Source organism: Scophthalmus maximus, chromosome 10 (assembly GCF_022379125.1).
Source record: "Scophthalmus maximus strain ysfricsl-2021 chromosome 10, ASM2237912v1, whole genome shotgun sequence".
NCBI classification, from domain to species: Eukaryota; Metazoa; Chordata; class Actinopteri; order Pleuronectiformes; family Scophthalmidae; genus Scophthalmus; species Scophthalmus maximus.
In genome coordinates, this window is record NC_061524.1 from 16946616 (window position 1) to 17010092 (window position 63477).

At 43.9% G+C, this 63477-nt stretch overlaps 7 protein-coding genes and 1 pseudogene across 16 annotated transcripts; 4 read left to right on the plus strand and 4 right to left on the minus strand.

Annotated features, from left to right (window-relative positions):
* Positions 1-11195: 11195 nt before the first annotated feature.
* Positions 11196-14479, plus strand: comtd1 (catechol-O-methyltransferase domain containing 1). The gene is given in 8 exon segments (XM_035607009.2): positions 11196-11453; positions 11556-11590; positions 11592-11675; positions 12105-12210; positions 12799-12917; positions 13308-13362; positions 13477-13610; positions 13704-14479. Coding segments are annotated over 8 exon segments (741 nt in total). The 5' UTR covers positions 11196-11398; the 3' UTR covers positions 13857-14479.
* Positions 14480-14956: 477 nt separating this feature from the next.
* Positions 14957-18131, plus strand: LOC118284228 (annotated as a pseudogene).
* Positions 18132-19283: 1152 nt separating this feature from the next.
* Positions 19284-25736, minus strand: vdac2 (voltage-dependent anion channel 2). The gene is made up of 9 exons (XM_035605824.2): positions 25581-25736; positions 24119-24190; positions 23956-24005; positions 23338-23490; positions 23158-23210; positions 21266-21493; positions 20534-20684; positions 20377-20434; positions 19284-20128 (listed from the first exon to the last, which is right to left on the minus strand). The coding sequence occupies exons 2-9, from the start codon at positions 24183-24185 to the stop codon at positions 20037-20039; spliced, it is 852 nt and encodes a 283-aa protein (XP_035461717.1). The 5' UTR covers positions 24186-24190; positions 25581-25736; the 3' UTR covers positions 19284-20036.
* A 1673-nt stretch (positions 25737-27409) lies between these two features.
* Positions 27410-30588, minus strand: LOC118283615. 5 transcript variants are annotated; one of them, XM_035605822.2, is made up of 8 exons: positions 30451-30588; positions 29911-30231; positions 29521-29817; positions 29311-29374; positions 29083-29174; positions 28836-28942; positions 28102-28176; positions 27410-27673 (listed from the first exon to the last, which is right to left on the minus strand). In XM_035605822.2, exons 1-8 carry the CDS (start codon positions 30542-30544, stop codon positions 27617-27619), a joined length of 1107 nt encoding a protein of 368 aa, XP_035461715.2. In that variant the 5' UTR covers positions 30545-30588; the 3' UTR covers positions 27410-27616. The 5 variants fall into 5 exon arrangements, with proteins under 5 accessions (XP_035461715.2, XP_035461713.2, XP_035461714.2 ...); XM_035605820.2 differs by having other exon boundaries at positions 28088-28176; XM_035605821.2 differs by having other exon boundaries at positions 28022-28176.
* Positions 30589-30737: 149 nt separating this feature from the next.
* Positions 30738-34317, minus strand: LOC118283614. Of its 3 annotated transcripts, none has more exons than XM_035605818.2 (10): positions 34180-34317; positions 33680-34000; positions 33171-33470; positions 32968-33031; positions 32689-32786; positions 32510-32541; positions 32073-32129; positions 31704-31760; positions 31474-31548; positions 30738-31022 (listed from the first exon to the last, which is right to left on the minus strand). In XM_035605818.2, exons 1-10 carry the CDS (start codon positions 34223-34225, stop codon positions 30960-30962), a joined length of 1113 nt encoding a protein of 370 aa, XP_035461711.2. In that variant the 5' UTR covers positions 34226-34317; the 3' UTR covers positions 30738-30959. The 3 variants fall into 3 exon arrangements, with proteins under 3 accessions (XP_035461711.2, XP_035461710.2, XP_035461709.2); XM_035605817.2 differs by having other exon boundaries at positions 30738-31277; XM_035605816.2 differs by having other exon boundaries at positions 30738-31548.
* Positions 34318-39399: 5082 nt separating this feature from the next.
* On the plus strand, positions 39400-43763 carry polh (polymerase (DNA directed), eta). 2 transcript variants are annotated; one of them, XM_047334704.1, is made up of 11 exons: positions 39400-39848; positions 40412-40546; positions 40677-40909; positions 41040-41218; positions 41309-41412; positions 41540-41659; positions 41890-42013; positions 42112-42177; positions 42319-42491; positions 42592-42835; positions 42984-43243. In XM_047334704.1, the coding sequence occupies exons 1-11, from the start codon at positions 39712-39714 to the stop codon at positions 43089-43091; spliced, it is 1623 nt and encodes a 540-aa protein (XP_047190660.1). In that variant the 5' UTR covers positions 39400-39711; the 3' UTR covers positions 43092-43243. The 2 variants fall into 2 exon arrangements, with proteins under 2 accessions (XP_047190660.1, XP_035461741.2); XM_035605848.2 differs by having other exon boundaries at positions 42592-43763.
* A 762-nt stretch (positions 43764-44525) lies between these two features.
* Positions 44526-54478, minus strand: gtpbp2a (GTP binding protein 2a). Of its 3 annotated transcripts, none has more exons than XM_035605851.2 (13): positions 54311-54474; positions 53989-54217; positions 52828-52854; positions 52267-52451; positions 51972-52080; positions 51674-51871; positions 51190-51364; positions 48222-48441; positions 47934-48069; positions 47767-47825; positions 47504-47675; positions 46983-47147; positions 44526-46831 (listed from the first exon to the last, which is right to left on the minus strand). In XM_035605851.2, exons 2-13 carry the CDS (start codon positions 54181-54183, stop codon positions 46649-46651), a joined length of 1824 nt encoding a protein of 607 aa, XP_035461744.1. In that variant the 5' UTR covers positions 54184-54217; positions 54311-54474; the 3' UTR covers positions 44526-46648. The 3 variants fall into 3 exon arrangements, with proteins under 3 accessions (XP_035461744.1, XP_035461743.1, XP_035461745.1); XM_035605850.2 differs by having other exon boundaries at positions 53989-54221; positions 54311-54472; XM_035605852.2 differs by lacking the exon at positions 52828-52854 and having other exon boundaries at positions 53989-54221; positions 54311-54478.
* Positions 54479-55920: 1442 nt separating this feature from the next.
* Positions 55921-58715, plus strand: LOC118284253 (otoraplin). Its single transcript, XM_035607011.2, has 4 exons — positions 55921-56652; positions 56830-56969; positions 57240-57350; positions 57467-58715. Exons 1-4 carry the CDS (start codon positions 56538-56540, stop codon positions 57488-57490), a joined length of 390 nt encoding a protein of 129 aa, XP_035462904.1. The 5' UTR covers positions 55921-56537; the 3' UTR covers positions 57491-58715.
* Positions 58716-63477: the final 4762 nt, after the last annotated feature.

A 63477-nucleotide genomic window follows, 5' to 3' on the forward strand; every position in this document is an offset into this window, starting at 1 on the left:
GACAGGTGCCAGTTTGTGACATCCCGCTTTTTATCTCTGAGTCTCCTCAATTTCCCCCGACAGAGAGAGAAAAGACAGAGGGAGGGGGAGCACAGGGGACCTGAAGTGTGTTTAGGAGGAAGATGGCTGTCAGTAGCTGTCAATCGTCGGCGTTTTTGATGCCATCGTCTTGGCACAGGCCTGTCTGTCTCGCAGTGTAACAGCTATCAAAGACTCACTCACAGCGCAGACAGGCGCCGCGGTGGAAACACGGGGGAAAAATCCACACGTTCTCTCATTTACACCTCCGAAACTTTGTGAAATCTGGGTCTGTGAATTGGGACGGGGCCGCTCATTCTCACCAGGCGCCGCAGCAATAAACACGTCGACGTGATTAGGGCGGTCCTGATTGTGCGTCGCGCGTGAGAATTAATACATATTTGGAATTTTTTTTTTTTAAAATGTGGCTCACATTCGCTTTCTCTATTGTCCATTTTTTTTTTAATTCAATTGTAGTTTAAGAGACACGGTGCCATATTCTAATTATGCAAGCCTGATGACAGGTTATTAGTTGTCACTAAGTGTTTAACACTATTAATTGTTAAAATGCTTTACAGGTCAGTGCAAAGCTAGTGAACAACGATCATGTAGCTTAGGTTGCAAACTTGTTTGTATGCTGCACATACTCCTCTGGTCCGCAAGTCCTATGTCATATGTGTATCATGTGCACTAATACGACCGGATCGACCATTTCCTAAATAAGCGCCTCTACCGGTGACAGGAGGTACAGTACGCCACAAATACTTTTTTCGAGTATTTGGGTTTTTTATTAGATTTACCAACGCATGGTCATTGAGCTTGCGAAGGTTAGGGTGACGGTTAGGGTGACATGGCCGAGAAACCATTGAAACACACCAACTTGACATATTTCATATATTCATTCCATTTTGATGTCTCACTGTACAGTCAGCAGCACTTACGTTATAATCGTAGGTAAAACAGCTTTTTGCCACCAAACGTACTGAGCTGTCAGCTGTGAAACCCAAACGCTGGCCTTAAATGCATTAATAAATGCCCCGGTGTAAAGTGGTACCAATTACATTCGTACTATCATAAAAAAGGGAACCGCATGTGAGGGATAAAAGATGATTGTTACCAGAACACACAGCACTTCTAATGACCTGATCTGTTCTCCTTTGGTCAATTTCAGCAGCTGCAGGTGACAGACGATTCCGCAGCGCCGGGTTGACCAGGTTAGTTATGCACTCGAAAACGTTCCACATAGAAAGCAGTGCGGCCATATATTTCCAATGGTCGATATCGTGATCCATTGGCCGGTGATCTATTAAGAGAAAATCCCACACTAGTTGCCTTTTTTTCTTCCCTATTATTATTGCTTGCTACATAACATTTTGAAGAGTGTGTGTCACTGCGCGCCGCTCTGGTGATGACATCAATCTGTCCGACTGTCCTCGGTGGACAGTCGGCCTTTCATCTTGCCGGAGACGGATCACTTATATGGCCCACAGTTCCCACACCACATCTCCTTTAATGGTCCGGCACAGCATCGCGAGGACCAGATCACAACCGGCTGCAGGAGGCGGAGGAGAGGACGCTGCTTCTCTCCCGCCAAGCGGGTTCCGCGTGCGGCCGGTGATTTGCGTCACTCTGTCCGTTTGGCAGCTACTCACGCAGATCAACAGCACAAAAATGACAGGATCGCTTCTCAAGCACATAGCTCATTCTCCTTCTTGCGCCTGCGGCGTGAAGCCGCCTTTGGAGAGTCCTGTCAGTGCTTACCATTTGGCCTTGAACCTGTGCTAAATATTGAGTTCATCATGCATAAAACATTAAAGATGCGCATCCAAAAAAAAAAGGGGCTGTGGCTGTCTCTTTATTGGCACTCACAGCTCCATAAACCATTTTCATCCCTTGCAGGGCGAGACGCACATACTCCGCAGTCCTATTGATGGCGTTTAACACAGAATATAAACCATAAAACACAATAATAAACATAAGCGGAGCAAATAAATCAGATTCATAATAACCCAGAGGTGGGATTTATGTAAGCAAAGATAGAGTCTTTGTGCAAATTGATGGTACAAGCTCTATCAAGGCACCAGTGAGACACTAATATAGTCTTATAAACACACCACCAACACTCTAAAGTAGCTTCATCTCTCCTCCATGGCTGGGGCTAAGTGCTTAAGTAATGTATTGCTTTCATAAGTGTGCAACTTCGTGGCACTTTCTTTGGCGAAAAAATATGTCTCCGTCCTCTGGGTGGTATGATTAAGAATGAAATACAAAGAGCATTGCATAGGTATAAATTCAAACGGGGACATTAAGCGGGGGGAGCGTTAGCGGTGCTGAGCTGAGCTGAGCAGCAGCAGCAGCAGTTCTCTCTCTGAGTGGCCCCCGCTGACAACGGCAGGGAGCTCTGGAGGTATCCATCACCGGCACACTCTGTCCCCCTGGCACCCAGGCTAATGTATCACCTCTGGATTACAGTAGTATCTGTCTGATGGATGTTTTCTGAGTGGAGCGGGGCCACGTGCACTCCGCGAAGGCAGCCGCGGCCACTGGAGATGGGGGCCTCCGCTCCTGGAGGTCCATTACACTTCTACCCCCCCCCCCCCCCCCCCTTCACTCTTGGGCCCTAAACCTGAGTTCTACACCTCCTCCCGGTCCACTCATTCCTCTTTCTTTAACCAATTCTTCTGCTGTTTGTATGTGTGTGCACATGCGCGCAGGCCTGCGCGCACGTGTTAGTCACAGGTCCCCACCGAGAGGCCGACTGCCATCCGCGGGCGATGCCTGGGTTCCTCCAGTCAACTTTACTGCCTTCATTTGGCCTGATGAATGGCTAGCTGCCTTATCAGCCCCCTCTGCCTGCAATCTCAAGTGGTTCCCTGGAGCCGCACGCCGCCTGCAGCTTTGGTCGCGCTCCCCAGCGTGAACTCCGTCAGCTTTGTTCACGCACACACAAGCACAGCCCAAAGTCAGAGACGTACTGTGCAGCAAACAGGGGCGCACAATTACATGCAGCTAATACTGTTCGAGATTTACCGTTCAGCAAGTGGCGCACATGGACAAAAACAATGCACCAATTGCAGCAACAAAACCCTGCAGAGCCCAAACACACACATACACACACACACACACACACACATTCTCCCACAAAGGCACACAAGCATACACACGCGTCAGCTAGCAAATCCATCATCTTTATTTCTTCCCCAATGTGCTCGTATATTTCCTTGTGGCTGCAGCCACGCTCTCAAAAATATATTTATTTTTGCTGATTTTTTTTCTTCCCTTTTTTTTTCTTTCGCGAGGAAACACAAAAGAAATCACACCTTTTTTCGTTCTCCTCGGCTCATGCCAAAATAATCAATGCTTTCCAGAAAGGGACTTGTGGCGCGACATGCGCGGATGGAAGGCAGAAGGATGCAGACATGGCTCCGGGGCTCTGGTTGTAGATAATAAGTGAGGAGCAGTCCTTGGGTATGTTTTACAGCTATCAAGACTCATCATATTTGACATGCATTCTGGTGTTTACACAGTCTCCTCCGTAAAATCCTCTCCAGCTATAGAGGGGAGCAGGGGGCGCGGGGAGCGCGCACACAACGCAGCACGTACACATTCTGCACACAGAAGTGCTTAGAAAAAGAGGAGCGAGTGGTTGTTGCCTTTGCCTTCGCTCCCCGTCTCCCTCCCTCTCTCCCTCCTTTTCTCCATGTCCCATCTCTTATCCGCAGCACAATTGGCGGCGTTAGCACCTGTCAGCTGACTGACTTCTTGTTCCCGGTGGCTTATGAAAAAATCATGGCTGCTGGGCTTCAGAGGCAGCTTTCCCATCAATATGAATTCACCATGGTCTTCATGCAACATTAGGCCATGCCCTGTTTTCATACAGCGAGCCCCACGCTCCTCCGTCTGTAATACACAAGAGGAAATGAAAAGAGTAAATAGTCCTTTTAGAATGTTTCATTCGATCACGAGTGGAACCAAGTCGCCTATGAAAGGGACCAGTATGCTTGGCTCTCAAAAGCACATTTGCTTTCCATCCCCAGATATTACAGCACTGTGCTCCGTGTCCCTCACAAGTGTGTCCTGTTGCACTGTAAATGGAACAATTCACAGGCAAGCCCGGCCACGGTTGTCCCGCTTTGTTATATTCCAAACGAGCATTTGCACATGCAGATATGTTGTGTATTTCTGTACGTTTGGTGTCAAGAGCGAAAGCAGAACTGTATTTAACTGTGATTTAGATTGTGGCATGTACCACAGAACTAAATGAACCAAAGCATCGTACAAATTACAATTTCAGCTCTCAGTCATGAGTTCAATTATTCTTATTCTTATTCTATTGAATCAATGGTTCCCACTGTTTAAATCATATTGCATTTGCTGTTTTTGCTTTTTATATTGTCATTTTATGTTTTCAACCCTCTGAAAATGATTCTGAGCAACTATTCATTTGAACCTCTTAAAAACAATAGATACACATCTGTTAATAGTGGCTCTACTTTTATCAACAACTGACTACGGGAGAACATCAACGTGTTTTTTCCAACAGAAGCACTTTGTTATTTAATAATATGAGGGAAAGTCTGTCAAGATGAATTATGACATTCAGGAACGTTGGCATTGAACACAGTTTAAAAACTGTCAGACATTTTTTGGGATTGAAATGAGGAACAACCTCATCAAAGGATAGGAAAACAAATTACACATCCGACCAGACACGGGAAGCTTTTGGTACATACGTATATCCGTCTGTACCGGAGGAGTGAGGTTTGATACCCGGGCTTAATGAGGGGAAACCGGCAACGGCCAAATAGTGAGGCAGTCAAAGTGAAGACTACAGTGTTGGTTTTGACCTGCTGCAAAATACTGACTCATTTGGCCTTCGCCTTCACATCTGCTTGGCTGGACCTGCTTGCAAACGCTCTGCCTCCCTTCATCTCTCTTTAAAAACACGCTGAAAGTCAATTATCTACACCACTTCTCCCTGACATCACCGCGCTAATACAAGCTGCTCTTGACCTTATGTTTGTGTGTCTTTAGCGGATGGGAGCGCCATGCTTCCCCCTGATTGGATTAACTTCAGATGTGGTCTGTGTCCGGGTCTATTACAGAGGCTGTGTTGTGATTTCAAACCCCAAGCCCAAGCCCCCCCCCCCTCCTCCTCCTCTAGCCACTGTCCCATCCCTCTCCTCCTTTACACCTCCCTGAAGGCCTTGTCTGCCCTACACGCCATCTCCCAACACCCCACACATGAGGAATTGTCACGGACACACAGACACACACACACACACACACACACACACGCACGCACATATGCCCCTGCTCATGCCTCCAAACAGTCATATCCCATGTGTCTCCTGCTCAGTGATGGAATGCCTGGAGAAAACCATCCATCCCTCCGTCCACGCCCTCCGTCTCCCTCTGTGCCGTTTTTTTTTTTTCTTTTTTTCTGAGTCCGCAGGGGTCATCTCAGACAGAGGGCTTATAATCAACTCAATTAAGTGAGTCTGATTGCCACGGCAAATTGGTCTGGGTTATAACATTATCATTAGTGCCTCGAGTGCGGTCACAATGGGACACGGCAGTCAGATGAGAGTGACACTAATAGGAAGGGAGGATGTAGTGACTCCGGACAGGAACTGAGGCAAAGATTGATTTGTCTTTGTGGGGGGAAAATGAAAAAAATAAGAAGAAAGTGACAACACTAAAGGGAGTCCATTTTAAGGAGAAAATGGACACTTAAAATATTAGAATTCAGTGCCGCTACAAAGAGAGAGCTTCTTTCCTCTGACACCGGGAACCACTGTGGAGCAGCTCTACTGTATACAGAATAGCATCGCTTGCAAACCCACAGGTTCACCCAGTAATTGTTCCCGGGGATGTGACATTTGTCTCTTTTCGTGGCTTGCTCAAGGTGTCAACACCTTTCATCTACCTCAGGGTTTTCTTCTCTCTCTCTCTCTCTCTCTCTCTCTCTCTCACGTGCCCCAGAACATGCCTGTTTGATCTTATTTTGAGGACTGTCAACTTATTTGATTTGGCTCCATGGAAATTGAATTCTGTATTTATTTGCGCGCCAGGTTAATAGAATAGATGCCTAAGTGATTTGAAAGTCAAACAACCGCACCTGCCATTCATTTCTGTTTTGGTATTCCCCCCCCCCCCCCCCCCCCCCCCCCGCGCAGAAGCAGATCCACTGTTTTGTTCCGTACAGCTTTGAATACACAAAGAGGGGATGATAATGAATCGAGTGGCTTATCCTCAACATTCCCGATCCAAAATACACACATGCAGCTCAGAAGGCGTGATAAATCCAGGCCTCCATGATCGAGAAGCAGGTTTCTGCAGCCCTGTGCAACGGCTACTCTTTGGGCTGCACGTGTGCACGTTGAGAAACGAACAGTTTGGCCCCAGCGCAAGCGAGCACAGTGGCCCACTTTTGAGTAAAAGAAAATTTCAGTGTCAGTGCATCTCTAATCGCGGGCGCTGGCGCCCGTGCTCCTGAGCCTCCTCCGGAAGCTTTAAACAAACCTGTCATGTCGGGAGACGCCGCCGTCAAGCCGAGGACAAAATCTGAAGATGTCTATTGAATGCGGAGGAATGTCTGTCAGTCGCCTCGACGTCGGCCTCTCCAATGTGATCATCGTCACTTAATATTCATGAATGCTTATCTGACTGCTGAGACGGCGCCAAACCGACACACGCACGCACACGCACGCACACGCACGCACACGCACACGCACGCACACGCACACACGCACACGCACAGTCCCCCCAGTGATAAACACATGGATGATGTAACAGACAAGTGGCATTACAAGCATGTCAATATGTGCCACCGCGTGTACTCAGTGATGGTGTCACGGGTCAATTCAACAAGGGGGAAAGTGATATTACTCCCCAGACAGAGGAGTGAAGGCTTGGCAGTCTTGCGTCTGCGTCGAAAGAGGACTGTGGATTCGCTAAACAACACTGCCACTTGCTGGGCGCGTCGAGGTACTTGAAAAAAACCGAATGAAGGAAAATCGCAGGCCCAACGAACGCGCGTGCGCTGAAAGGCCCCAAAAACTATTCTCTGCGGGCTTATTTCCCGAGCGTGGCCTCTCTAGTTAATGCTCAAAAATCAAACGCAGAGCAGCACATGCGTTTAGACAGGCTCGGTTCTACATCTACCACTGCACAAACCGTGTTTCCTGCATTGGTTTGCAAAATTTAAAAGCCTTTTTTTTTTGTCTCAGATGTGCAGCGTGTGTCTTCCCTCACACACACACACACACACACACACACACACACACACACACACACACACACACGCGCGCGCGCTAAAATTGCATCAAAACAGGAACCTCTTGAATTATTTTGTTTCATATTAGCAGTTGTATGTGTCAGTTTTGTTTTTCTTGCTTCTCTACAGCAGTTTTTCTTTTTCTTTTTCTCTTACCTCTGAGAGAGAGAGAGAGAGAGACCGTGTGTGTGAGTGTGTGTATCATTGTGGCACTCTGACAGTCGAGGCCGGGAGGAGGAGGAACAGTGGTGCGCTCGCCGCAGATGGCAGCACACATTTTTTTCATCCCTTAAACAGACACAAAAAGCAGCCGAGGGACCGGGCCCTGTCTGCAGACTGTGCCGGGGAAGAGTCGGTGCTTGGCACAAGTAGCAGAAACAATTAGCGTCACATAAGCCGAGGCCCGGAGCAGCACGGAGAGAGAGAGACAGAGAGGGCGGGAGAGAGCGGTGGCGGGAAAAAAAGAACATGGTTACTCATTTGCACCGCGAGGACCTCAGCAGCGCTGCGTTGCAGCACACTCCGAGGTACTCGCTTCTTTCTCTCGTCACATCTCAAACAGCTTTTTTTTTCTGAGAGAGAGAGAGAGAGAGAGAGAGAGAGAGAGAGAGAGTTGGTGTCACGGCTCATTTAGCTGACGGGTTCTCGTCGGTGGCGTGATTTTGTTTGCATCCGTGCATTCTTAATCGGGGCGGCGCGCGCAGAGGAAGCTCTCGTCCTCGGAGAGACCTCGCCTCCCACTCACATCCCCCAAAAGTGTTCCTTTTTGAACGTTCCCCGGCTGTGCGTGTCTTGCGCGCGGGTTTTTTTTCACCGTTCTGAAGCTTGCCTCCAGACGAGATGATCTGAGGCGTGGCCCTCGCGCTACAAACGCCAGCTCAACTTAAACTGGACTTGCCTCCCAGCAAAGCACAATGAAAGTGTTAGACGTTTCAACAAAAAAAGAAATAACGTTTCAAATCTTCAAGTCTGTGACTACCAATCGAAAACCGGAGGTGGTCTGCGCCATCCGAGCTGTGGTGTGATTGATGAGATTTTACTGACAGTGACTGGAGACGCAAGGAAACGGCCCGGTCAGCGGCCTCTTAACTCTGCCTTCACTTCCAAATCTGGTGCATAATTGTGTGTTTATGTAGAACTCCATCGCTTATAATACAAAGGCAATCAAGGAAATAGCTTCCAGCGGCCTTTGAAACACAGCAGTGGAAAGGTCGCGGGGAAAAAAAACACCCAAAATATCATCAAGGGCTAAATCACGGTACAATTTTAGAGGAAGGCTGCGACTGCGAGGAGGAGGAGGAGGAGGAGGAGGAGGAGGAGGAGGAGGAGAACAAAAGACTCCCGAGGATCTCGGCAACAAGCTCATCCCCTCGACCTCTGACTAGCAGCCAAATGTCACATCTGAACAACTGTGGACTGTCTAGCTTGTCATTAAGTGGAAGAGTTATGCTGTTTAAATGCTACGCGGGCGCAAACTGCCAAGCCGCGCAGCTCAGAGACGGCTGGAGTGGAGAGAGAATCACTCACCGCAACCATTCAAACACGTGCGCTCACGTGCTTGCCTCTCCAAAATCACATTTGCTCCATGCGCCCTGGTGAAGTTACGCCATGCTAAACCTGACAGATTCCTGCAAATTTTGTGAGCGCTGTGGATTTTCTTAATAACAAACTGAGAGTGTGGTTATTCCGCCCTGTCACAACCATACAGAAACGCTGAGTGCCACCCAACTTCGAGAGTCCCTCCTGACTAACTTAGCCTTGATTTCGGCACATGATATTTTGCAGTGAAAGCTGGACCAGCCGTGTTTTTTTACATCAGCCTTGTCGATGGCGCCAGGTTCCAATACTCGTATGCCGTGATACACAGGAAGTCAGGGGGATGTCCGCCGTTCCCCATTCACAATTTCCCTTTCACCCTGATTGAATAGAAGGGTTTGATCACATGCCACACGTTGATGTACCTCAGTCCCCATTGCTGTCAATGTTAAATCGTCATTGTTGGTGACAGAACTAATTTGTTACTGTACTAGCACAGAGACGGCCCCGGTCTCCGCTGACGGCCATAAAGACGCGCTCGTCCTGCACCGCCGTCGAAACCCTGTGAGCTCAGTCCTGACTGAAGGTGTCACCACACGGCTTCCTTCTCTGGCCCCTTGAGCGCCAGCAAGGCCCTGGATGCTTTGAATCGGGATTCCAAAAAAACCAAGAACCTTCTAGCTGTGGGACGACACTGCACCGGCGTGCAGCCAGAGATGATTAAGACAGAACACAAATCCAGACAGTAATACACAAGTCCATTTGTGGACTTTTGGTTCATCCATTAACGATGAACCAAAAGTCCACAGTGAAAAACACAAGGCCTCACAGCAGTTCTCAGCAGCGCAGGATCGCTTCAGGGTAGGCATGGCACAAAGTCTGACAGTAGCACAGACAGAGGGGACTCCGAGTTGACATGAGCAATGCATACGGTATGCCTACAGTTTGGTAAAATGATGACAACTGTGCGTTTTATTGCTAAATCCCTGTAGCTGGTGCATTCAATGTGACAGACTGTGAATGAGTTCTTCTACTTTACGTCAAGGATTTATTTTGAACGTACTTCGGCCCCGGCCGCAGGTTGTGGCCCGAGCTGTCGGCCCACCTGTAATTGCTGCAGGTCCAAATGTCAGACGGAGAGACTCGGACTGAGACCGCGGCTGGGGACTGACTCAGCTCCCCCCCCAGAGGCCTCCTGTGTTTGACATTAAACAGCGTGGGATTTAAATATAGCTCCCTTGTGACCCCGAGAGGGTTCAGCCGGCGCTTGTGAACGTGCAGCACTGCGCCGGGAGAGTCTGCAGTCGGATGAGGCTGAGCCTGATGCACAGATGGCAAGAACGAGGCCCTCTATGAGTTATGGTGCAACCCGGGCTTCTTTTTTTTTATATATATATATATATATATATCTGAGCAAAATGAAAGTTCCCTGGGGTTTCGCTCAGACTTTTTTAACACAGTAACTGTAACGTCTGTGAACGCGAGGTTTTTAATTTGATGACAGTCTCTTTTATTTTTTAAATGCTGTAAAAGAGTGGTCTCTCTGCTTTTCTGATGAACTCCACGTGTTCATCAGAAATTCCGCAAACAGACGATTCACGAGACCAGAGTACAGCAGGAAACACTTTAAAAACTCTTTCACGCTGTCACCACAGGGGGGCAACATGGTTATGTGTACGTTAGTATAGTATTTTAGTAATGTACCATAACCCCAGTATGTTAGGAGAAGTGTCCAATTATGTGACATTCATTTCAAATTGTTTCCAACAGAGAAAGTGAATTCATTTTGGAGGCTTTGAAGGTTTTATCAAGGACTTCATGGGATGTGGAAGTTTTCTTTCCATCATTGGAAAACAATCTAAAACCAAAACCCGAGCTGTTTTCTATCATGTTGTAAATCTTTAATGGTTTTTCACATGCTCATTACTCTAGCTCCTCTGGCACGTCATCAAAACCTCTTTCGCATCTGCTCTGTCCAGGCAAAGCTGCTGGGTTGAATCAGCGCAGACAGACAAAGTCTCGTCGCCCCCGAGAACATGCACGACAGACTGGAACTCCGCGTGCCATTTGCCAAACGCGATGTGAATTACAGCACAAATAGTTCGCATTTCACACAGGAAATGCCGTGATATACAGCATTGAGCAATAATGTTTATTCAGGAGGACGGCGAGGACAAACCAACAGGGCAAAGTGTGCTTTTGTGGATTGCAAAAAGAACTAGCTGACTGACTGGCTGCAGTGCTTTGAGATTTTGGTCTTTGGCAAATAAAGAGAGCAGCCTCGTCTCACTATAACTGGGTCAGTGTTGGAGCCTTTTACAAAAAGAGGGACCTTTATAAATGTCTTCCGCCATGTTTTTTCCCACACAGTGTACGCGCCTTGTAAAAAATTCCGTACCTTTGCAATGTACTGTCGCTGAAAAATCAATGAGTCAAACCTCCGTGTCGAAGGTCACGCAGAACAAACACGGACGGTGCTGTACAAAAAGGGGCTGACACCGGGAGATCCGAAAGCATTCAAACGGACGCCGTTCAACCCTTCTCTTTGGCAGAGCCCTGAACATAATGGCCGCGGACATTAAAATGCTTTTCTGTGTCGGACTTGCTGTCGTACTAACAGGTACGAGACGGACCGAGGAAGGCTGTGTAACCTGGTCAAGGACGGGGATCTCTCGGATTGGTGTGGTAACGGTCGCCGCTGTTCTGTTTTGTTGTCGGTCAGGTGTGGGACAGTCGGCCTTGATCGGGAAGAGCCACGGCAAGGGGGAAGGCCAATCCTGTGCTACAGTATGTGGTGAACAACTCACTGAGGGAGCACCCAGTCCTCACCAAACTCAGACTGGTAAGTCAGCCAGAGACCCGGGCAGCTCTCAGGCTCTTGTGTCTCATTTGGAGATGGTGGTGATAGCGGTAATGACTGATTTCATAACACTTTGGTTATTGTTTTTTATATTTGTCCTGGTAAGACATCCCTAACTGTGATATACAAACACAAACACACACACACACACACACACACACACACACACACACACACATTGTATATGCAGAACTCATAATTACCACAGAGTTCAGGATCTGAGCAGTACAAATGTTGACCACCAGAGGGCCGCAGAGTGTCAGAGAACACAACGCAGCCACATGCAGTCGAATAACGGTGACCCCCCCCCCCCCACCCCCCACCCCCCATACAATGACAAGTGCTCTCTTTATCCTAGTGGTCACACAATTCAATGATGCATATTGAATTATTTTCATGTTGTCATTTCAGAGAACCCTAGAAGACATATGGAATATAATGATGGTTGCCAGTGAACAAGCCCAGTTTATGGCAAATCTCATCAGGATGATCAATGCGACTAAAGCCATCGAGATCGGTGAGATCATGTGATGCCCACAAACACATTTGATGACTTTTTTGGCCCAGATAAACGAGGAAAGCCACGGTAACTGGAATTTTAACTGCTTAAATAGCATCTGCATGTCAAGGCCAAAGTGTAAAAAAACTGAAATCAAATTAAAAATGTATTTCTTACTTGCTGACTTGATGGCATTAAGCTATCTTACTCTGAAAGCCATTTATCTGATTATATTTGACAAAACATAACAGAAGAGAGATCAGATCATTTCCATACAGGGTCAGTTGCTTATTGACAGGAGCCTTCATGATAAAGATACATTTTAACATGATAAAAGCTTTTGGAACTACACAACCTGAAAAACTATTTACTGGACTATGGGAATTTAACCCACGTTAATTTTGACAGTTGGCATTTCACGGCCATAAATTTAGGTGTTTTCACATTCAAAAATGAAGTGCGGATATATTTTGTGGATTGTGTGATTCAAATACAAATGAGGCCGATCTCTGCTCCCACAGACTCCTGTTTTTCCATCCTCTAGGACTAGAGGACTAAAAATACAATTCTAAGGTGATCCAGGCTGACACTGTATTTATTCTGCAGGGATGTACACGGGTTACAATACACTGAGCATGGCTTTGGCCATGCCGCACAACGGACGCGTGGTGGCCTGTGAAATAGAAGACACCTATGTGAACATTGCCAAGCCATTTTTTGAAGAGGTGAGAGAAATGTCTTTGAAAGCAGCCTGGCTTGATCGATGGAAACGTGTTTACGCAAGTTAAAAAACATTTTCCATTACACACTACTCACTCACTGGTAGAACATCTCGAGGTGGCATTTTTTGCAAGTACAAGTGAGACTGATTGTTGCCTCTGTCAGAGAGAAAACTGTGCAGCAGGCAGCGCCGTGTTCATTTACCTTCTGTCAGTGCGCCTTTACGACATGCTGCAGGAGTGAAAAGGCGTCTACTCAGGAAACTGTCACACAAAGATGCCAAGCCAAGTAAAATCAATACCTGTTTCACCCTCCCTTAACATTCTCCTTAGAAAACAATTAGACGCTTAAAAGCCCTGCACAACTCTCACTTTACTTCTGAACCTCGCCTATAGGCCGGAGTTGAAAATAAGATTGATGTCCGACACGAAATAGCCATGAAGACACTGGGTAAGTGCTTTTATGAATCCCAGACATGATTTCTGATCGAAACTTCTGGGTTTTGTTTTTAGTTTACAGTATTTTGATCACTTTGTGTTTTAACTTTGACCTTCGTGTCATCAGATGAACTGATAGCAGCCGGCGAAGCTGGAACGTACGACTTTGTGTTCATCGACGCCGACAAATTCAACTATGACAGATATTATGAGAAATCCCTTGAGCTCATACGAAATGGGGGCGTCATCGCGATCGACAACGTGAGCACACATCACACAAGCAGATTTAGGGGGTACGGCACATTTTCACTGTGAACAAAAGGGAAAAGTGCTCTGTCGTGACTGTATTTGAAGGTGCTGTGGAGCGGCAGAGTGGTGAACCCTGATCCCACTGACCTCACCTCCCAGGGTCTGGACGCTCTCAATAAGAAGCTGCACAAAGACCAGAGGGTCGACCTGAGCATGCTCACTGTGGGCGACGGGCTGACCATCGCCATTAAACGCTGAGGTCACAATTCTTCTCAGTGGTGCACAGGTTTTGATATTAAATATAAGCATAAAAAAAGAATATGTTTAACTGTGTGTGTTATTTCACAGTTAGGTGTCGGAAATATTTACAAAGAATCGATAATTATCGTCCACTTACCAATACAGTATTCTGAAATTGACTTCTACTTGTAATGTGTATTTCTACACAAGTAGCCTGCAAATGTAAATATACATATACCTCTAAGCTGTGGGACTGTCTATAAGTGCTGTGTGTGTTTGGTTATATTGCACCACGTAAAACTCAACAACAACAACAACAACAACAACCTACGGACTATACATGTAGGCCTGTACATACATGAGACCTGGTATCAAGGAGTTTAACAACAACTTAAAATATCTGACAATGATAATAATGATGGTGATAATAAGTAACAAGGACTGTAACAGGAAATCTTTCACCATTAGACTGTCCTAAACTCTGGACTTTCTGTGTGACACAAATCCCAGCACCGCTCTGCTACCATGTTCTTATGCAAATTATCAGAAACTAATTTCATACTTGCACTAATATGTACATTTTTTATATTTGTATTTGTTTGTGGTTCTTATAATTTAAAAAAAAAATCTTTCTACATATTTATATGGTGTGTTGTGTGCCTTATACCATGCTGCTGTAACACCAGAATATCCCAGTTTGGAATCGATAAAGTATTTACCTACCTACCTACCTATCTATCTTTATCTATATATATAAACATATATTTATCTACCTACCTACCTACCTACCTATCTATCTATTCTATATATATGTATCTACCTACCTACCCATCCATCCATCCATCCATCCATCCATCTATCTATCTATCATCCATTTATCCATCTATCCATCTATCTATCTATCATCTATCCATCCATCCATCCATCCATCCATCTATCTATCAAGCTTTACTATCTATCTATCTATATATCTATCTATCCATTCATCCATCCATCCATCCATCCACCCATCTATCTATCTATCTATCTATCCATCCACCCATCCTTCCAACCTATCAATGATTACAATGTCTGGAGCGTTAACCGTTTGGGGGCTGACTTCCACAGTCGGTGGATGCACGTCACTGTTGCGCGCGGCAGAAGCGCCGCGCTCCCCCTCGTCAAACCATCAGCTGATGCTTCGCCTTTTCAGCGCCGCATCTGCAAACCGTGCAGATGGCGACGGTCGTTAAAGGCGCGCGCGGAGCGTCTCTGTGCACCGGGCGCTCACGACGACGGCATGGAGGACACGGTGGCGTCGCCGCGCGCAATCTCCCAGCGTGACCGTCTGCAGTCCAGTGCGAGACGTGCCGGGCCAGACAGCGGCGTCGCGATGAAGGGGGCGAGCGGGACTTTCGCCGGCCCGTTATCTGGACGGCGCGACGAGAAGGAAGAGATGCGCGGCTTGAACGACCGCCTCGCGGGCTTCATCGGGAAGGCGCACCGGCTGGAGCGCCACAACCAACTGCTGGAGAGAGAACTGGAGGAGGTCAGGGGCAAAGCGAAGCCCGCAGCTCGCGCGGAGGAGGAGGAGGAGTACGGCCCCGAGCTCGGGAAGCTCAGACAGATGGTGCAGGACATCACTCACCAGAAGCACCAGATTGAAATAGAGCATGAGCATTTGGAGGAGGAACTGTCCAACCTGCGGAGCCAGCAGGAGCGGGAGGCGCGCAGCAGATCCGATGCCCAGAGCAACATTGTGGTCCTGAGGAGGGACATCGATGACGCCTGCCGAGCCACGCTCCTGCTGGACAAGAGAGCGCAGGCTCTCGTGGAGGAAATCCACCGCCTGAAGACGAATAACGAGGCCGAGGTGTCCGAGATGCTCGGGCAAACCCAGCATCTGCAGGTGACCGTCGAGGCGCGTGCGTTCGGCGAGCCCGGCGTCGCTGCGGCACTCCGGGACATCAGGGCGCAGCTGGAAGGTCACGCCCGGCAGGTGGGGGGGACCTGCCGATCTCAGCTTGCCAGATTGACAGAAGAGGCTGAGACCAAGAGGGAGGCCGTCAAGGCGGCCCAGCGAGCGGTGCAGGGGTACAGGAGGCGGCTGCAGGCGACAAGCACCGAAGTGGCCTGCGCCAAAGGCGCCGGGGAGGCGCTGGAGAAGCAGCTGCACGAGGCCGAGGACCGCCACAAGGAGGAAATGATCCACTATCAGGTGAAACTTTTTTTGTGTGGGCACGATTGTAATAAAAAAACCTTGGTCGGTGTTCATATTGACGTCAGTGGTGAATGTGATCTCCTCTTTTGCGCCAGAACACAATCAAAGATCTGGAAAACGAGCTGATCAATTGCAAATTCGACATGTCTGGATGCCTGCGGGAGCATCAGGATCTGTTAAACGTGAAGATGGCTCTGGATGTGGAGATAATGTCTTACAGGTAAGTTGTAAAGAGTGACAGTGCCCATTATCATTAGAGATGATTAGGACAAACATTACTGGGATGTAAAGATTATTAAAAATCTTCATTACGCACACTTTTTTTTAATCTCCATCAAAAGATGTTGTTGTTGATCCGTTTAACAACCACAATCAAAGTACAGTGTCACCCCTGTCTTCCAGGAAACTCCTCTGTGGCGAGGAAGCTCGCCTCTCCACGATGTCAGACACCCACATCTCCTTCTCCTTGCCCTACATCTACCACCAGTCCCCCGTTTACACCCTCCCCCGCCTCAGCCGGCCGGGCGGCCCGCACAGACGAGCAGAGCCCCAGTACAAGTTTGTCGAGGAGATCATAACTGAGACCACCAGGGAAATTGAGATGTCCGAGTTTGAGGACACGGGATCGGAGGAGACGGAGGTGGGGAAAGACGAGTGGGGGGGCGGCAAATGTGCGAGAGGGGGCAGTGAGGAGTAGGAGGAGGAGGAGGAGGAGGAGGAGGAGGAGGATAACAAAGACAGTGGAGAGGAAGAGAGTGAGCAGATGTCGGATCATCAGCGGAATCAAGAAGCATCAGGAAACTCAGTGAATGGGGGCGACGGTAGGGATGGAGGGAGACCTGTTGGGGTGGAGGAGGATGACGGTGATGAAAAGGGTCAAAAAAGAAAAGAGGAGTCCGAGGAAATTGAAGCAGTTGGCAGAGATGCAAAGACTCAAAGCAGGGTTTTATTAATCGAGAGCCTCGATGAGGAGCAAAATGAGCAAAACAAAGAAGTAGCTGAAGACATAAAAGCAAAGAAAGAAGATGAAGTGACGAAGGTAACAGCTCAGAAAGATTTAAAACCGGAGGTCACCTTGGAGGATGAACCTGTGAATGACTAGAAAGAAGATAACTTCCCCTCGGTTCGGGTGAAGGGGCTGGAGGTCGATGAGGCCTTGACCGAAGAGTCAGACAAAACCGCCGAGCCGAGCGGTGCCGTTCGAGGACGAGAGCAGCAAATCACTCATTCTACTGCAGATATGAAGGCCCCTCTCTCCGTGGAGACGGAGGAGCGTTCAGAGAAAAAGCTCAAGGAACTTTAATTACAGCGATAGGGAGCGATGAAAAGGGAAACGGTCTTTCCGAGCGAGAAGAAATAAATGTGCCCGCAGCCGCAAAAAATGAGGATCAAGCGGCAGAGAGTATTAAAGACGCCGGACGTGAAGGTCAAGATGAAGAGTCAACTCTGGAGACCGGTGTGAAAAGTCTTCCTGAAGTGAAGGGTCAGAAGTCAAATGGGGGAGACACGAGTCAAACAGACCAATTGTTTTGCCAAATGCAGAGACAAATAAAATACAAATAAAATTTACAAATAAAATATAGTAAAATGAGGTTAAACTAAATAAGAGCAGTTAACTTACAAATATCAGCTGCTTCTCTGGTCTCATCGACCACTCAAAGGGCATCGTGGTACAGTTGACATTCACCCAGTCACACACATCTTCATATAGCACGTCTATATCTAGCAGCATGCGTCTCATTCATGGGCGTGGACGGGCCGGGAATCAAACCACGACTTCCGATTAGCGGACGACCCGCTCAACCTTCTGAGCAGATTCAAACCCCCAAGGCATCGGCCATAGCCAGGCACAGAGAAGAAAACTTCTGCTGCTGTCATTTTTTTTCTCTTCAGCGTGACAAGTGAAAACAGAGCGAGAGCACGGCTCTTGTGTTAGAAGCCGACGTTCCCTTTTATCTTCAGCTCCTGACTCGCCGGACAAATACAACTGTGAATGTAAAACGATGCTTCGGTATGTGCCGACAAATAACTGCGTTATGAAGAAGTCCTGTAAATCTGAGTTACATTGTGAATAAACTTTATGGTTCAGCGCAGAATGACTTGACTGATTTGTTGACTCACTATGTTTAATAATTGTCCAGTCCAGTTAGTGTAGAGACTAGAAATGCCTCTGCAGCAGGAGTAAGGATGCAGATTTCTTTAGATTTTTTTCCTGCCAAGATGAAGATGCATCATTCATAGACTGACTCCATGAATTTCTCCGTCCTCCTCCTGTGTCAGAACGCCTCCAGAAACTGAAGCAATATGTTAATCTTATCATCTTCATCATTTGCTCCTGACTCTTACGTTCAGTATGTGAACAAAACAATGGAGCCGACATGAACATATCGGTTGCTTCAGGTGACAAGGCAGTGCGGCTGCTTATCAAGTAGTCAATCTCAAGTAAGTCATATTTTGACTGAAATGTATAAACCTTTAAGAGGGTAATGCGTAATCTCTAGATTTTACATTCATGACTTCCCCAGCTTTTGTATCATTTCTGGTCTTCTCACTCCATGGGGAGGATTATTGCTCACAGCAGCTGTCCTCTTGATCATTTGCTTATTTATTGTCCTGTGTTGCTTCTGACAAGTCATTTTAACTGCTTTGTATTGAATTGTTTATGCTTTGTGAGAAAATATGTTGGACTCAATTTACCTTTAATTCTTATCCTCTAAGTCTAACATGTCTACACATACAGATACTCACTGGAGTGGCACCACAGCTCTGAGGACAACCACTAAATTATCTTCATCAACTTTGATTGAGATCGACATGATTTGCAAAGGAATATTAACAGAAATCTAAATTTAAGGTGTGAAAAAATGCACAGGAGATTAAAGTTTTAAGACGTGAATGCTGTCAGTGGCACTTCTAGTATTTAAAAAGAAAATGTTAGTCTAAATATAGTTCGACTGGGTTTTAAATAGGCTGCGGGACTTCTGAAACATGCTTTCTCACTTTCTTTTGGGTATGTAGACACCAAAAACATAAAATCCTCTTTAAATGAAAAAATATATTAAAGGCAGAGTTTGTGAAGATGTTGTAGGGTCTGCAAAAGTATTGCAATATGTCAGATAAACTAGTAAATGCAACTAATAACTTCTATTGATGACATCTTATTGATCTCACCCTTAAAAGTGTCAACATTAACCAAACTAATGTGTTGTTAGTACTGCTCCAATATCACATTAGAAATGCATCTGTGGAGTTCAAACACTTTATTGAAAATGTATACATACACATCAGGACCTCCAAGACTTCCTGTGGGCTCGGTTTCTGCCTGGTGCAGGGAAACACTTTCCGAGAGTGCTCGCGTGCAACTAAGTCACACCTCTTCTGGACAAGGATAGTTTGGCATTATTGTGAACAGTGTGTGCTCCAGTTGCCCGTTAGTACCAGGATAAACCAAAACTAAATTCTGCTTGGTCAGCCCAGTGTGTACAGGTTTCTTGCAGAGTCGACTTTAAGAAACCGGGCCGACAAAACAAAACATTAGAGCTGGTTTGTCCTTGTGTGCATGAACTGGAAGGGTGCAGCGGTATTTAAATAAAAGCAGAAAAGATGCCTAGTGTATTAACAAGGTTTGCAAATGATGACAAAGGAATATCAGACAGGTCAAGATTGTAAAATCAGAAAGAAGGTATGACATCGCTCACCACAGAAAACCGTCTACAGATGTTCTCACAAAAATAAAAACAGTCTGGGATTACATCACAATAAGGTCACACAGTGGATGACAGGCAGCCAACTGTCTCTTGAATAGATGCAGCTACAAAGCAAAAAGCAACAAAGGTAAAAATGACAGAAGCACCAGTTGAGGAGGTACTCGAGATAGTAGTTTGTTGTCATAGCCTTTGAATCGTTCTCTTCATGATCCCGTTGCTGGTTTGAGTTGGACATACATTTAAGGCCAGATTCTTCTGATATTCCCTAGTCCTTTGCAGCATGACTAACACTTAGGCTTCCAGTTCCAAGCCCAGACCCAGCTTGTGGCCTCCTGCGTTGATGTTCTTTCCATCGACAAGGCCGGACAGGGTGAGTTTCACGCCTGCAGACACAGAGGTTAAAAATTTGGGGATTAGGGTTGATTGGAAACTAAGGGTTTGGTATATAATAATGAGACCATTTTAGATCAAGAAAATTGCCTCAATACTAAAGCGCTGCATTCAAGGACTCTGGAATGCAGCGCTTCCAGAGTCCTTGAAGTTGAGAAGTGTGATGCAGCATGTGTTTCTGTTAAGTGTAAACATTTTCTCCGACATCCTTTAGTTGTCCATGAAGCTGTAGGAAATTTACCTGGTCTGAGAGTCTGGGTGTACCCAACACCAACAAGGCTGTTGTTGTTCACTTTAGCCTGGAGACAAAATAAAAATAAATCAGAAAGTTAGTTGATGACAAATAGTCACATCTTTCTCATCCAACCCCCTCCGAGAGCCTGCGCTGCTCTACTTACACTGATGGCAGCATCCTTGTCCAGCTGGTACTTGGCTGCAATACCGAAGCGTGTGCTGTTGCTGCCAGCGGTCCAGGCCAGGTTGACGGCCGTCTCCAGCTTGTCGCTCACCTTCTGGTAGATGGAGCCTCCGAACTCGGCTCCATCGTTACTTTAAAGAGAGAGAGATGTCACGCTGCAGGAAGCAAAATTTGGAATTTCTAATGAAGAGGTTTTAGGTGTGTTGGAGGTCTCTGCCTGTTTTTTTTCTTCTAAAATCAGTCAGTGAAAGCATATGCTGGTATTGAATTTAACACAGCTGCACTTCTGGCTGAAAGTTAATGTTTGACATCCTGTTTCCATTGCTAAATGAATATACCCGTCTTTCCTGTGACCCACAATTTCCCCCCAATACTACATCCACTCAAAGCATATTTGGCACATGTAAGTTCACATAGTTACTTTCTATGTTTGACATAAAGACGCTTATCTGCTGCTTTTCTTCTGGTAGGCTGTTAAAAGCTCATGTTATATGGTTGCTTGGTTTGTGTGTCACCAAAGCAACCTAAAGAAAAACCATGTAGTATTTTGTTTTGTGTTCGATCTTTTGTCAAAATTATTCCATGCTTTTTGCAATACATCACCTGTGTAGCTAATCACCAAGGGAAGGAAAAAGACGAACAATTTTATGTTTAACCTAGTGTTGCCTGAAGGTGTTGCCCCGTCAGTGACTAGTCCAAGCTTTCTACTTACACATTGGTGTGGAGCTGGAAGTCTCCAGTCTTGTAACCAATGGCAAAGTTGTTCTGGGTCATCTTGGATTTAGCGGTGTCGAAGCTCATCTGGTAACCGGCGAGCCACCCCTCGTAGCCAACGACAGCGGCTCCATGGATGGTGGGGCCGGCGAAGTCGAAGTCCACGTCACAGCCCATGTTAACATACTCGCGCTTATAGGCCGTCTTAACTTTGCCACTCTTCTTGCTGTTGATGAGACAAATAGCTTTGGTCAAAGTCAAGTGAGAATTTGGAAACCGAATTCTCACTTGAACCAAAATCGAATTTGGGAACCACTGCCACAGATTTTTTGATGCCACAGAGATAATTCTACACCTAAGTGGAAGGCCAGCAGTCGGCTCACGTAGCAAGCAAGTTAAGAAAAAGATTTCTCCACATCAGTGGACCATTACAAAAAGTTTAACCCCCTTCATCCATATCACCAGGTTTGAATTATGGCTTACTCAATCCTATTTGCCAAACTTCCTTTTCAGTTTTGTTTTTTTTACCTTCACCAAGGAGGTTGTTTTCACCCCTGTCCATTTAAAATGTGAGTCTATCAGATTTAAATGCGGTTTCAATAGGGTACTGTAGGGGCTTGGCGAAAATATGTGCTCTACTGAGTGTCATTCTAGTTTAAAGCAGCATTTGGTTTGCTGGCGGTATTTATCTCCCTGTCTGAGCATGACACCACAGCCTGGGACTTGCTGTCTTAAAGGGCCCATATTATGCCCCCTTTTACACAAGTTACGTTGGTTTTCAGGTGTGTGCACTACATGTCTTTGCCATTCCATGTCAAAACACCTCAAGGATCAAGCCACACAGTACCCTCCTCTTTCTGTATAAACAGCCCTGTGAGACTATGGTCGATTCCAGTGCTTTCCTGCTCACTCCTCGCCCCCCTCCCTTTGTGTTCCGCAAAGCTCTGCCTCGCTCCTCCCCGGGTCTGCTGCGCAACTACGGCGTTGCGATGCCATGACAACAGTAGCACGTAACAAGGCACATACACGACGTAGAGACCCGGGAGGCACAGCGAACACGTTCTCCATAATAACACACAGAGCACAAGGGGCTGGGCGATAGAACGTTAAGGACATCCCGGCCGGCCGAGCAGCCGCAAGCCGGCAGCCGCAAGCCACGAGGTCCGCCGGCAGCCGCAAGCCCCGCCGGCATCCGCAAGCCGGCCCGGCATCAAGCTGGCAGCCGTGAGCCAGCAGCAGCAGATTATAGCAAAATTATGGCGTAGATGCGATCTGTTTTTCCGCACTTCAAGGGGGGAGGTGCTGCTCAGGTTGGGGGCGTGGTTGCCCCAGTAGCAGGAGTCAACTTACGTCACTTGACGCCCGGGCTGTGAACGGCTCGTTTACAGACCGTCGGCACGGCCAACCCAAACCACGAATCAATGACTCATTGTTTTCTTTTCATTCTCCGTGGGATGGCAGACACCCCAGATAACCAAATATACGCAGAGGCAGGCTGAAAAGGTGCCTGGAGCATAATATGGCCCCTTTAATGTAGCCACACAACTCCTCGGCAAACAATCTCACTGCGCTCAATATGAAAGTGGGCCATGTGCCATATTTGTCATGTGATCCCTCACGGGCACTAGTTTATTATCCACCCCTGGAACAACAAACTGCAATACATCATTCAACCAAACGTAATATATATAACCCAATGTGTTACTGCAGATCAACTGCACACTGGGGTTGGGGTCACACACTGCAACTACACTCGTCAGCAGACTGAGCAGCACAGATCAGGTTGCCAAAATTACTCACGTCGAGAGGCAATAGGAGAGCAGGCACGTTTACATTTGAGTCCTAGTAAAATAAACTAACCCTTTCATTAACAATTAATCATGGTCTTACCCAGTGTTTGGTGCGAAGGTTGTGTCAAAAGTCAACTTCAGTCCCTTGGCAATCTGTGGGAAAACAGAGCAGAGACCATTTGTTTTTTAAAGAAATCTGTGTAGCCTTGTTGTGTGGCATGTGTGGACACTTGTGCTCCACCTGTTTAACTGTTGTTAAAATGTGTGACTCTTTCCTAACCTGGTCTTCAACAGTGATTTCGGTTCCCAAGGTGTTGTCAGTGTTCCACTTCTCAGTGAAGGTCAGGCCGTATTCTGACCTCTTGTATTTGGTTTCCAGGGTACCTGCAACTTTGCTGGTGTCAATGTTGGAGTTTCCAGATGTTTTGAATTCCTGCAAGAGACAATTTTAGAGAAATGACGATCCCTATAACAGCATATTAAAAGACAAGTGACTCTGGATGAAACGACCGAATGAAAAGAAACTCATCCGGTGCGCTCTCATTACATTTGGCAGTCAGTAATACATTGGCTGGGCTATTCAGTTCTTGTTTCTTGGCCTTAAAACTAACAAGAGACCCCGTTGCTATGTCGATGTTCTGACCCATGAGTAGTCAGCAAGTCCATTACATGAGTAATATTCAGTAATGGACCACACCCATATTTACACTAGTTATGTTTTGTGACACTGTCGTGGCAACAAAATCTGGTCACAGACAGACAAACACCTGCCGCTGGGCTCAAAGCTGCTTCTGTGTCGGCTCCGGCTCTAAATCTTTTCAAAACAGAGCCAGGAAATTTCATAAATTTGCTGCGAACTACGAACTCCCATTCTGAGACCACAAAGAGACAAACTTACCACTCCACTGGCTGACTTGGTCTTGACATCAAGCTTCACCAAGCCAAATCCTGAAGAAGAAAGTTCAGAAATTACAGAGTTTATCTACAACATCAATTAGAAACGGCATCAGAAAACATTTTTTCATTGCAGTGCAACTTGATTGGACTGTATAAAATCATACCATAGCCCTTGTTGAAGATGTCTTTGGCGGACTTGCCGAGGTCAGCATATGAGGGAGGCACTGCCATTTTATCTGCGCAGAGAAGCAAGATGAAAAAAAGCTCAAATTATTCTGCAAGTGCATTGCCACCAGTTTGTGTCCAGATTTCAATCATGGATTTAACAGTTCACCCACAACTGTTGCCGTGTGAACAAAACCAGTTTCACAGCAGCCATAGCCAGGTCTGCCAGGGAAAGTTACCGGCCAAGTGTGTGTGACGTAAAAAGCTAACATTTAGGCTCATGGGCACCACTTGTGCCCACATTTATTGCGAGTTTCGAGGATACAAGTCCACGAGTGCATCGTGAGGAATTCAGTCGGGTTTTGTTTTTTTCAGGCTATACACTCTTTAATCCAAGATTCGTGCAGAGAATGTGCCAGTGAAGAACATTAACGATAGACGCCAAAGAGAACGAGTATGGTTCACGCGAGGACGCCAACTGCAACCTTATGTTCTCTCTGCAGTTGCCGCCGCCGTTGAGTGGAAAACTGCAGCAGGCCTTGCACTGGGTCTGGGTTTGACATTCACAATCAATATCTCACTGCTACCGTCCTGCTGATGACAAGGCGGTCTTTCGAGAAGCATACAGTCATACTGTACAGACCGGTGGGGGGGGGGATTACAGTCCTTGCTGCACACTGTCAAACCCCCTTCCTCAGAAAAGGGGGTTCAGTTTCATTCTGTCACGTTATTATGGGCGTCAAGCTTCCCTTTGAGCACCACATGTCAAATCCACATTCATCTCCCCCTCTCTCTCAATATTGGCTTCACCTTGCACGCAAAAACGCCACTGGCACGGACGCAGCGCTCGGGCGCTGCAGGCGCTCGCACGGAGGGGACAGGGTGTCTCTTGACAGCCGGCGGACAAGGTTAGCGGGTTACCGCGCGAGACAGGAGCCATTTTGCCCGCACTCGTGCGCGCCCCGGCCCCGGTCCCGGTCCCGGCTCTCGAGAAACACTCGGTCCTCCGCGCGAGTTGGCAGCCGCCGCTTTCAGGCGTGGCGAGGCACCGGCAACTTGACGCGCGTCGGGTTCATTAAAGAAACTGTTAGCACGCGTTAGCAGCTCCGCCACTGCTAGCTTAGGCCACAGGGATGCTAACGACTCGCCCCGGTTGTTAGTGGAAAAGTGGTGAATATATATATATATATATATATATATATATATTTTTTTTTTATTTAAAGAAGAAAGTAACAGCAGCTTTATAAAACACACGGAACGTGTAACGCAAAGCCGGCCCGGTTTTTTGTTTTTGTTTTGTTCACTCAACGCGTGTCCCACGCAGCGTGCCGCCTGCGGCTAGCCTAGCTAACGCCGCTTTTAGCCCGCACAAGTGCACCGGCGTGCGCGAGCACACGCTCCGCCGTGGTGCTCGGCTCGTCGACGGGGGGGGGGGTGTCCGCGACGGAGTGCGACTCTTACCGTTTCGGAGGCGAGGCGAGCGGGTACACGTCTCGGGCGACTTCCAGGGAGATGCTGCTCACGCTTGCACGGCCGAGGGCGGGCGTCACCGGTTGGAGGGCGAGCTGAAGGAGACTGCGCCGCGACGGAGCCCGGACCTATTGCGATTTCCCGGCTCAGGACCCGGGGGGGCCACGTGGGTGCCTGAGTAGAATTCTCAGTTTGCCATCGCTACAGCCCTCGCGTGCGTCACTTTAACCTTCCCACCCCCCCCCCCCCCCCAAAAAAAACTAGATGAAGAGAAACTGAAAGTTCTTTGCTCAATTGCGATGAGTAAGAATAGTGACAATTTTAAAGCACAAATGAATGAGTAATAATAACGAGTGCATTTAATCCATATTACCTAACAGTAGATTTTCTATAATGTACTTTTGCTTTAACACAATGTTAGAGTCGATTCATCTTCACTTGCCACAGCTCAAATGTGCAGTCAGTGGTTCAACGATTTCCTAACATTGCAAATAATATCATGTAGCTAGTGCAAAGTCAGTGCATCCCCCCCCCCAAAAAAATTTATATATATATATATATATATGGCTGGAGCCAATCCCAGCTAACATTGGGCGAGAGGCGGGGTACACCCTGGACAGGTATTTACACAAATTTTTTCACAGGTATAAGCAAACACTAATGCACTGCTTTAGATGAAAAAAATAGCTATTTAGATGCATGTTTAAAAGAGTAACCATCTATTTTAAGAATCAAAACATTAATTTGTGACATTTGGCAGGTATTCAGTAGCTTTGACTTGATGGGCTAGTTATCAAACTAAGAAAAATACATCATATATTTAACATCTTAGAATCTCTCTTCCACTCTTGCTCCTCTAAATTCTTGACTTTTAAGCATGTAGGCTACTTGCGGATAACTGGAACATACTGATCTTTTAATTTGAAAATGATATTATGCCGTATGTTTGCAGACTTGCATTAAAAAAAGTACCAGAAGTCTCAGAATAAATTAGTTCATCCAATACACAGTGCTGCATTGATTAATCTTAAATAACACAAGACACAAGTGAGACAGTCAATTCATCAATGTGTTTTCAGATTAAAGTTTACAGTATGCAAGGTCCAATGGACACTCAATTTTTGAAATGTGTTCATGTGTTTAAAATCTGAAATGTGTTCATTTATTTAAAAGAGGACATTAGCAATAATTGCAACCTCTTAGCACATCTATATCCATTAACTGACACCACTCTTCCTTATACCTCAGCTGTTAATAAAATGTTTCTGCTCAGATAATAGTCAATTAAATTAAGTGTCAAATGTTGATATTGAGGATATAAGATAGTTGCAAATCATATTTTTGTGTTGTTGGCATCTGTCACAAAAAAATTATGCATATTTATTTATTTTTGAAGAACGGTAATTTTAAAGCACCAGGTCAGTCTTCATATATGCTATACAAAAAATGTAATCTCTGGCCACGATCCCAAGCTCACCAAACTTCTCATTTGGGCAGGTTTTGACAGATATCACAAATTGTGGTTATTTGTTCTTATTATAATAAAACAAAACAATTAGCATAATCAACTGTCACACAGGACACAAAATGGATTAAAATTGCACTATTCTACACTATTCTATATGATACTGTATGTACAAGGATACATGTTGGAGGCTTGTGGCTTCCCAAATGAGGAGAGCTGCTTGCCTTCTCATCTTTCTTCACAATAAACTGCAAGTTTTATTCTATTAGCCTCCATTAATAACATCTAATAATGATTTACTTTATTGACCTGGGATATGGCTCAATGTGCATCATGTTAGGCTATGAGGCAGTTCCGGTATTGAGACATTTATTAGTTAAAACACAGAGCAAGTACACACTAACATCCTAAAAGCATTCACTGTACCATTATGAAGCTTCTAATACAGCAATGTTGTCAATACCTCAAAATGAAAAAAAGAAAAGGGGGAAATGACAACATGATGACAACACACTCTATGATGCAAAATTTGAATGGGTCTGATTTATAAACAGGGTGAAATTTACAGGTTTTCCCAGTGCTGGGCCAACATGCTATATGTAACATCCTCAGCTTCACCCTGTTGGAGAACAGGAGAAGAACAAAAATGTATCAGACAAAGAGTCTCTAGCCAACAAGAAGCTCTGTGAGATAGTTCTACTTAGCTGAATCCTAACTTATATAACCTATTGATGTTTATCAGGTAAGTGGACCGTGTTCATCATCTTAACTTAGCATTGAAGCATGTAGACATTTGCTGATTTGCATGTAATTAGTTTTGCAAGGTATTCCGCCATGAACAGCATTTCTTTTTATTTAAAATGGTGATGGCGCTAGATGAAAAGTCAGAGGAGAGTCAAAATGTCCAGCACTCTACATTTCAGTTTAAATCAAAAGTGTTGAACTGACTAACGGACAGATTTGTCACCTGTAGAGCCATGATGCTGCTGGAAAGAGGACATTGACTTTGTGTGAAACCGTGCAGTTGCCTGACCTCTTAAAATGTACCCTTTGTGCAGTTAGTTGTTTTGCAGTAACCGCAGAGCTGTACACCCCTTCCACATCACTCCTTGCACCTGACCTCTGATTCAGAAAAGAAGAGACAGAAAATTAATCTTGGTGTTTTGTAATTAACATTACTGTATATTACCACCTCTTCAGCCTGATGAAGGACCAAACTAAAAGACATCAAGCCTGAACAGCATTTCACCAAATTAGATCAGGTTATGGTGCACCAACATGACCATGTTATAGAGAAATGAGAGTACATTCAACTCTTGCACTTCCCTTTAAGGGGAACATGTGATAGCAGGAATTACCAAGTGTATTAATAATATAGTTGAGTTGATTAATAGCTAGTAGTGACTATATTCTCCTCAACAAAAATCCCAAATTATATACAAAACAAAATTCTAAAGTACAGTTCTGCAGTCTTTATGACAATATATATATATATATATATAATTTATTTTTTTTTCCTTTTTTTTCTCTTTGCTGAAGAGAGGATAGTCTGGCTTTTGTTTGGGAAAGCAGAGTAACACACATAGATACAGCACCTTCACTGGTTTTCAATGGTGAAATGAGTAACTCAGTACTGTTGTGTCAGATATATTGAGCTATTTCAACATCAATGTGAAGATGCAAAGAAAATATGAATTACTGAATGTTGCTTACTAAGAAAAAACGTAAGTAAAAAATAAGGTTCAGCTCCTCACAACAATCCTTTTCATTCAGTTCCTTACCTGGTCGGATTTTGTCTTGTACTCAACAGTACTGTATGACACTTCCTCTTCAGCCTGTAAGGAGAAACCAAATCCAGCTCTGGCTGATGATTCAGCTTCAGTCGTTTCTAAAAGAGAAGCAATGAAAACCACTTTTACTGACTTTCAGTGTTCAACGATAGTTATCCACAACAGGCAAATTTAGAGTACAAATATCAACAGATAGTTTGGGCATTGTTGAATGAACCAAAGTTCAGCACAGACTTACTTTTTCCTATGAACACTAAAAAGATGACCAAGGTCACCACGAAGCTCAACAAACTCAGTGGGATGATGAAGCGCTTGAGGTCAACTGTAACTCTGCAGAATGATTTGTGGCACAAAATCCAATTCCATTAAAACATAGTTTGCAATTAAATAATAATGATAATCATGTATCAATGCAAACTGAATTTGCCCCAGTTCTTTAAATAGTGTTAACTCAAGGACTTCTGACCTGGGGGCAAGTGTTTGGTCTGCAGTGACCGAAACGTTTTTCACAGAGTCAGGAGTCAATGTGGCTGAAAAGACAATTATTAGTGGAACAACATTACAATCACAACAGGACAATCCTAATATTTAGTCGCAATCTAATCGAAACATTTCAAATGGTTGCACTGGACTTCCTATGACCATATATATCCTACTTTACAATTGTAGCACTTACTAGTGATAGATCTCTCAGTAACATTTACATGCACTGGCATCTGTAAGTCTCCTTTAATGCACAGATACCAGCCGGTGCTCTCTGACGTCAGTCCGCTCATAGTCACAGTGAAAAAGTGGTCCCTGGCACTGATGTTCACTCGCGCTCCAGCTATTGATCCCGATGACGTCGTCACACAGTCGCCGCCCAGCCTGCACCACTTACCCTCTCCGTTATTACTATGGTAACAATTGATGGTTATATCATCTCCATTAAAGCCTGTGACCTCCTGATGATCCACAGAGAGGCTGGGTGTATCTTAGGGGTAAGCAAAATCCAATAGAGTATTGTGTGAATCCTGATAACAAAAGGATTTGAAACGGGACTTATAGGTGAGTCAAGCGCTCTTACCGCTGGTGACTGACAGGAGAAAAGACTCAGCGACATCTTTCCCCCAGTCAATCTCCACCACACACCAGAAATGAGTGTCAGTGTAGTAAAGGTCTTTAACAGTCACACTGAAGATTCTTTGTTTTGTGTCATCAGAGATTGAAAACCTTCCCAAACGACCTGGTTGGTTTGTTTTAACTGCAACTGAACAGTAGGGCCATTTATTTCCTTGACACAAGTATTTTATTCGGTTTGTGTACTCTGAGTCATAGGGACAAGGGATAGTGATCGAATCTCCAGCCTTCACAGACACTTTTCTGACTGTGGTCATGCTGTGAATTCCTGCAACACAAACAATTAGTGTTTTTAATGGTATATTCACTGCCTATTTCAGATTTTCATATTACTCTAGCTGTTATTTTACCAAGTACATTATTGTCTTCAATATCTATGAAACACAAAACTGTAGTCTATAACTCGTCTAGGTGACAGCTATCATGAGTATCCTCTTCTGACAGCGTGACACATGAACACATTTATAAAGTGATTCCCGTGACTGACCTGTGAGTCCAGAAAGGATGAGAAGCAAGCTGAGATGAACGGCCATGTTGGTGAGTGAGCAGACAAGACAATAGTGCACTGCAACGCTGATCATCTACTTCCTAATTTACATGAACTGTCTTCCTCTTACTGTGAGGAAGTTGCTTTTCCTTGGTTAGTTTGATTATGTATATAAATAAATGTAAGAGGACATACTTTCGATTATATATAGTACTGTAGATTTCGGTGTAAAGTTTCCAGAGGATACAATATTTCAGAAAGTAAAGAAGAAAAGAGCAGCACTCCTGTTGTATGGATGTAAATGTGCTCATTTTGTTTTTGCATTTGGCAAACTAACAGGTCTTTTTTGTAGCTATGCAGAAAAAGGGTAGAAAATAGTGTAACAGACCAAAATGAAAAAAAAGAAAAGTATACATTTGATAGAAATTAAAGCACGAACAAACAGTAACAACAGTATAGTCTGAAAAATTAATAATGATTTACAGATGAAAAGATCAGCAGGCAAACATTTAAACAGTTCGGCTGGTCAGAGCCAACTTGCTGTATGTAACATCGTCATCTTGTGCCTTCTCCTGTTGGAGAACAAAAGCAAATATGACAATAAGGAAGGAAGAGCAAAGATAAAAGAGAATGAATAAGTAAATTAAGTGGCTCGATTATGTGTGTTGACAAAGATCTGTCTTTGGGAGTTTTATTTCTCCGTTGGATCTACAGAGCATATGCGTTTTCAGCTGAAAAGGACAGAGGTTGCACACAGAAGATGATAACAGAGTCTGACCAAGAGGAGCTTCCAGAGCTGCTTCTTGTAGACACAAGCAAGATAGGGGCTGCGGAATGATGAAACAGACAAAAATGACAAAACAAAGTGTCAAGGTGTGAGAAGGCAAAGGGGAAAGAGAACAAAAGGGAAGTCACAAAACAGAAAAAGGCCATAGAATAATTTGCTATTACACCATGAACAAAATAATAATAATAATAAAAAACCTCAAATACAGGAAAAGATTTGCAGCATTTAATATTCACCCGTTTTATTCCTTGTTGTTTTATGGTCACCACAGAACTGTACATCACCTCAATGTCACTCTCAGCATGTGGCCTCTGGGTGGAAGGACAGACAGATATTAAACAGAGAATGCAACATTTTATATTTGGGATGACTCATTCATCTGCACGTGGTGAAACAAGTTATATCGAAGCATACTTTTTGTCTACTTGTATTGTTTAATACAAATGTTGGATTTCGTTTGAGTTACCCGGTCTGAGGCTTTTTTCTTGTACCCAACATTATAGTATGTTACATCCTCTTCAGTCTGTTTTGAAGAAGCAAATTTTGGAGAAAGACAAAATAATTTAATTTGATTAAATCAATATTTCCACCTTTGTTATGACAGTGATAATTTTAGTTAATACTTATAATTCCCTTTAAAGGCATATAGTTCATTATCTTAGCAATGTAACATAGCATACTGAGTTGAATTTGATCAAAAAGAAATAAATAGATATTCATATACAGTCCAGCTGCAAAGGTTCTTTCTACTCACTACGTCTTTTTGTACTCACTGAAAATGTGCAATAGATACATTTTTTATACTTGAAGTCTTGATATCACTGCATTGTGTTACCTGCTCTGAAGTTTTTCTCCTGTGTCTGACATTACAGTGCGTCACTTCCTCTTTAGTCTGTGCCGAGAGGAGCAAACCAAATGTCAGAGAACTTTCTCAGACCTAGTTCGCATTTGATAACATGACTACCATATTTCAGGATACCGCCACCATGAACCAATGACAATCGGGTATATTAAGTTGCATCCTAGTTTAGAACGCTATCATGCCAAATTTATGTAAATTCATTTGTTCTCTAAGGGTTTTACACTGTACGCTTCACATTTTCTAACCCTAACCCAAGTCTCTTGGTATCACTGAAGCTGATGAACATGATAGCCCCAGCAACACATGTATTCTCATAGCCTTCTTAGTAAACTTACATACATATAAACGTATTCATACTATACACACAACTAGAAACACACATTTAATGCAAATGGATCAGCATATCTTACCGTTGTATTGGATGACTCTGAATTGCGTTGCTCTAAAAGTTAAACAGTGAAAACTCCTGTTACCGTCTCTCAATGTTCAGTGACAATGCACAATAATCCAAGCATAAAGTGAAAGTATCTAATAATTACAAACACATTTGTGACGAACAGGATTTTACCAAAGTTCAGCAGAGACTTACTGCGCTTTTTCAGCATGAACCAGATGAACAGGGTCACCATCACAATGAAGATCAACAAAGTCAGAGGGATGACGAGGCTCTCGAGGTCAATTGAGGCGCTGCAGCACAAATGCCAATTAGTAATAACCTGTTCTTGTTTAAACAATGCTACGATAAAATGTAAAATATATGATTAAACTAGTTATAACTAATTCATCTTAACAGAGTGTCTATGACAACTGATTTGAAGTTTGAATGGCCACAGTTCAAATACTGCATGGAGATGTGAAGACATCCGACCTGTGGTCTCCTGGGGTGTGATCATCAGGAGTGGGTGATAGACAGCTGGTAGTTGCAAGTGTGGCTGTAATTCAAAACAGGACGACGATTAAAAGAATTCTGAGAGCGAAATTCATCCTAATGTCTCATTGACCGCCATAAAAAAACCCAGTACAAATGGTCGTACCTGACGTACATTTACAATCACTTGAGAGTACACTTACTGGTGGCATGTTTCTCAGTGACGGTTACATGCGCCGGCATCTGCAGGGCCCCTTTGACACACAAATACCAGCCACTGCTCTCTGTCGTCAGTCCGCTCATAGTCACGGTGAAAACATTGGGGTCCCTTGATTCTATGGTCACCCCTGTTCCATCTATTGATCCGCTCAGCCCTGTCACACAGACACCGCCCAGCCTGCACCACTTCATTTCTCCAGAGGCACTGTAGTGACAACTGATAGAGATACTATCTCCAATAAATCCTTTAATCTCCTGATCATCCACATACAGAGCAGGTGCACCTTCAGGGATGAGAAATTTAATAGATTTAATAGAAAAGTGTGGGTATAATAGCTTGCAGATATTGATGATGTTTTAATTGGATGTGTTTTGCATTTACAATAAACATCTGAAAAACAAAGTACTTAAAACGTCCCTTTTATTTCCCCCCAAATTGTTAATAACTTCAAAAGATTTGAAATGTGCTTAAAAGTGAGTTAAGGGCTCTTACCTCTGGTGAATGAAAGCTGAAAAGACTCCCCGACATCTGTCCCCTGATGAATCTCCACAATACACCAGTAATCAGTGTCCATATGCGTGAGATCTTTTATAGTTACATTGAAGGTTCTTTGCGATTTGTCATCAGAGATTGAAAACTTCCCTGAACTATCTGGTTTGTTCGTTTTAACTGCATAAGTGCAGGAGGACCAAGAACGACCTTTGCACAAGTATTTCACATGGTTTCTGTAGACCCCCTCATAGAGACAAGGGATAGTGATCGAATCTCCAGCTTTCACGGACACTTGATTAACTGTTGCCATGCCGTAAATCCCTGCGTTAGGGACAAAAACAACATTTTAACGGACTTATTTGTCTCCATCGTGGTCTCTTCAATTTATGAAATGAAAACTGGTAGGATAATACATTTGCAGTTAATAGCATCATCTGGCATGAGCACAAGAGTTAGAAAACACATATTTGAACAATTTAAACTTGACCCCTGTGACTGACCTGTGAGTCCAATGAGGACGAGGAGAATTCTGAGGTGAACAGCCATGTAGGTGAGTGAGCAGACTAAACAACATGAACCAGCGCACTGAAAGACTGAATTTCTACACCCCCGTTTTGGGTAATATGCAATTGCATCTTTCACTACTTCCACCTCTTATGTATGACAGTTGCATTGCGTAAGTTGGCTGGTGAAGTAAATATTGCATATTGGGCTGTGAAGTAGCATGTTGGGCAAGTGAGGATCGTGCATGATAATTAATCCACCCGTACATTATCTTGTGAGCAGGTGGTTGTCCTATTGGATCTACAGTATGAATCAACCCGTGTCCACAATATATGTTAAACTCATAACAAAAAAAACGTAATATCATTTTATTCCATATATGAGTTACAGAGTTTTGATGGATAGCAAATTTTGTTCTTTAATATATGAAACAATAAATGCCGAGGACTGAATAATCGTGTGTTTTTGCACAGACTTCTTTTGATTTATGGCCTCTGTCTGGTGCAATATGATGGCGTTAGACCCATGTATTTATTATAACAACTGGATGCTGGATCGAAAATGGCAATCGATCTATAGGAATTGTGTTAAATACCTAATTATATTTAATATTGTAAAATCAAATAAAAATCTGAATGGATGTATGAAGCACAATAAAATGCTATATATGCAAATTGTTTTAAGGACAGCTCCATCAGCTGGTCTACGCTGAGGCCGTACTCACTGAAGAACTCATCACTGATGGTGTAGTGTGGGCCCACTGAGTTTTGTTTGTATTTGAGTTACAGGTGATCTGAAAGTCAGTCATACTGGTAACCTGGTAAGAAAGAAGACTAAATACAAAAGACTGAATATTATTTTGTTTCGTGTTTATTTAAAATTTTCAAAAGTAAAAAAGATTATTATTATTCAAAAACTGGATTCCTGTGTGATGTTTGGTTATTCATTTGGTTAGAAATATTTAAGCACTGGTGGTATGTGTGATTGTTGACAAAGTGATAGATTTTGTTTTCCTGTGCAGTATTCCGTTGTTTCAGTGTTTGTACAGTGTTGCTTAACTATGTCAGTGTACTAATTACAGTGAGGTGACAGTCCATTTTAAGGTGAATACAGTAACTCAGATAACCTTACCTTAAGTATTCATTATTGTGAATTAAGTTAACCAGATTACAGAACTCAGGACCCTTCCAGGACTTAAATAGGGATAGGTGGGCTACACATAAACAGTGTTTCCCTTTACATAAAAAATGTATAAAAAAAAAATCACTGAAACCTGCTGTTCAGCAAAGGTTCATATGTTATTGTCACCCTCAAATGACCTGTCATTAATCAATAAAATCCTTGTACCGATTAAAGAATACAGATGTCTTGGTACAAGAATGATCTGTTCTTTTAATTCAGTTACTCACACTGGACAACAACTAAATCCAAAGTAAAGCAATTTCAAAACGTTTTTTTCAATGTGTTCAGCGTAAAAACAAACAAAATGTATTTTACATACTTAACCATGAGCAACATGGTTCAACTGGCTGTTGATTCTCCTTGTGTTCGAATTTAGTGCAGTTGTGAAGTAAAAATCAAATCCAAACATTCCATGATGCAAATGTGATGTCATCCCTGATGATGTAATGATCAAAGGATCAGAGGCACACACTAACCCTACCTACATATCACAAGTTTCACACTGGGACACGGAGTCACCTGACCACATTTGTGACAATACAAAACCGGACCGAGACCACCACCCAGAAAGACAAGAAGAACTTCTTGAGGAACTCTTGCTCTTGGGCAAAAATGGCAGAATCGAACGACGTGCTAGACAAAACTGGGGACCTCCCCCGTCTGCTTCAAGAGGAGCAAACCTATCGAGTCAGGGTTCAGCTGCGTCAGGTACAGACTTTTCGGAGAGCAAAGCTTATAAGAGGGACATTATTCAAAGTAGGAATGAAAGATATTAATTTACATTACCTGGCATAATGCTGGCTTAATCAGACACAAGCAATGGAGCAATGGAGTTATGATAAAGGCCATTCAAATGTATTGTTATTATGAGTGTTGAGGATTAGCTGACAACTAGTTAAAAGCTGGTGACTGCCTTCCTGCTTAAATTGCTGGTACAGTATAATGCAATAATTGTTTGGCACTCCCCTCAGTTGGAGGCCTGTAATGCCAAAAGTGTTAGTCGGTTCCAAAGTCACCTTGTGTGGTAGAGCACAGAAATCCCTACAATTTGATGTAAAGATTATGCATGAAGAGTGAAAATTGTGGGAATGAGAGAAAGAGTTGAAGAGAACATTTTAAGATCTGTTCATTGTTGCTGCCACGTGACAGTTGGTTGGTAACTTTTTTTGTTAAAGTGTGAGAAGGGCTGAAAGAGTTCACTTCAAACAAAGTTGATGGGATTTGACAGTTGAATGATACCTCGAATGTCTGAAAGGTGTGGAACATTTTAAGGGGTTATATGGAGTTTGTAGCTGAATGCATGAAAGAGTAATTAGGAATTGATAATGCAATGGAGCAAAACTACGGAAAATGTTAAATACTTTGGAACATTTTGGAATTTCTTTGTAGAATAACATGTTGTAAATGCTTCCAGCATTCATACCAATTAGAAGATTTTGGTTGGGATTTTTTGACAGGTGTAAGTGTTGACAAGACATATCTGAGAGAAGGATCAGGATCCCCAAAATTCAAACGATGCACTGATGTGTGATGAGAGGAGATGGCTTAATGACATTTTTAGGGTGATTACATCACAAAACTTGACTGTATAAAGACCTCGTGATGAATATGTACAGTTTGCACCAGACGAGTATAATTGAATCCCTGAACAACGATTAGTAACCTGTTTTAAAATAAACAAAGGTTAGGCCTTCTTGTTTAAGACCGTGGCTTATTTCCTCTCAACACAGACACAATTGGTGTTTAGGATTTATTAGGTAATGTATGCATTTTGTCCTTTTTAATGACTTTAGACTGGCTATATCTCCTTAATAAACCTCACAAGATTTGCGCAGACCAGTTCAAACATTTAATCTAACAACATAAAAACAATATCTTACCAACAGTGTTAAAAATACATGTTGTAAACTGTCCAAAAAAGATGCTTTTTCCAGTGAGGTAATGGACAAACACTAGCAAAGACATGTAGTGGAGAACGGTGTTGGCTGATTCAGTTTGCATATGATCAGTTTAGTCCTTATTCCAGATGTAAGGAAGTTGCACCTTGTGGCAGACACACAATTTAAGTGGAGTAAAAAAATTTTTTTTTTGAGACATAATCTTTATTTTCTAACTTCAGTTATTTTTTGTAATGGCATGATAGCAATATATTCTATGAACAACATGCCCTTGGTAACAGGAATTATCTGCATGTATTAGTATTGTTAACTTATTACTAGTATACAGTATATACAATATATAAACAGGTAATTGCTTCTGATTTAACAAAATATGATGGTTTTTTGATTTGACACTTTATGAACAATGTTGCTTTTAATCCCCCATCTGTTTATTTATTGGGGCTGTGACTGAGAAAAATAAAGCTACATTTAGACTGTTTACAGCAGCTGCACATATTCAAAAGTATATTTGCTAAAGCCATTTTAATTTCCCCAAAATATTATATGACTTACACCACCATGATTGTAACATGCATTGTGTTTCTTTTTTTCAGTCCTACATTTGGACTACTGTCAACATATCAAATGTCAACCAACCCGACATGCCAAGGCTGATACTTAGGAGAGTACCAGTACCAGCCTCCTCCCCTGGCTCCTCAGCGAAGTCCTCTTCTGACACTCCCCCTGTCTTCCCCTCCAGCTCCCCCTTCTCTGGTCTTTCCTCACCAGGCTCACCTCCTCGTCAGCCCGCTTTAGCTCCAGATGGAGAGCTTTCGACTTGTGTCGTATCTGATATTGCGAACAAAGTTGCACTGCCAGACCCAAACTCCCCTCCCTGTCCGGAGTCACTTAACAGGCGACAGAAACGTTTCCCCGCCGCACAACAGTTCACAAGTGGCCCAGAACCGAAATGGAGAAAAAAGATTAAGGCCATTCTCAGAGTAAGAAACAAGCATACAAGAGACCATTAAAAGAGCTCCGGGGAGGCGCTCCTCCCTGTTAATTTGAGAAATCTCTTTATGTGCTGTGACGTCATGTGACGTAAATTGATGTAATGTGATGTAAGTTAATGGAAATTGATATAAATTGACGCGATAGATAAATAGTTATATATATACTTTCTTGATCTCAGTGGGAATATGAAAAAAACTGAAAAAAGGTTTGTGAATTCATGTGAATTGATGTAAATCTACTTGATATATATATATGTATATATATATATATATATATATATATATATATATATATATATATATATATATATATATATGTATTTCAATATTTATGTAAAAAAGTGGTGTGACATGATAGAAATTGATATGAGTTGATTTAATGTAAATTGATATGATAGAGAGATGTAGTTCCTTGATCCCAAACTGTGAATATGAAAAAAAGTGATGTGCCTTGCTTTGATTTGCTGTGACGTGATGTAACATGACGTACGTTAACGTAACTCATTGTAAATGGATGTGATGGATAAACAGTTAAAACAGTCAAACTGTGTCAGAACAATCTGTGCACAACTCTGGACAGCCGCTGCACCTGTACGACGCGAGGCTGTATCTGTCGTTGAAAATCATTATTTTCGTTGCATCCAGTTGTCATTACACATGATCAGGGGCGAAGACGAAATTGTCAAATTGACTTAGGAAGTTTCCTAAATCGTGACGTGACCCGGAAGTATTTAATCAGCAGCCATGATAAGAGCTGTTCGGAAAGGAGCTTCAATGCTTCCTTTCCTATCTCCTTTAGCAGTGGGTACACTGGAGCTTCCTATGTGAGAGTAAGGCGATATAGACGGCCCACAATTCATTGCGGCAGCGATGTTTAACGTGACGCGCCATGCACGGACGTCAACGATTCAATCCGAAGTAGAAGTAGAAGAGTACGAATATGACCCAGAAGAGACGCACGTCATCGTGTGAGTTACTGTTACATAATGAATCATTTACATCTGATGTCACACGGTGGTAAAACACTGAAACATCCGGATGGAGCCGCTGCGTTTTTTGTAGTCCATCTTCGGAAATGTGTAGTTTCACCACGGCAGACGCACGTCGACAACATCCGCCGTCGCGTGATGACGTAGTAGAGTGAAAGTCGAGTCGGATTCTCTGAGCAGCGCTGTCGGATTCTCCTCAGACCTTTCCTTGACCTCGTGACGTTTTCCACTGAGGTCACGGAATAGTAGAGAGGAAGGAAAATTCGACCTCACCCCAATGGCCGACATAAGGCCGACATAATCACCGACGTCGCCGTTTTAATGACGTATTTATGTAACTTCCGGAAATACACAGCGACCGGAAGCGAAACTTAGGCTGAGGGCGCCCAGTTCGACTTTGCAGCGAGCACCAGGGGGAGGCGGTGAAGACATTCCTGCCGCTGACCGACTCCCCTCTCCGGCTAATGGAGTACGGAAAAGAGCTGGTGGTGGCGCTGGTCGACATGGACTGCTTCTACGTCCAGGTGGAGCAGAGGCTGAATCCAGCTCTGAGCGGAACGCCCTGTGTGGTGGCCCAGTACAAGACGTGGAAGGGAGGCGGGTGAGTTGGTGTGATTACGGTGATTGCCAAAGCACCAGACAAATACAATTGGACGATATCAGGAAACAAAACTCACCACAGGAGCTACACAGTGAGATCGATGACCAGCATGACAGCATGAAAGTTCACATGCAGTTAGAAATGGTATTTTGACACAGATATCTGAACTTTAGGTCCACTCCTTCAAATGTCATCCCATGACCTAGTTTTGAAACTTTACGACCCCTTTATCGCTTGATTCAAGCCTGGTCTTGTTGGAAGTGAAAGGGCCTCCTTGATCTCTGCACAATTAGTTATTAATAAGGCGCTTAACCCTAAATCATGTGTATATGCAGTGTATGAATGTGATCGAAAATGTGCCGTAAACAGCAGCCCTATATGAATGTGACTTTAAAGCACTTTGAGTGGTCTATAAGACTATAAAAGCACCATTTACCATACTTGTCTTGTGTCTGTCCCCTAAAATTGCCCTGCATTATCTCTCACAGATTATAACCTTGGATTTACTGTCCACTTGATCATGTAAACATCGTTTGATGTGACTCTCAACAATCTTCTCCTAGTATCATAGCTGTGAGCTACGAGGCCCGGGCCCATGGGGTCACCAGGAACATGTGGGTGGACGATGCAAAGAAACTGTGCCCAAACCTCCAGGTGGCGCGGGTGCGTGAGTCTCATGGCAAGGCGGACTTAACACAGTAAGTGCTAGTGATCTACTGTACAACCTCTTTTTTTTTTTTTTTTTCATAGAAGGAATAGTAAATGTATGTTATTTTGATACTGACACACCCATTGTAAGATAAAATGACCTGCTCACTCCTGGTGTAGTTACAGGGATGCGAGTGTGGAGGTGATCGAGGTGATGTCTCGCTTCGCTGTGATCGAGAGAGCCAGCATCGACGAGGCCTATATGGATCTGACTGCTGCGATCCAGCAGCGGCTGAAAAACATGGCCGACGAACAGATGGCGCCTCACCTGCTGAGAACGACCTACATCCAGGGGTACCCACAAAGCTCACCAGAGCTGGAAGCATCTGCAGAGGATTCCGTCTTGGATAAAGGTAGGCTATGACAAAAAACTAACTGATGACTCGCGCGATTGTTTCAGCACTGGACAAAGGACACGTGGTGTTGAGAAGTGACAATCTGGTAGGATGTATCCCCTCCTAACGACGTCGTGTTTGTCCTCAGAGGAGCTGAGGTCCAGAGGTCTCCAGCAATGGCTGGCATCCTTACCGGTCCATGTGTCAGGGGAGCAGAGTTCTGCAGAACTGCAGCTGACCGTGGGGGCGCTCATCGTGGAGGAAATGAGATCAGCCGTGGAGAAAGACACCGGTTTCCAGTGTTCAGCGGGGATATCCAACAATAAGGTAGGAAACATCTCATTGTTTTTCTATATAGTTCAATATGCTTTTAGCAGTATCTTTGCTTTGATCAAGGTTTACCGTCTATTTCTTCAGGTACTGGCCAAACTAGCCTGCGGACTGAACAAACCTAATCGACAAACCGTTCTGCCTTTGGACTCTGTGGCAGAACTTTTCAACTCTCTACCCATCGGCAAGATGTGAGTTCAAAGAATTACTCTGCCGTAAAAAGTATTTATTCATCACGTCCCCCCCACATGTTCTCACATGAAAGAGTAAAACCAGAATTTGACTAACAACATACTGTTGCTTTTTTCATCCATACAGCCGTAACCTGGGGGGTAAGCTGGGTGCCTCCATCACCGGAACTCTGGGAATAGAGAACATGGGAGATCTGACTCGCTTTTCTCAGGCCCAGTTGGGACAGCACTTCGGAGAAAAAACAGGGTAAGACGAGCCCGATCAAGTCTCATGAGTTGGCAAACATAAGCATTGCCTTGTCTTCACTGTTGTTATGTCAGACACCGTCAGGATTGATGTTTTAATTACAAAGTCTTACTTTTGAACTTCTCCAATTTTCTCTGGGCATGGCATGCTTGATGCCCCATGCTATATTTTTTCCTACAGAGGTATTTAATTACCAAGTGCATTGACCAAGAAATGTCTGTGCTTTGCAGCCAGTGGCTGTATGACTTGTGCCGGGGGATTGAGTTTGAAGCAGTGAAACCCCGACAGCTTCCTATGTCGATCGGCTGCAGTAAGAACTTCCCTGGCAAAACATCACTGGCTACGAAGGAGCAGGTACGGATCGCCAGCCTCTGCTTCTGGATCTGTTGATTACATATTTTCTCGTGAAAGTATTTTATAGTGTTCATGTTGATTATTAATAACCTGCGTAGGTACAGCACTGGCTTCATCAACTGGCTCTTGAGCTGGAGGAGAGGCTGACCAAGGACAGAGAAGTGGTGAGAGAGAAAAATATTGTTCTTATCCCTCATTACAGCAGGTTGAACTATTTCTTCCCCTGGGTTCGCACAATGTTGTCACATGACAGTAAATATAACTGGGTTTCGTGTCTGCACTTTTCTTTTCTCGTCACTGGACAGAACGGTCGAGTGGCTAAGCTGTTGACAGTTGGCGTGCGTCAGCTTGGTGACAAGAGGCCGAGCAGCTTCTCTCGTTGTTGTGCTTTGGCGCGCTACGAAGCGACCAAAATATCAAGTGACAGCTTTGCCATTATTAAGAGTCTCAACACGGCAGGACACCACCAGGCCACATGGTAATGTAATATTCTTTAATATTACGGTGAAATATATTTTTTAAATTGGTTGAAGGAATCCTGTATGATTTATTACTTTTTTTTGCATAATGTATTTCAGGAGTCCACCCCTCACCCTGCTTCACCTTTCAGCAAGCAAATTCAGTGATGCTCCATCGGCAGGGGGGATCGCTGGTTTCCTGTGCGGTGATGTCACTTCAACCCAGAGCCTTTTCTCCACCACTCAGTCCTCCACTCAGTCCTCCACCCAGCCACCCTCTGAACTGAAAAAGGACTCGGCGTGCAAACAACCTGGCACTATACAGTCCTTCTTTCAAAAGGCGGCCGAGAAACAAAGACAGAAGGTAACGAAAGAAGATGACGAGGAGGAGGACGATGAAATTGGAGTCTCCACGGGAAGTCTCCCTTGTTCCTCCACCTCTCGCAAAGCACCTGGAACTGATAGTCGGTTGGACACAGATACCAACTGCCTCACTTCTTCTTCCTTCACAGTTTCCCCTCACTCTAAAAATGGTTCCACCAGCCCCCGTCGTGGCATTTCCTCTTTCTTCCACAAAAAGATTCTTGAAAGAAGCGAACAGGCCTCAGCTTCGACGCTGAGCAGGCCGGAAACACGACTCAGACCTGGGAGTGTCGATAAAATAGAAGATTTTGAAGACACTGTTGATGTAAAGTCGGGCCTCCAGGTAAAACCTAGCTCAGAGTTTACATCTTCACCATGTGAAGAGGTTAAGGATAAACTGGGCATTGATCCTCCTCCCAGTGTGAACAGAGAGGACCTGTTAAACTGTGAACGCTGTGGCCAGGAGGTGTCAGTCTGGGAAATGCCTGAACACAATGACTATCACTTTGCCCTGGACCTTCAGAATTCCCTCTCTTCCTCTACGAATTCAGCCACTGCCTCTACGTCCTCCTCCTCCTCTCCTTCCTCTGCATCTCCTCTAACAGTGGGAGCAGCAGGCACAGCCCAGTCCACCCGGGGCAAGACAAAAACCAGAGGCCAGTCGGGACCACAACCCAAAAGACAACGCCCGCAGGGTGGAAGTACGGCCACTCTGGATTCCTTTTTCAAGAGGAACTGAAGATGTGATGCAGAAAAGCATTTTTAGATGAAATAAAATGATGGTAATATTTGTGTGTGAAGACGATGTGATTTGCTTTTAAGAATGAAAAGCCATATTGTAATGGGATACAGTAAGAGTTGATTTATATGCATCTTAAAAAGCTTTATATTACAATAATGTGTACAAATTAAAGTGTTCTTGTACATTGTTTCATGTATTTTTATCAAAAAAAGGAACGTTTAAGCAATTACTTGGCCATTGAGTCCATTCAAGCCATTAAAGATTCTTGTAGTACTCAGACATGCCAGCAGATGCCACTAGTCAGTTAAAAATAGAGCAATAATCCACACTAGTTTCAACTCCAAGTTTTGTAGTGAATTCAAAGACTGTTGTTTTTATTGACAGTGCAGTAGATCCCTCCGGAATCCAAACACAGCTGCAGGTCAAATGTCCTTTGTGTTTATGGTTGTCAGAGTGATAATCGGACAAACGCCAGGACACCAGTCCCACTGAGATGATAAGGTCCGCACCACTGTCTACCATGAAGATTCGTAAACCTCGTCTAATATCTCAAAAACGTCACAGACTTCAGAATTGAAACAACATTGTTCTAAAGTATATGTTGATATAAAAGTGTCTGCCTCATTCTCTTATAATTTCATGACGCACAGGATGTAAAAGCATTGATTTGTTAGACCCTTTAATATATAGAGTGCATCCGCTGTTAAGTGCTGTCATGCTGTTTTGGTTCCACTATCCTACAATTGTTGTGCATGTGTGTTGAGAGGCAGCTTAATGGCTATATTACACCATGCATCGCCTCGCACCAGCTACGGAGCAGGAAAGGAGGAGCCAGACCAGGAAAAATAAAATAGAGCCTTTCAAAACTCAGTAGTGAGTGGTGACTCCCACGTGTGAGCCAATAGAGGAGCAAATCTTGTTTGACTTGAAAAATAACAAACTAAACCCATTTCTGAAGATATAATAAGTTTTATTCATGTACATTAGGACACACAAATTGGATCTGTACATAAATATTGCGTTTCACCCAAATAATGATCAGAATATAAACTTTTATGTTATATGGAAAAACGGGTCTCAAAAGTGATTCTCAAAGAGAAGATTAAGAAGACGGCATCAGTGGAAAAAGTTTACTGAAAATTGTAAAATTGAGAACTACTAGAAATCTATAAAAACACATCTCAGATGCTTTAAAAAAACTAAAACACCTGACAACTCTTCATTAAGGCTATAACATAGTTTGGTTGACACGCTTTTTCAGTTTTCCTCTCTGAGTGCACACAAGTTGTGCGTAACGACAATACGGGTTTAACAAAGCGGCACACGTTTCAGTTGTCCTCTGTCGCTGACGTCAGTAGGACAACCGTCTATGTATATGCAATGATACAGACAGTAAGGCCAACAGTCTCGAACGGAGTAGCAATTTCATTTTCAGTCATCTTCCAGACAAAAAACTTGTTTTAAATAGTAGCACCGACTTCTGTAGATGTTTTTCTTTTTTTTTTTACTAAGCTGTACAACTTTGGGGGTGTAATGGAAGGCTACTCCAACGGTGGTAGCCCCATTAGGCACTGTGTTAAACCCCTTCAAAGTTAGTGACATCAGTAACTTAAGTGGAGAGACGACATCCACAAATATAATTGCTGTTACCTCAAAGCTGCACTAGTAGGCAACCTCACATTTGTAATCAAACGCTTACACCCACCCACCGTACACAGACACACACACACACCAACAGGTTAGCAACAGACACACTTGCCGCAGTACTTCAGTGAGAGTGGAATAACACAACATCAACATTGACCTGAGTAACTGAAGCACTTAAATGACGGGCAGCCAGATCATTACATCTCATTGCACCACGTGAGGCATTACTTGTGAATAATAAAAACCACAATTCTAACAGACAAACGATAGTTACGACGTGATTGTCACTGTGAATATGCTTGGCAGGTTCAGCTTCTACTTGGCGAACCTCGCGATGCTGTGCTTCCCTCCTTGTAAAAGTGCCTTTTGTCAGCAACGTAGCTCGAGAAGCGAGGCTGGTAAGGTAAAATGCGACTTGACGAGATGCGTCTCAAGACCAACGAATGCATCTCGCTGCTCTTACAACCATCTCACATTAGTTCATTAGCAGTTATTAAGAAAAGGGTGTGATCTTATTCAAAACACAGTGACACACAGTCAGGCACTATGCTGGTAACATGGACAAGCAGATGACAACAGTGACACAAGTTACACCTTGAAGGTTCAGGGTGCAGGCTTTAGTGGCATCAAGTGGCGAGGGTGCAATCAACTCAACCCGCCACCTCACCCTACACTTCCAAATTTGTAGAGAGACATGTTACCTTCAGGTAACATAGAAACGTAGACTCTCTTTCCACAGCTAGATGTTGGTTTCTCCGGTCTGGGCTACTGTAGCAACATGGAGGTTTCTAACACTCCCGATGGAGACATAAAGGGCTCGTTGTTGTGTAAAGTAGCGAAAACACAACAATTCTAGTTTCATGTGATTATAATCCTGTTTCTGTCAATAGAACCCCCTGAAGCCAACACGCTGGACCTTTAATGTCCGAGCATCTCACACTTGCAACAACTTGAGTTTGTAAACGATATCCTGCCGAACGCGTTTCAACACTGGCATTTATCTTTCAATGCAATTGTGTGTGTGGCTCTTTTTTTAAGTGTGTTAGATGGTGCATGCAGACTGTGAAGGCAGCACTGCAGTGACGGTGTGAGGAAGCATTTTCAGAGTTGCCACTTATTGATCTGTGCCTTGCAACTATGTGACACTCATGATGTCTTTGGTAGGAGTTGCTGTGAACGTGTAATGGAGGTGACTGAGGGGGTTCCTCTGATAGCACCTGAAAGCAGCCGTTATTTAAAAGGCTGAAGAGGACAAACGAGGAAGATGGCGACAACAAGGGTTTGTAAAGGTTGGATTATAAAAACAAAATTGTGTGCAGAGAACAGGGCAGAGAGGCCTTTGGACAAAGCAGGAGGGCAGTTATAAAGCACTTTTGTTTTTGGAGTGGGACGGTGTTTTTTCTGTTGTTGGTTTTCTGAAAAACTTTAGGCTTCCTCATCCTCGCTATGCGATATCCTGTACTGGGCGATGGGCTGCAACTTGGTGATGTGGCCGATACCTTTGGTCACGCCCTGTCTGAAGAGCACCTTGGCTCCCACCTTCAGATACTCTGGGTGTTTGATGAACTTGAAGAGAACCACAGCTTTCTCCCCCGTCCTCAGCTCCTCCTGTGGCACAGTGATGCATCATGAGAATAAAACACATCTCAAAAATAGTGAAGACATAATCTACTACATTGGGATATAAAAAGTCCAGGCTTTAGAAGTAGAGGACACGCTTCAGACGGGAGCAGTTATGTAGCTCAGCGGGTGAACTGACCTTGCCATGCACGGCTTCCACAGTGGCAGTCTGTCTCACGTTGCCAATGTGCACGGTCACCTGGAAGCCCTTGTGGAAGGTCTTGGCATGGAAGAGCAACACAATCTCTGCCTCAAACATCCAGCAGATGGTGGGGTCCATCTCCGGACTCACCATCACCATGCCCTGCAAGTGCAAAGACACATGGACATTGTGCACACAGCGATTAGAATTTAGTGTGTACTATGTACAGTGTGTACCACTAACCCTAACCCTCTGGTTATAAGGATCTACATAATATAAAAATAAATAAATATGTAACAACCTTTTTGAGTTTCTGTCTGCCACTTTGTGTATATTTGCTCATGCTAACTACTGACATCTTCTATTTCCTCCATATGAATGAATGAGTGCCAAACTACATTATTTCCATGAAAATAAGAGGGACATATACTTCCTCAAATTACTGAGAGAGACCAAGTGCAAGTGAAGGAAAAGTAAGAGTTTTACCACAACTGTGGCGCAAACATTATGCGTCTGACCTTGCGTAGAAGTGAGCGGTCGAAGTCGCCGAGGGCGAGTGTGGCGGCCTGGCCCGCCCTGAGCACCCTGCACGCCGAGCGGTTCCTCTGGATGCTGCCGACTGTCAACTCGTGGAACTGGCCCGAGTCTGTGGGCCCCACTGTCAGGTGATCTCCCTCGCGGCAAATACCACTGCGCAATCAAAGAGAAGAGTTGACTCCATGCTAAACAACGAACGCGAGCTGAATGGTAGAACATGACGCGAGCTTTTCGACACACTGACCTGTACAGGGTACCTCCCACTACAGTCCCTACCTCGGGCACCGTGTAAATCTCATCCACCTGTAATAGGACGTACACTGCTGTCAAATACATGGTCAAAAACCTGCATGATGAAAATTGTCCCAGCTGATTACTTGCTCACACACACAAGCTTCATCTCAGACCTACCTGAAACTCTGTTAGCTGTTGCATGAGCTCCTCCTGCTCCTTGCTATTGCTGAGAGGTGGGATGATGTTGAAGAAGACCTTGAGCAAGTCTAGACTCTCACCAGACACACTGGACAAGGTGAAGATCGGTGTGATGCTGCCAGGGAGAGCACGGACACTTAATCAGGACACACACTGATATCATCACTGGCTGGCTAGCTCATTCTTCAACTGAACTTATTTCAAAATATCAAACTGAAATCAGGTTCATATACTCATTCATATACAGCATATATAGTTGTTTCATACTTGGGCGACTGGGCGAACTGTTGTGCTGCTGTGACGGCGTCGTCCTTATTGCCGATAACCATGGGCACCTTATTGCAGCCCGGCTGCTTCAGGACGCGCTCCAGCTGCCGCACTGTGCGCTCCACAGTGGCCCGCGTGCACAGGTCCACCTTACTGACGACAATGAAGATGGGCACCTTCAGGGCCATAGCGAGGCCGAGATGCTCCCTCGTCGTTCCGGCTGGAAAAGGGTGAGAGAGGGAGATGGATGCAGGAGATAGATTATGCCCAGAGTTTCCATTTCACCGCGTTGGTTTTGCCTTTCGCTGCTTTGCATGACCACAAAAGTGTTCAAATGCAAGCACACAAAGGCAAAGTTTATTACATGTTATCAATTGAATGCTCTTATCCGGAGCAATTTGCATCAAATACACAGGAATAAAGGGAAGTTAATTACTTAAACAGTACCAGAAAACACACACAATAGTGCCACAGGTAGAATGAAACCCTATTCACCTCCAAGTACAGAAAAAACACGATTAAGACAGTACTTCATATGATACTTAGGATATCAACTATGATACTGAGTCAGAGACAGTAAAGTAAGCAAGCAGTTCAGGACTGTTGTGACCTGAGATAACCGCTTTTCTTTCGACGGGCACTTAATGTGAGTGAGAGTCAAGAATCTGTTTGTATGAAAACTGATAAGCCACCAGGTAGAATTTACCATTACGTGTGATTGTTATGGCATCAGAGGAAGAAGGTGCTATAGCAGGGCAGGAATATTCAACAATGTATAGTAATTATGTCACTAATGCTCGAGTTGTCTAGAATGCCAAGTAAGACTTTTTCCAAAGTGTCCTCTAACAGAGGCGGGCAGTGTCTTGTGCGCCTTGTGGATCAAGTTTCTTTGTAAACAAAGTTAGCACGTGAGGAAAGAGTGGGGGGGGGGGGGGGGGGAGAAATAATATAATATATACATAATTCATACACATGCATATGCACACACATACTGTACAAACATGAACTAATATATATATATATATATATATATATATATATATATATATATATATACACATATACACATACATATATATATATATATATGTGTGTGTGTGTGTGTGTAAAATTGAATCCCTCAGTTTGGAAATAGGTCTCATCACTAATGAGATCAAGGGCGCTGACCATACAGTCTCTGGTACTGACCCCTAACACACATTTAAAGGTTGACGGTGACTCAAAATACCCCGACCCCTCAATCAGCTGAGCAGCGGACTGCTTTGCTAGTCAAGGTTATTTTCAGTGCATTCAAGGTAACGGTGCACAGGAAAAAATAAACGCGTAGAAGGAAGTGTCACAATGTTTAGTAAAGCATCACAGAAATGACATAAGGTGACAACCTGCCCTTTGGGCTTTTTTGGACTGTCACACATACGACCTAAGACGAGGTTTAAGCCTTACACAGATTCATTACTCTGTTTCCTAATTAAAGCTGTAGCGCTGAGGTTGCAGACACTGTGTCCCCTTTAGGTTGTACCCCTCATTCTTGACCCCATTTGATGCACTATTTTAGAGCATACATGCACCCAAACACAGCAATGCCTACGGTACAAGAAAGAGATTCAAGTATAAGTTATAATAATTAAAGGAATATGGCGGTGTTGGGGTAAAAAAAAAGTGTAGCATTGGAGGTTGCGCATTATTCACAGATTTCTAGGAAAAAAATAATCATAAACCTTTTTCAGTTCTCCTCTGCAGTGCAGGAATGGTTTAGTTGTGTTTTGATTTCATAGCACTACCCTTATATGCCCCACTACTACTTCATGCATATATTATCACTTATATGTCCTTATTATTAAATTGAAGATAGTATTGAACAGAAATATAACTCCAATAAAATAATTCCCAAACACAGGACTAGAGTCAAACATTTGCTTACACACCAACGCACACACACACACAAAAAGAAAGCAAAACTACAGCTTTTCGCAATAAAGCAAAACATATTTACAGTTATTGGTTTCAAACGTGCAGCAAAAACAAGTATGCCTTACAGACAGTGACATGGGATTACCCGTGGGTTCTTATCAGGGCCCACTAGCTGTGTCTAGTCGGCCCTGATAACTAACGACTGAGAACATCACCTCCTCAGGAAAGTGTTAACTGATGTTATCAACCAAGTGAGAAGTAGAATCATCATTTCAGAGACTTCTAAAGAAACTAACTTCTTTTGCGAACCATTGGAGTCTCCCCCTGCTGGTCATTCAAGAGATACAGGTTGCAGGCACTTTTGGTTTGACTTGTCTCCAGAAACTACTTTCATTTACGGTCTATGGTAGAGACTCAAAACTTCAGTGGAATTTGGTCTTAATGTATCTGCTTCATTTGAAAACAGCAGACAATATTTCCCAATACATTCTCCTGTTCATAAGTTACCACCTATAAAAGTATTTCGGGCATAATGTCTGGTGACTTTGAAAGGGTTATGTCCTTTCACATTCACAGCAGCTGACTGAACCTTTTGCAGATGTCAGGTTTAACCCAAATCTTCAGGAGATCAAGCAAAAGTCTACCTCCAGTGGGTCAGAGGACACTGACATGAATGGATGGTATTTGAGATATTTTGGGACTGGTAGTTGCAGGCAGAGACGCAGAGGAGGAGGGATAAAGTAGCTGTGGTGGGAAGGGTGGCCTGGTTACATAAGCTTAGATATCACAGAGTGCTCAGCCAGAGTTGGTGAAGTCCACTACTACAGAGGGGAGGTGTGGTGTACACAAACATAGGCTAGCTGTCAGACTGGCCCTGCAAGTGTCTATTTCCAGCCTGTGCCTCTGTGGCGGATCCAGTCAGCTATCTTGGCTCATCTTAACAGTCAAGTCAATTCAAGTGTACACAGAGAGACACAAGTACATTTTTACTGACTTATAATGATGCATACGTTCGTATAAACTAAGCAGGGAATGAAATAAATCAATAAATACTCACCAATGCCAGTATTTGCCCCCACGACAAGCATGGCAAAATCTGGACAGTAGCTGGTGAGGCCAAAAATTGTGGTTTTCAGGTACTTGTGGTGACCCGCGAGATCGATGAACGTGATCATTTTGGAGGCGCTCTCACAAATCTCCTCTGCCGTCCGAGACTCGCTGTAATTCACAACCTAGGAGATGTAGTAATATTTCGAACGTCATGACCTTCATTACTTATTTGCGACAGCATAAAAAGAACGAGCACCAACATTTTCCGCAGCTATTGATTTGAAAATATAGGTAATAAAACTGTCTATAAAGATGGAGGCCATGACAGCTCTGCAAAAGTGAAGCCAAATCATCTTGTTCGCCTGTCTGTCTACTGTAAAAACCCAATAAGAAAACGTTGAGGTAGCAACAACATAATGTATTCATCGAATGTTGATATTTTTCACAAAATCTAAGAGTTTGTTGTTCTTTGGTGTTGGATCACTTCTCACCTCTCCTTTACTGTTGAAGCCAAGGATCTCAAAGCTGATGCTTGAAGTGCGTCCAGTCTGGATCTCGTGAAGATGCCTGAAGAGGTTGAGCCTCGATCTTCCCCGTCCATTGTCCAGCTCACCCTGTGTCAACACACCCAGGAGAGTGGACTTGCCCGAGTCCACATTACCAAGTACAGCCACCCGCAGGTCCAAGAACTGTAGGAATAACACCAGGGGGAAAACAATTGAAGAGATCAGCAGCAAACGAATATCATCCAAACAAATAAAAGGCCGGCAGCACAGTAGCCTCACTAACCTGCTGGTCATCTGGCACCTTGCGAATGAGAACTTCCGCAATCTTGTGCGGCTCGTCAGAGTCATAGTCCACATCTTGCTCTCGAAGAACAGCTATGTCAGCTCCAACCCTGTCAGAAATAAGGTGTGGTATTAAAATTGTGCAAATTTCCACTTAATAGGAACTAACGTGTTGTCTTCTTTACCAATAGTTCTGGTAAGATTAAGGGGGCATATTAAAGTAAGTTACAGTTAAACAGTGGATGAACAGATGTAACGTCTAAATAAAAAGTAAATCAAGATATTTGTTGACTCACTTCTCTGCCAGCCTGTGGAGCGTCTTCAGCGATGTCCTCATGTCTTCCTCCGATAGTCCCACCAGCATGCCATTATCCTCGACTCCTATTTGATACACCGCTTCACCTCGACCCTCCTGCAGTCGCCATTTCATTTGTGTTGCCAGGTGCTCGAAGCGGTACTGCGTGGGGTTCACCAACTTCAGCTAGAAAAGGGAAATACTTTTTTTTAAAGGATAACTGTTGGACTGAGACACTTAAAACCTTAAATAAAAATCTGTTGATGTGGCAAGGGAAGCAGCTGTCCAGATACTAAAAATGCACTTGCTAATCTACTGGGGTGTTGGATTTCCACGGTAGACCGTGTGACACTGCACTTAAACATTCTGACACATCACCTACATATTGGTGGGATCTTATTGTAGTGATGATTTGACGTTTAACATCCACACCCTTGTCGTGACGCGTCTGGCCCGCGATGACCTTTTTCATTGTCATGGTGTTTTTATGAAAAGGCTGGCTCACTCGGAAGGGAGCCAACACAACACTGTCCTCGCACAACACCACAGCTAAAGTGCTTACCTTGTACTCTATATTTCCCTCTTCAGCCTGAGAGACAGAGGGAGAAACAAAGGGAGTCAGAACAGACACAGCAGCTGTCAGGCCGCGGAGGAGTCAGACAACAGGCAACATTGATCTGTTAAAAGACACAAGAGCGGAGCGGTCGGCCTGCACGAGCACTCGGTGCACTGCTGCGAAGAGGCAGTGACTGAGAGCAATGCAAACTGACTGACTGCTTGGGCAGCCTTAACGCACAGCTACTTCACGTGTTATACCACAAAGCACATTCGAGTGAAAAAGTCAATACACATTTAGGGTCAATACGTCAACATAACTCACTGCAAGTGGGAGGATTATCTCACATGCATACTGACAGGAGAGTGAGGGGTTGGTGACATGCCGGTGATCAGCTGAAACGACAACAACAACAACAACAACCCTGGAATATGTTGGGACTTGTCCGTTGACATCGAGTGTGTGACCGTGGTGTTTGGAGGCTACAGTTGATCTCTTTGCATTTAAAGGGGGGTGGGTAGGCTGCCTGCAAGCGATCTGCATCACATTCACATTGAGGAACGCGATCCGACCCTAAAACCAAAAGTGCCCCTTTGACTGAGTGTTCAGTTAGGTCCAGTCTTGAGGCCGTTTCTGACACAACAATGATCACGCTTCACTGTCTGTCGTTAGCGTGTAGTGCCAGTCCTCTCCTACCCCCCCCCCGCCCCCTAGATATTTACAAAACACAGCTGCTGCTTCTACTAGCTGGTAGAACACTAGCAACTTTGCAGCAAGTAGCGTTTAAGCGCCCACACACACGCATGGCCCGGTGCCCCTGAACGTACAACGGGGGCGAAAGTGTGAGTTAGCAGCGATTGTTATATTGCTAACGCGTTAGCCGCGGTCAACCATCTCATTCATTTCCCGTTGCGTTGCGTTGCGTTGCGCGACTAGCTACGTGTCATCGTTCTTGAGAGGCAACTCCGTCGACCCCGGGCAACGCAGTTGAAACGTCGCCACTTTTACACGAGCGACGCGTCCCAATATGACGCACACAAACACCGATTTAGTTTTTTTAATGTTAATGTTAATGTTGTTGTTGTTGTTGTTGTTGTTGTTGTTGTTGGCGCGCATCGCCACGGCTCGGACATGACACGTTCGCGGGCGGTGAGCGCCGTGTCTTACCTCCGGAGGTAGATACGGGGTGTTCTTGCTCGGTTTGTAGTTGCGCGAGTATCGAGCTTTCGATTTCTTGTGGCTCTTCGCCTTCTTGGGGGCTACGCCGTAGCCGTTCGCCGGCCTGGCGTTGGGGGCGACGGCTGAGGGTCCGGGGCCGTGTCCATTTCCTGAGCCGAACAAGTCCGACACCCGCGCATCCATCAGCTACTCCGGGACACAACTTGTTAGCTCGCCACTACCTGGGTGAATACGATGCTATATTGTAAAACATATATATATATATGTATCTAGGCAAGCATGTGTTTAGATGTGAGAATAATAAGCCCACCCAGCGATAGTTTACAGCCCCCCGAAATAGCAACAAAGCACCGGCCGGTCGCCCCCCAGACTCTTCGACCCGAACAACAACATCGACGTCCGCGACTACCGTTTTGAGTTTACGGTGTGCATACGTCACAGCCCGGAATATCCAGGGGTACGCTCGATTTACTAAACCGGAGGGCGCAAGCGACCGGCTCCGTGGCTCCAGAACAACAGGCGTGTTTAAACACCGCCCGCTTAGCCAACCTGGGATAGAACAGCGTACGCACACCCAGACACCCAGATTTGCGGGGCTTTGCATCAGACGAAAGAGGAAATCATTCCATACTTGCTCATTGTTTACAAAAGCTGATGCAACGACACATAATAATATGCCACCAACTTCTCCCTATAAGTTAAATTCTTGAAGACAACTTATTGGTTGGCATTGAGAGGCTTTAACATAAGATGCTCCTTTAATTGTGTATTAGTTGTGTACAAGAAGCACAAGAGAAGGATATTGACGCTAAGATAAATTGCAACATTTTAAATTCGTGCTGCTTCTACTTCTGTTCTATATACACGTGCACACCTGTTCGATGTAGATCAAGTCATTTCACTTTCTTTTCATTCTAAATCGCCTTTGATGCGCATAATTCAGAATTGCGCTGGACCCGCCTTACTTTGTCGCTGATTGGCTAGTGCTCGTTGCCTTCGACGTTAGGTTGCTCAGATAAGGGGTGGTGATTGGCTAGTTAAAGAATATGACAGGCCACCAATCAAGTTAGGGCGGGTCATGCCTACGTTTTCCTTCTTGGAGGAAAAAAAATGAATCGCCTGACCTCTTGTGATTTAATAATCTTAAACCTTACCAGGTTATGTAAATGCAACGACTGACAATATTCTGGTCACGTGGTTAGCATCCAGTCAGTCTCATGCCAGAGTGCTGCTGGGCGTAATTAAAACCGTTGTCCTCAAGGCGCTGTGGTCAAGAGGTTGCACCAGCCAAGAGCCTCTGATTGTTTTTGTTGCCAGGTGAAGCATTAAGCATTACTAACCTGTGTAATAATATAATAATACAGGTAATATATATATGTATATATATATATGGAATCCCCCCTGTAATAATACAAGTAATGCTTTAACAATTAATAATAACGACTACTTGGTTTTGCCAGATAATCTTCAACAAAATCAATCAAGAGACTCTTGGCTGATGCAACCTCTTGCAATCTCTTGACCACAGCCAAAGGACAATGGTGCTATCAGGTGTCAGGTTGAAAATGGGATTAATACTGCATTAGTCCAAACTTTATTGACCCCTGGTTGCCAGAGAGAACATGGTGGATTGTGATACCGAATTGCACTCAGTGTTTCCCATACACATTTGTTTTTAAATTTGCAACCCCCACCCCCCATACGTTTTGTTTTGTAAATGTGTTTGAATCACATCCTGTCCAGATCCTTACCAGTTGTCACCAACAAACATCAGTACATTACATTTGCCCATGCTGTTGTTTACATATTTTATTAATGTTGGCATTATTCTTATGCTCCTCAGGTTCACGTAGTATATGCAGTATATATATATATATATATATATATATATATACATAATCACATCCATTTTCCCCCATCTGGGTGAGCCTGAGCTTGTTCACTTTTTAAACTTCATTTTTGCACTGTACACATTCTTCCTTAAAATGAGATAAGAGAGCATCACCATGCTTAATGTGAGTTATAGCCGCTCAACCTATTCCTTACTCGTTTGAGATTATTTCACATTTACTCTAAACAATCTATTGATTTTATTTCTAGTCATATACAAAATTTTAGAATAAGTCTTATCTTAAGTTCTTGCATAGTCTATCCAAAAACATGGCACTACAACTAAAAGACCTGTTAAAGGTATACCTACACATGAATTTACTCTTTTACAGAGCTCAAGACACAGATCACATGAACTGCAACTGCTTGTTGCTGCAAAGCGACTGAGATTTGAGTATTTGTTAACCAAACAACAACAACAAAAAAAAAGGTCAGCCACCTCCCCTGTGGGGAAATGACTAGTTCCAGTTTATGGCATTTCTGAAAGTCAACCCTGATTGGCCAGGCGACCTGTAATGTAGGGGCTCAGTCCATCCAGTCCTGGCTGAGAGAAATGTTTTGAGATTTTTATAGCCTCAGGTTCCTTCAGCTGTCCACATATCACATCTGCACACAACACTCCCTTGGTTCTTGCCGTTTTGGTCAGCATGGGTTATCCACTTGTGATTCTGCTCTGTGTGGGATTATTGCACCAGCATGCGTGGGCCGTCGTGATGGATAAATTAGCAGGCGACAAGATCTGCGGAGATGCAGAATGCTCATGTAAGTCAGAACATGGAAACAGAAGCATGACATTGCTTTTTTAGTGTATCCTTAAATCTATTATGTGCAATAAAATACATGGACTTGTTAAGTTTTTAAAATGTATCATATATGTTATAGTTTTTTCATCATATCATGTATTTCCTTTCCCTCTTTTGTTTATCTGCGCTTTACCAGATGTTCTCTCCATGGCCACAGCCTTGGATGACTTCATAGCCCCTGACTGCAGATTCATCAACATCAGGAAGGGTCAGATGGTTTATGTGTATTCTAAACTCGTACCAGAGGAGGGCGCCGGAGTCTTCTGGTCTGGAAGTGTATGTGCACGTTTGTCATTTGGCGGCGTGGCCCCCTGCAATCAGTTACTATACAGGCGCAGAGGTTGTGCAGCTAATGTGACCTTTCTGGCCTCTGTGACAAGCGCCGAATGTCAACAAAGACATTCGGTTTAATATTTCATTGAATCTGAAATGAGCAAGCGTTTAAATCATGCCACGTTTTTGGGACGGAAGGTTAAATGCATACAGCATGTATAATGTGATGCGTGTTGATTTGTTAGAGAGGCCATTTCATTTTTTCACCGGCAGGTTTACAGTGAGCGCTATGTGGACCAGATGGGCATCGTCGGATACTTCCCTGCAACTGTGGTGAAGGAGACAAACAAGTTTACAGAGGACACAGTAAAGATTCCTACAACCGTGCGTACTTTTGTCTCTTTTACAGGACAATATCTGAGATGGACACATATTTTTTAAAAAGTAATAGGTGGTCTGCATAAGTCTAACTGGGTTTTTTTTTTTTGTCTTTCTTTCAGGCCATGGACTTTTACTGTGTTTAAGGGCTGACAGACCGAATCCTCTTTGTTTTGATAAAGACAAAGCTGGAATGACAACCTAGACACTTTCAACCCCCTCATTGTCCACAGTCCAACCCCCGCTGTTGAGCGAGCTCTTTTTCTCTGCCTTGCTTTGTCTTTACAGGACACTTTGCTCAATAAACCCTTTTTTCCACGTCAATACTGAATGCGACTTTTAGGGTTAGTAATTGGAGTTTGATTCTACATATCTACTTAAACAACCGGGAACTTCATCATCAAAATCAATTTGTAATGCCGAGGTAGGCTTTTTACTGCAGTGTCAAGATTTCTTGATGCTATTTGACATTTTTTTATTACTCAAATAATATCTGAGTTACACACAGTAAGTTAATGTTCATCATGAAACAGCATGCAAAGAAGTCCGCTGTTTATTCTCTGTTTTCAAATACCACAATTACTCATGTTGGCTATTAAACACAGCACAACATTTTTCAGTATATATTTTACACTTAATTAATGTGCCTCAATTCCAAACCAACTGACTTTGTAAATCTAATAAGGGGCATTGGTACATGGGAGATTGTGAGTTATGGTGATCTATTTTGCAGGAGCAATGATTTGAAAAGATAAATTAAATTGCTCAGTGACTATAGTGACTACATTAGCACTGGTAAAACACTTAGGATTACATTTTTTCTTTTATTTAGGAAGTCATCTGGAAGGAAGTTTTAAGAGTGTACAAGCTCTCAGTTATTTTGCACAAATATTTCTTCAACATTCGTCAAACTAAAATGACACCAACCTACAAAACAAATAGCTTATTAACTTTAACTTTATTTTTTCATTTAGTGATTATGCTCAACCTATTTCCTTGATATGAGACAGTAACTAATTGAATGTTTATAATTGAGAATATTTTTTGGTTGATGGATACACCTGCAGTTTTGCCAAAAGTTCAGTTGCTTTGAAATATATCAAAGTAATCCAGGCCAGGTGGCCTGCTTAAAAGCTCACAAAAGCGACTCATTCGTTTAATTGGACCTTTGAAGCTACTTCATGTTTAATTTATTTTCAATATAAGTGTAATTATAATACTTGCCGTTATTATTTCCTCATGGAGAGTTTGTCCTTCTGCCCGCCTGTCTTTCTGTCTGTCTGTTTCATACCCGCCCATCCACATGTAGCAAAGAACAGTTATGATTAAATGTGGCCTGACATATTTGTCATCGTTAAGACTCTTTCCACAGAACGATTATAATCTCTTTTTGATTGGTTGTGACTCATCAGAAGATTCTCTTCTTTATGCACCACAGCACCCACCCAGATATAGTGTTGAATACAACATATCAATCAAATGTTCCGCATTCATAATGGTGGATTATCAAACCCCAAGATGTTTCATTTTGACAAAAGAAGATTCAGAGATTTCGATCTTCTATTCCCTTTCACTGACTTGTGTGACGGCTGCATGCACTGATTTGAGAGCCACAGCAATCAGATCATTTTCATTGGTCTGTTTCTCTCTGACCTGAGGCATTGTTGGAAAAAGGCAGCTGGGCTTACGAGTTTAGGAAATAGGGCTGTCACGAATTACGATCAATCACCTGTCCCCTTCTCAGGCCAGATCAATACAAACCTGTTTCAAATGTGGACCTATACCACAAACTGCCATTCAAAAAAATATACCTGGGGCATATCTGAAAGGAAAATAAGTTAAAGATCTCTCCATCTCTCTATCTCTAAGTAAGCTCATATTGGACATTCAGAGGTGAAACGCTCAGCCCCTTCTCATCTGCTTACCAGTTGCATTCATACTGTATGTGTGTGTGTGTGTGTGTGTGTGTGTGTGTGTTGGCCAAAAATCCCCCCCCAAAATCTAGTTCAAAGTCTAAAGTCAATCTTCCATCCGACAGCTGTAGATTTAGGGTGTTACCATGGTGACACCCTGGGATGCTTTGACAGACGAGATTGATGTGCATAGCGCACCTTTGTGTGTGTGTGTGTGTGCGTGTGCGTGTGCGTGTGTGTTTCCTGTTGCTTTAAAGGAGCAGCTGCCAAACGCAGGCTACAGTAGATGCATTTCTTTCCCCCATCCGGTGTCACACCCACACCTCTCCACCCGGCAACACAGAGCCCTGTGCAGCTGTGAAATCAACAGCTTCAGGTCTGGTTAGCATCTGAGCGTGACATTTTGGACTGGGTTTTTTTTTTCCCCCTTTATTTTGGGCTACATCCCAAAAAAACTCAGGTCTGGCATGTCTGTGTGATGCAAGGAGTTGTGATACAGTGAAACAAATGTAGTCTAACAGCTCTTAATCAGAACAGGCAGACAACTTTGGTGGATTTGATTTTTTTCAAAGATGAAGCAATTTCATAAAAGGGAGAAGAAGATACACTCAGCTAAATTAATTTCAATTGTTTGAAAGAGTTTTCTGGACAAACAAAACACTCCAGAGCACTATACTGGGACAGTAGCTGCATTCTTGACTACTATGTATAACCTTAGATCGAGCAGAACTGTGGCAGATGGTTAGATGAACAACTGAAGAGAGTAATGAACATATTCGCTAATGGATAACTCATATTGATCGTTTTTTAATGAAACAGCTGATTTCTTTCCATGGGAAAATAAGGGAGAGATGTTTTTTACTCAGGGCAACAACAGAGAGAAAATCGAATCAGTTATCCTATAGAATGTGTGTTTGTGTGTGTGTGTGTGTGTGTCTGAAGTGACTGAAGTGTGATTTGTCGTCTCAGGTTTTCTTCAAGCGTCAGTTTGAAACTAAATCAATCAATCAGTCAGCGTGAATCAGTCACTGCTAATGCCTGTGAATCAGCTGCGTCCTTCTCACTTAATATCCAGTACATTTGAAAATGTGTTTGTCAGTCTAGCTTCGTGATAAGAATGTGCAACCGCCAGCTGGCCATGTCAAACGCGTTGCCGCCGTCCTTCAAGGATAAAATGACAAGATAAGTGAGTAATCGAGAAGAAAGTGCAACTTCAACATGAATCTCTGTCTTTCAGTATCTCAGTCTCTTCCCCGCGGCCTGTGTGTGTCTGTTTTATGTCTCTGACTCACATAATTGCACGAGCTACTGTGATTCCACCCATTGAATCTGTCACATAACCCGACAATGAAACCATTGATTTCATTTCTCGTGTGTTCAAAACTCCGCACCGCTCTATTCTGGTGGGGGGAAAAGAGACATTTGAGAAAGCATGTAAACTTTCATTTGGGGGGGGGGGGTAAGGTGGCCCTGAGATCTCACAGCATCGCAACTTAAGAAAGCACATGCAAATAGACAAAACACAAGCATATCAAGAAAACATCTTCATCAACTTGACAGCACATTGTTTACAGCGCATTTAGAAAAAGGGCTGCAAAGACCCCAACACAGCACATGAAGAAAAAAGCGCCGCAAATAGAGCACAACGGAACAGAAGTGTTTCCAGAGGACACTCAAGAGTGATGCACATGTCTGGACATGCTTGTTGTTGCCGCAGATTTTGACTTTTTTTATTAAGGTTCGCTTTCCGTCAGTGGTGTTGGAAAGTGGGATGAAGCGAAAGTGTTTTTTGATGCGCATGTGTTGTCAAATTGATGAAGATGTTTTCTTGATTTGCTTGTGTTTTCGTCTATTTGCATGTGTTTTGTTCAGTTGCAGTGCTGTGACCTCTCAGGGCCACCGTAGAAAAAGAAACTGTACAACTCACATTTTCAGTTAATCAAAGCACATGCACTCACCCAAACCCATTATTGGAAACACCTTACTCATACTGTTTAGGGGCTGAGCTCCCTTAACTAACTATCTCAGCTCTTTGTGGCATGGGCTCTACAAGATGTTGGAAACATTTTCGTTTGAGATTCTCGTTCATGTTGACCTTGTGAAAGTACTTTGTTTTCTGCAGCAGCACTTTCTCGCTGCATTCCTCTCCATCTACCACATCCTAAAGGTGTCCTACTGGACAAGGCCTGGCGAGGCCACTGAACTCATTGTCCTGTTCATGAGACCAGTGGTGGGGTACTGTCTAATTGTCAAATTGGCTAAGGAAGTTTCCTTAATCTTGAAGGGACCCGGGAGTATTTCATCAGCAGCCATGATAAGAGCTGTTTGGATTCCCTAAATTCACTGGACCTTCCTATGCGAAAGGAAAGGAGATATAGACGCCCCACGATTCATTGCGGCAGCGATATATTAAATGTGACGCGCCATGCACAAACGTAAACGATTCAATTAGAGGTAGAAGTACAAGAGGTAGAAAAGTATGAACATGTCCCAGAAGAGATATATGAATATATAAATTATTTACATCTGATGTCACACTGTGGTAAAACACTGAAACATGCTGATGGAACCGCTGAGGTTTTTGTAGTCCATCTTCAGAAATGTGTAGTTTCATTACGGCAGACGCACGTCAATAACATCCGCCGTCGCGTGATGACGTAGTATAGTGAAAGTCGAGTGGGATTCTCTGTGCAGCGCTGTCGACTTGTCTTAAGTCCTATGAGTCCTCCTTTACGCCTTTCTTTGACCTCAGTTTTCCACTGAGGTCAAGGAATAGTAGATAGGAAGGACATTCCGACCGCACCCTTGGGGTCTACCAGTTCCTTGTCCCCTTATTTCTCTGTGTTGTTTGTGTTTGTCAGCGTGTGTCTTCCTGGGCGGGGCGTGGCTGACCTACTTCCTCTACCCGCCACTTCACCCGCTCACCCTCTGCTCATCATGATGATTGCCTCCACTCACCTGCTCCTGCTTAAATACCTTGTCCTCCTCTTCAGTCACCGCCAGTTCGTTCCATAACCTCATGTGGTAAACGCTACGGCCGAATCCAGTCCATGTATCTTCCGGCTTGTGTTCCAGCCGGTCGTGTTTCCAGTTTTAACCTTGCTCTCCTCTGCCAGCAGATCACCTGCAGCCTCTCCTGCTGCCACGTCCAGCCGCTTCCCCCGCTCTGGTCTGCCCTCACCTGGATCTGTCTGGCTAATGTCCCCCTGGATTCCCTCCTTCATCTGCCCACTGGATTTCCCCCCCAGATCCTACTGCCCACTTGGACAAATCCCCCAGTACCTGTCCATTTAACCTGTGACTTTCGGTAAATTCGGTAAAGACTCAGTAAATCTCAGTTTGATCTCCTGGTGATTTATTGTCCGCAAAGTGGGTTCTGCACTGTTGCTCTTATTAGCAAAGCTTGACAACCAGTTTGAGATGACTTTTGATTTTAGACATGTAACATTATCGTGCTGAAGGTAGTCATTAGAAGATGGAAAACTGGGCCCATAAAGGGATGAACGTGGTCGGAATCAATACTCAGATTCTTTGAATGCTACAGCATTCAAACCATGGTTGACTGGTATTAAGGGGCCCAAAGTGAGTCAATGAAGCCTTCCCCACATCAGTACCACCAGCCTGGACTGTTGACACAAGACAGGTTGGGTTGAATTAATGCTGTCGACTCCAAATTCTGACCCTGCCATCTGCAGCCTCAGCCGAATTCCGGACCTGTTAGACCAGAGCATGTTTGTTTTTTTCCAGTCTTAGACAGTCCAGAGTTGGTGAGCATGTGGAGCCTCAGATTTCTCTACCTGACTGACATGAGTGGAGCACTGCGTGATCTCTGTTGTTGCCCATCTGCCTCAGGGTTCGACATGTTGCGCAATTCTGCTCACCACAGTTTGAAAAGAGTGGTTATCTGAGTTAGCATTACCTTTTCTATAAGTTCCAGCCAGACTGACCATCCTCCTGTGACCTCTCATCAAAACTCTGTTTTCAGTCTGCAGAACTGTTTTTTTTTCCACACTATTTTGAGAAAAAAAAACTCCAGAGGCTGTTGTGTGTGAAATTCCCAGGAGATGAGCTGTTTCAGAAATACTCAAAGCGGTTTGTCTAGCACCACCAATCATGCCATGGTCAAAGGCACTGCGATTTTTTCCCCCCATTTTGATGTTCAGTGTGACATTCACTGAGGCTCCTGACCTGTGTCTGCATGATTTCATTTAATGCACTGC

Excerpts from the sequence above, each read along its gene's own strand:
- vdac2 (XM_035605824.2), bottom strand. The coding sequence starts at position 24,185 with ATGGCAGTGCCTCCCTCATATGCTGACCTCGGCAAGTCCGCCAAAGAC. Across the intron at positions 23,211-23,337 it reads AAATCACTGTTGAAGACCAG|ATTGCCAAGGGACTGAAGTT; the intron begins GTTAGGAAAGAG and ends GTTTTCCCACAG. Across the intron at positions 20,129-20,376 it reads CACCCAGACTCTCAGACCAG|GCGTGAAACTCACCCTGTCC; the intron begins GTAAATTTCCTA and ends CTGTGTCTGCAG.
- LOC118283615 (XM_035605821.2), bottom strand. The coding sequence starts at position 30,544 with ATGATCAGCGTTGCAGTGCACTATTGTCTTGTCTGCTCACTCACCAAC. Across the intron at positions 30,232-30,450 it reads CATCCTTTCTGGACTCACAG|GAATTCACAGCATGACCACA; the intron begins GTCAGTCACGGG and ends TTTGTGTTGCAG. Across the intron at positions 29,375-29,520 it reads TACTGAGAGATCTATCACTA|CCACATTGACTCCTGACTCT; the intron begins GTAAGTGCTACA and ends TTGTCTTTTCAG.
- LOC118283614 (XM_035605816.2), bottom strand. The coding sequence starts at position 34,225 with ATGGCTGTTCACCTCAGAATTCTCCTCGTCCTCATTGGACTCACAG. Across the intron at positions 33,471-33,679 it reads TCAGCTTTCATTCACCAGAG|GTGCACCTGCTCTGTATGTG; the intron begins GTAAGAGCCCTT and ends TCATCCCTGAAG. Across the intron at positions 32,787-32,967 it reads CACACCCCAGGAGACCACAG|CGCCTCAATTGACCTCGAGA; the intron begins GTCGGATGTCTT and ends TTTGTGCTGCAG.
- polh (XM_035605848.2), top strand. The coding sequence starts at position 39,712 with ATGGAGTACGGAAAAGAGCTGGTGGTGGCGCTGGTCGACATGGACTGC. Across the intron at positions 41,660-41,889 it reads CACTTCGGAGAAAAAACAGG|CCAGTGGCTGTATGACTTGT; the intron begins GTAAGACGAGCC and ends TGTGCTTTGCAG. Across the intron at positions 42,178-42,318 it reads TGACCAAGGACAGAGAAGTG|AACGGTCGAGTGGCTAAGCT; the intron begins GTGAGAGAGAAA and ends GTCACTGGACAG.
- gtpbp2a (XM_035605851.2), bottom strand. The coding sequence starts at position 54,183 with ATGGATGCGCGGGTGTCGGACTTGTTCGGCTCAGGAAATGGACACGGC. Across the intron at positions 52,452-52,827 it reads AGGGAAATATAGAGTACAAG|CTGAAGTTGGTGAACCCCAC; the intron begins GTAAGCACTTTA and ends TCCCTTTTCTAG. Across the intron at positions 47,676-47,766 it reads GTGGGAGGTACCCTGTACAG|TGGTATTTGCCGCGAGGGAG; the intron begins GTCAGTGTGTCG and ends TTGATTGCGCAG.
- LOC118284253 (XM_035607011.2), top strand. The coding sequence starts at position 56,538 with ATGGGTTATCCACTTGTGATTCTGCTCTGTGTGGGATTATTGCACCAG. Across the intron at positions 56,653-56,829 it reads CGGAGATGCAGAATGCTCAT|ATGTTCTCTCCATGGCCACA; the intron begins GTAAGTCAGAAC and ends GCGCTTTACCAG. Across the intron at positions 56,970-57,239 it reads GAGTCTTCTGGTCTGGAAGT|GTTTACAGTGAGCGCTATGT; the intron begins GTATGTGCACGT and ends TTTCACCGGCAG.